The sequence below is a fragment of the Pristis pectinata genome, chromosome 31 (genome assembly GCF_009764475.1).
Source record: "Pristis pectinata isolate sPriPec2 chromosome 31, sPriPec2.1.pri, whole genome shotgun sequence".
NCBI lineage: Eukaryota > Metazoa > Chordata > Chondrichthyes > Rhinopristiformes > Pristidae > Pristis > Pristis pectinata.
The window spans coordinates 17,747,269-17,819,357 of record NC_067435.1 but is presented as its reverse complement, the minus strand read 5'-3'; the positions used below and the strand labels follow the sequence as shown (position 1 = coordinate 17,819,357).

At 43.8% G+C, this 72,089-nt stretch overlaps 1 protein-coding gene across 1 annotated transcript; it reads left to right on the top strand.

Annotated features, from left to right (window-relative positions):
• The first annotated feature begins 14,944 nt into the window (after window positions 1-14,944).
• On the top strand, window positions 14,945-35,932 carry LOC127585050 (hepatic lectin-like). The gene is made up of 7 exons (XM_052042187.1): window positions 14,945-15,035; window positions 17,949-18,068; window positions 24,028-24,102; window positions 24,588-24,656; window positions 30,015-30,160; window positions 31,817-31,929; window positions 35,703-35,932. The coding sequence occupies exons 1-7, from the start codon at window positions 14,945-14,947 to the stop codon at window positions 35,830-35,832; spliced, it is 744 nt and encodes a 247-aa protein (XP_051898147.1). The 3' UTR covers window positions 35,833-35,932.
• The last annotated feature ends 36,157 nt before the right edge of the window (window positions 35,933-72,089 follow it).

Sequence of the window (72,089 nt, the reverse complement as noted above, 5' to 3'; positions counted from 1 at the left end):
ATGCGACTGGGGGAACGATGGTGTTAGGGATATTTTGCCAGTGAATGGGGAAAGATTGGCGTTTCTGTTGCCCCAGACGAGACTGTAGCGTGGCACCTTGACTCCCTGGCCAACAATATCTCAGAGCTGCTGCAGTACCTTCTGAAGGGGAAGGCGAAAAGCTAGCGGCGGTTTTACATATTGGTACCAACGGCGTAGATCTGGGAAGGGATGAGGTCCAGCGACTTGAGTTTAGGGAGCTAGGTTGTCGTTTAAAGCACAAGGCCTCAAAAGCTGTAGTTTCTGGATGGCTTGTTTCCGGCGCCAGTAGCTAATGCATCCAGGAATCGGAAGATACATCAGCTGAATTCGTGGCTGAAGAGATTGTGCAGGAGATGGGCTTTAGGCTTCTGGATCACTCTGGAGAAAGTTGCACCTGCGAAAGAGGGAGGGGTGCATCCAATCCAGATGACACTAATATCCCAGTGGGGTGATTTCCTGATGCTATCGGGGAAGAGTAAAAATGAATTGGCAAGGGAAAGGAGCTCAAAGATGATGTTCAAATAGGGAGGTCAAGTCACCTGGAGGAGAAAAGGTTAGTGAATCTACTGGACTGAACGGGAGGATAATTGCATTCGGGGGGAACACAGAGCTAAAATGTACCCATTTTAAAGCAAGGTGCCTACATAGTAAGGTAGAAGAACGCATAGATTTAATTAAAACCTGGGACTACGAAAATGTTACCATCATTGAGACGTGGTTGAAAGATTGGCATAACTGACATGTCAGCATCCAGGAGAACAGAATTTTCAGGCGAGACAGTTAAGGACGGAAAAATGGGGCTTTGCACTGTTAGTCAAGGAATGGATTTCTTCTGTATAATGGGAGGATATCCTCGACGGCTCCTCAAATGAGGACACATGGGCACAGATTGGGAACAAAAGGGGAGTTATCACTTTGGCGGGGTGTTTGACAGACCGACAAATATTCAACAGGAGAGAAAAGAACAAACCTGCAGACAAATAGAGAGATGTGATTAAAAAAATGTTACAGTACTCGGGGATTTTAATTACCCAAGTATTAACTGGGATTGCCTTAGCATAAAAGGTTCGGGGACGAAACATTTGAGCTATGTCCAGAAAAAAAGCCTTTGACACACTGTGTGGATGGATCACAAAGGGAAGGAATAATATCGGACCTTTCATTGGGGAATGTCGTCAGTCAGGTGGAAGGGGTGTCAGCTGAGTAGCATTTTGTTGTTGGCGACCATAAGTCTGTATATTTCAAAATCCTTATGGGAAAATATATGGGTAGACCGGGATTTAAGGTCTTAAAATGGGGAGGTCCGAGTTCACAAAAACAAAGTTAGAGTGGGAGTATCAACTTGACGGTAAATCTATACATCAATATATGCACAGCGCGAAGTATTCCAGAAGAAAAAACAAGAAATGTTCACGGCTGTCAGGGTGAAAGACAAAAGCAACAAGTGACGGGAACCTTGGATGCCCAGTGACATTGAGGGTTGGGATTAAGAGGGAAAAAAAGAAGCAAAAGGGAGGCACGTAAAACTGATGTTCGGGAGCCATTCAAGACTATAATACGTGTAGGGAGGTGCTTAGAAAATAAATTAGGAAGGCAGGGTTGGATCACAAAATATCATCACCGACAAGATTAAGGCAAAACAAACTGTGTTTTATAATATATTGTGGGCAAAAGATTAACCAGGAATAGAGTACGGCCCCCTGTAGACAAGGAAGCAATTTTACGTGGAACCAGAAGTTAGAGATAAAGTCCTAAATGAATATTTTTCACCAGTATTTACAAAGGAAACATATTTTGTTGTAGAATTCAGCTAAAGGGAAGGAGAAATTCGAGTGAAAGTCTCCATGAAAAAAAACGGCGGTGCTTAAATCCTTGGTGGGCTTTAAGGTGAATACACCCTGGGGCTAGATGAAATTTATTGCCGAGGTACAGGAGAATGCAGCTGCTGAAGGTTTAGCAAAAATACAGCTACTGAAAGAACGCTGCGAGTCAGATAGCATCTATGGAGGCAACCGGATAGTCGACGTTTCGGGTCAAGACCCTGCATCAAGACAGAGGGTGTAAAGGAAAGGTAGCCAGTATATAGAGGTGACGGAAAAGAGAAGGAGGCCGGAGTTGGCAAGCTATGAAGTGACAAATGATCGAGGAGCCAAATGATGGGCCAGTTTCCAGTGGGAAGTGAAGAGATAGCAATAGAGTCTGGGAGGTGATTGGTGGAGAGAACAAAGGGTTGCATATTATGGAATTTTCATGCCGTTAGGTTGCACAGAGCTCAGACGGAATATGAGGTGATGTTCCCCTAGTTTGTGTTTGGCCTCACCCTTGCAGTGGAGGGGGCTGAGGACAGAAATATTGGTCTGAAAATGGGGAGGAGATTTGAAATGGCTGACAGCCAGGAGCTCAAGCTGGTACTTGAGGACAGAGCGCATGTGGTCTGCAAAACGGTCTTTTATGGGAGACAAGGAAAGAGATTCCTGGTCTCAGGATGAGATTTTTAAATATTCGCTGGTCACAGGTGAGGTATTAGATGACTGGAGGACGGCAAATGTAGTTTCCTTTTTCAAGAAGGACATCAGGGAATATTCTGGTAATTACAGACTCGTGAACCTAACGTCAACAATTGAGAAGACTCTGGAAGATTTTCTGAAGGACCGGATTATTGGTCTCTTGGAAAGGCAGGGACTGATCAGAGATAGACAGAATGTTTTTGTCAGTGGCAGATCTTGTCTGACAAATCTTATTGAATTTTTTGAATAGGTAACAGAATGTATTGATGGAGTAGATGTAGATTACACGAACTTCAGTAAGGCTTTCGTCAGGGTCCCATAAGACAGTTGGTCCAAACAGTTATGAAATGAGATCCAGGGCAAGTTGGCAAAATAGATTCACAACTGGCTTGGCAACAAGAGACCGTATCTGATCGTAGAGTGTTAGTTTTGTGATTGATGCCTGTGACTGATAGTGTTCCAAGGGGTTCGGTGCTGGAATCCTTGCTGTATGTTATACACAAGGATGATTCGGAAGTGAATATAGGAGATATGAGTGGTAAGTTCACAGACAACAAGGAGATTGGTGGAGATTTTCAGTTTGGAGGGTAATCTTATACCACAGGTGATATCGATGTGTTGGTGAAATTTGTCTGAGAAATTGCAGACAGACGTTAATCCTGATAAATGTGAACTGATGCACTTTGCAAGTGAGAATGAGGCTAGGATATGCACCATGAATGGTAAGGTCCTAAGGATTATTGAGCAATGGAGGGACCTTAGTATGGAAGTACAAAGATCCTTGATGGTACCGGCGCAGATAAATAGCATAGTTAAGGCTTGTGTGAAACTAGCCTTGAATTGCCGAGGCATTGAATTAAATAGCAGGATCTACCCTCCAATTTTACTAAATGTTGATAAGACCTCAGCTGTTCTTCGTTTAGTTACGGACACCATACCATAGGAAAGGTGGGATAGTACTGGAGGAGATTCACCAGGATGTTGTCTGGGATGGAGCGCTTCATTTATGAGGAGACACTGGAGGGTCCAGGTCGAACTTATCCTGAAGCGGAAGAGGTTGATATACACAAGAGATTGCAGACGCTGAAATCTTGACCAACAAATAATCCGCTGGCAAAACTCGGCGGTTCGAGAAACATCTGTGGAAAAAAAATAGAATCATCGACGTTTCGGATCGAAACCCTACATCAAGACTGAGAATGGAGAAGCGAGACGACTAATTTAAAGAGGAGAAGGGGAGCAGTGAGAAAGGGGTCCGAGGTGATTGGTAGACTGAGAAGGGGTGTAAGATGACAGGCAGATTGTGCCAGGTCGGGAAGAGGTAGAGATGGGAGACAGGGATGGAAAAATAGATGGAGGCACACGTAGGGAGAGAGGAAAGAGGAAAAGAAAAACAAAACAGAAAAGAAACAGATGGAACAGGGTGGGGAGTGTGAAGAGAAGAGACAGCTACTGGAAGGCGATAAGCAGGAACACAAAGCCTACCAGCGCTGGAGTCCGATAATTAAAGGAGCTGCGAATGGTAACAATTAGGGGAGAGATGCAAGGCAGTTGGAATCATAAGCAGATGGGGGGACCTGTGGTAGAACTGTGTGTGTAGTGAGTGGATGGAACCGGGGGACGAAGATGGGTGAAGGGGGGCTAGGGTTTATAAGGGAAAAGGGAGAAAAATGGGAAGATCAGAGGATGATCAGAATGAGAGGGAGAGGGGAAGAGGTGATGGGGGAAATGTTAACTAAAATCAATAAACTCAACATTCATGCCATTGGGCTGTCGACTATCCAATTGTAGCATGACATAATGTTCCTCCTGTTTTCTTTCGGCTTCGTCCTGGCAGTAGAAAAGGCCGCGCATGGACAGGTCCCTGAGGGAATGGGAAGGGGAATTGAAACAGCGTGCCACTGGGAGCTCGAGTTGTATATTGCGGACTCAGCGTAGCTGCTTTGCGAAACGATTGCTCCATCTGCGCTTAGTCTCGCCGATGTATCGGAGGCCAAGTATGGAGCACCGAATGCACTAAACGAGGTTGGTAGTGGTGCATGAAAACCTTTGTCTCACCTGGAAGGGCTAGTTAGGTCCCTGGGTGGTGGTGAGGCCGCATCCTTCATTGATGCCTGGTTAATAGGGGACATAACTGAGGTATATAAAATTTAGAAGCTTATAAGAGGGGTTGATTTCAGGAAACCTCTTTTACTTTATCAGAGATGACTACAACTAACGGACATATTTAGAAAAGGGGCAATAGACTCAGAGGGGATCTGAAGCTGACCTTTTTTTCACCAGAGACTGGTGAGATCTAGGATGCCCTGCTAGAGAGATTAGTGGAATCAGAGTCGGGGACAGTACTTAAGATGCTTCTACATTTGCCTTCTTCAGTCGAGACAGTGGAAAAGATCAGGTAAGCATCATTCTTATCGTGCACGTTACTCCATTCCAATTGCTGATCTGGAATCCATTGACACCCTCAGATTATTCAACGGCATAGAAAGCTTTTTTTTTTCTTCTTTGGGAGAATATGTGGCCAGGAACTTCTTATACCGCAAAAGAACTGATGGAATTTAGAGATAAACTGTGAAATGAAATACAGAAGATCAAAACTGGCGAGTGACCGTCCCTTTCCTCACTGGTGATATTGATGCACAGTAAAACTGGGTCAGTTTTAATAGTCAACTAGAGAGAGAGAATGGACGTATCAGGGCAAAGCGCATTTAATCAGCTGTATAGAGAGTTTTGATCTGTATTAGTGACCTAAATTTTGGAGGCAAACAGAAATTCTGACATTATTGATCCAAAACATGGTATTGTGAACTGAAAATAATCGTTATCTCTTGTGACTTTTCGGATAAATTGTAGCAGGACTAAACAGGGTGGTGAAGTTGCAGAAGGGTGCAAATCAAGGTTAATGTAAAGAAATGTGAGGTAATACATTTTGGTTGTACATATGATGGGAGCCAATATAGAATGAATTATAATTTTCTAAATGGTGTTCATAAAACGGACTTCTGTTTGGACCAATCTTTTAAATAAGGCAGAGCCGGTTCTGGGATTTATCAATGGAGGCATACAACATAAAAGCAGTAAGATCATCCTGACCATTTTAAAACTTATCTCCGGTCTCATATAGACCAGTGTATTATGTTCAAGTCGCTATATTGACGGATGAATTTGCTGGTATTAGAGTAGGTAGAGAAAAGATTGATGAAATGGTTTTGGAGGTGAGGTTTTGAAATGGTTTCGCCGCTTCTTGTAATGCGGCGTCCAGAACTGCATGCGAATACTCCAAATATGGCCTAACCAAATATTTATACGCTGTAACATCACTTCCCTGCTTCTAAACTCAGCACTCCGAAGAATGAAGGCAAGCATACTGCACGCATTTTCTTGCCGCCCTATCTACTTGTGTTGCCACTTTCAGAGAGCTATAGACATGCTCCCCAAGATTCCCGTCTACATCAATTCTTCTAATAGTCCTGTTATTTACTGTGCATCTTCATCTTAAATTTGGCCTCCTAAAGGGCAAAACCTCACACTTGTCCAGATTAAACTCTATCTGCCACCTCTCTGCCCACATGTCCAACTGGTCTATGTCCTGCATTACTGTGTCCTTTAAAAACTTTCAGCCCACCAACATTTCTGTCCAAATCATCTCTATATATCACAAGCAACAGAGTTCCCAGCACTGATGCACACGGAACATCACGGACCTCCAGTCAGAATAACACCCCTCCACCACTACAATCTGCCCTCTGTGGCCAAGCCAGGGTTGAATCCAGTCTTCATGGATCCCAGGTGACTTAATCTTCTGGATCAGCCTACCATGAGGGACCTTGTCAAATGTTTTACTAAACACTATGTATGCTGTTTAGTAATCATGGTGTTCCTCACAGCCCACATCCCACCCCTCAACTGCAAACCACCCACCACGGCAACCACGTTAAGCACTCATTTCCCCACCCACCCACCCAACATGCACACGCACACTACCGGTGCGCGGTGGCTGTGTGTACCATCTAAAAGTCCACTGCAGTTCCTTTCCGAGACGACTCCGGTAGCACGTCCCAAATTACCGTCTTTTACTTAACAGGAAATGGCAGTAGGCACGTCTCAACTGCAGGATGCTCTCAAAGTTGCACATCCTGGAAAGGATACAGCAGATACTGTCTTTCAAATATATCGCCGATCCCTCATTGACACCGGGAATCAATCTTTCAAACCCTCCACAATACCCTTGAGAAAGCATCTTCACATGAAGAAGTGCAGCGATAAATGGGCAATTTGGGATGGTCAATCAATGCCGTCTTGGTCTGCGACATTCAGCTTCCCCAACAAAATCATTAGGAAAAACGTATGGGCACAGAATGAAGGAAATGTCAGTACGCATTCACTAGAATGGAATGTTCGTTTAGGGACATGTACACATAAGGTAATAGTGGGAACACATCATGTAACGGTGGATGCACATAGTGGAACATGTACACTCAAATATGTGCACAGATCATGAATGTTCTACGTTCACTGAAATGTAGACACACAGTGAAATGGTGAGCACAAACTGCGGAAGAGGGGCACACGTTCAGGATTTTGGTTACTGACACAATAAAATGTAAAGGGTCGAATTTGGACATATATCGTGAAATGATGTACTAACATTGTGGAATATTGTCGGTGTATGCCCAAATTTGGAATTCGGGCATACACCGTGGAAAGTGAACACATACTGTGGAATGTGCACTGACGGTGGAATGATATATACAGAGTGGAATCTGTGCACACAGTTAAAAGCTGTACACACACTGCGGAATGTGAATATAGACATTCTGGAATGATGCTCATACACGGTGGACTGAACGATGTGATTGGATTGGAGGTGGAGATAATGGAATGTGCATTGGAGTGTTCCACTCAGCCACACCGCACAGACATCCTCGCACTCGGAGATAATGGCCGCCGTTTCTCCCGTGGCTTCTCACACATCCCTGGCTGCAGCCAACCGGAGGCAAAAGCCATTAGGTACCATTGGTATCTGCACCGAGTTAGGAAGTACTGCAACATCCCCGGAGAGGATTTAAAGCGCTGCAACCTTTGGTGACATTTTTCGCATTCACCGTGTATTCGGCTGGCAAAGATGTACCCTAATTTCCTGCCTGGAAAAGATGGTCAACTTGTTATGACGAGGGCCTGGGAGAGGTTGGGAAGGAAGTACCCCAAGCTCCTCCACAACTCGGGTAGGTTATACAACGTTGCAAAGTTCCAGTGAGTGTTCACAGCAGCCATCTGAGTTATGTTGCCCTGTCATATCCGAAATTTTCTGATCAGAGCGAGTGTGTGGATGTTCTTTTGGATAATGGCACACCGGTTTACCCGAGCATCTTCCCTATCTACGGTGTGGTAGTGCCACGTGTTTCACATAATTTAAAGCACCCCTCTAACCCAAGCTCCGAACTTCACAAGGCTTAGTGGAATCAGATAGATCACAGAACGGTGCACGCTCTTTATGGAAGAACTGACATCTTGGAGGAGTCGCGTGATCGAGAGTGGAAGACAAAGTGAGGGTGGGAAGTGAGAGTGGGAATGAGAGGTTGTGTATGTGTTGCTTTCATCGCAGCAATGTGAAGGGCACTGCTCTAAGTTTCACAGCACACGTGAGGCCATTGTTGTTTGAGACATTGCTCCCATGTACTCGGAGGCACGCAATTATGTCTCTGGTTATTGTCAACGAACAGCAACAAAGTGAACTCCACTGGATTACTTCCAACTTCCATACATGGATTTCAGTGGCAGGCACAGTTATTGTTTCTCATCCATCGCTAGAGGAAACTAGCAGGCTGGTTTCTCTCTCCCTTCTCTCTCTCTCTCTCTCTCTTCACTTCTGACTTCTTCAACGACGTCATTACGTCCTTTATCTTCTATTGACGTAAGCACGCCCCACACACACACACACACACACACACACACACACACACACACTTTCTCTCTCTCACTCACTCTCTCTCTCTCTATCTATCTATCTAAAAGGGACATTCACTGAGTCTGTAACACCTCCCACCTAAAAAGAATTTTTCCCAAGAAAAATTTAACCGCGCATACAGTTAGTAATGTTAATAATTATCATGCTACACAACTAAAGACTATCAGATTAGTACAGATACATGTTTCCCATTTAACATCGGGAAAGACAATCAGCAATCACATTATCTTTGCCTTTAATGTGAGTTATCATGAGATCAAACTCTTGCAAAATTAAACTCCAGTTTAACAGCCTTCTGTTCTTGTTTTTGTGAAACTTGTAAATGGTCCAACTTTGTTTCAAGGTTCTCCAGGATATTTTGGTTTTTTAGTTTCGATGGAACAATATTTGGTCTAAATTGGCCTTCCTCAACATCAACATCAGGCATTCTAGAAACAACCTTTACATCACCCACCAAGGCCACAACTGAATCCCTCTCATAATAAGGCTTTAGCATGTTTACATGACAGAGTTGTGTTTTCTTGCGTCGTTCTGGTGTTTTGATTATATATGTTAGATCAGTCACTCGAGATTCAATAACATAGGGTCCAGAAAAACTAGATTGCGATGGATTATTTTGGCTAGGGAAAAATACCTACACCTTTTGTCCCACTGTAAATGTCCTAGGCCGAGCACGTCTATCAAAATATGTCTTCATTCTTATCTGGCTGGTTTTCAAATTCTCTCTTGCTGTCTGGCAGACTCTCTCCAACCGAGTTTTAAATTTTTGGACATAGTCCAACAGACTCAAATGCACTTCTTCATTAACCCATTGCTCTCTTAACAACAAAGGTCCTCTCACCCTATGTCCAAATATAAGCTCAAACGGACTAAATCCTATTGACTCCTGGATTGATTCTCTAACGGCAAACAAAAGTAAATGAACGCCTTCGTCCCAATCCTTTGTGTTTTCAAAGCAATAAGTCTTCAGCATATTATTGAGAGTAGAATGAAATCTCTCCAGAGTTCCTTGAGATGCCGGGTGATATGCAGATGATACAATCTGATTTGCTCCCAGCTCATAGACTAGTTGTTGAAAAAAAATTTGACATAAAATTACTACCTTGATCAGTTTGGATTTCTTTTGGCAAACCAAACAAGGTAAAAAAAAATTTTAAAGAGCCTTTGACACCGTCTTGGCCTTAATATTTCTAAGGGGTATTGCCTCTGGAAATCTAGAAGAGGCACACATGATGGTTAACAAATACTGATTTCCAGTCTTAGACTTTGGTAGTGGGCCAACACAGTCCACAATCACCTTCGAAAAGGGTTCACCAAAAGCAGGAATTGGTTTCAACGGAGTCACAGGGGTTTTTTGATTTGGTTTACCTACCATCTGACATGTGTGAGAGGTTCGACAAAACATCACCACATCTTTTCTCAAACCAGGCCAATAGAATTTTTTCAAGATCTTCCCTACAGTTTTATTCACACCAAAATGGCCACCTAAAGGCATACAATGGGCCAAATTTAAAATATCATTCCTATAAACTTTTGGAACAACAACCTGATGAATAACTTCCCATTCCTCATTAACAGGAACACGAGGAGGTCTCCATTTCCTCATTAACACTCCATTTTTGACATAATATCCACTTGGCACTTTCTTAATCTCCTCACATGAGAGAGCTTTTTTCTTTCAATTCTATCAACTCAGGGTCCTTTGTCTGTTCCACCATAAACTCCTTCCTCGACAAAGACAAATCTTTAAATTCAGGCTCACTATAAGGATGTTGATCCTCCAGTGAAGACAGAAAAGTCCCAGATAAGGCATCATAATTTTCTTCCTGTTTAGGACTGTCACAAGGACCCACATCAGACTGCACCGGACTGTCTGTGTTGGCTAATTCTTTAGCTCTAACCCGAGTCACCGCACATGATGGGTAAACATCTGGATCATTCTCAGACTCATCAATCCTTGGTTTGGTCGTTAACCGTACCAGAGGAACAATTTCTCCATCCGCAAGGTCATTCCCCAATAACAAAGAAACTCCTTCCACTGGTAACCTAGGTCTTATCCCTATCTCGACTGGTCCTTCTACGAACTTTGACTTTAAAATCACCCTGTGTAAAGGGACAGATATGGTGTCATCTGTAACGCCTTGCACTAGATTTACCTCACCAGTGTCACTTTCTTCACCAAAATTTAAAACACTGTCCAGCAAGAGAGATTGGCAAGCCCCAGGATCTCTAAGAATTTTCACTGGCACCTGGGGTGAACCATCATTCAGTGAAACAAAACCCTCTGATACATAAGAACGGAATTCCTTTCTCACCTCCTCCAACTTTTCCGCTTTTACTTCTTGAAAGGACTGATCTTTAACAGCATCTCCTGAACCTTTTTGATTTTTAATTGCTTGAAAGCAAGCATTAGGCACAGCTTCCTTCCTTTTCTTCAAAAGGGCACAATTAGATATCACATGGCCAGGTTTCTTACAGTAATAACAAGTACGCTCAACAGGTTTCTCCAGCACTGGCTTCTTTTCATCCTTTCCTTTTTGATTACCTTCCAATTTAATCTCTGGTTTACCTGGATTGGCCCTATAACTCTTTTGAAAGGTTTTAGGTTGTCCCCATTTGGATTTATGGGTTAAAGCATAATCATCTGCCAACCTAGCAGTTTCTTCTAAAGTTTCCACTCCCTTTTCATTTAAATATGTTGTTAATTCAGCTGTAACACATCTTTTAAAGTCTTCCATTAATATCAATTCTTTCAATTTATCAAAATCCCCATCTACATTTTTAGCCATGTACCATCGTTCAAAACATATTATCTTTCCATTGGCAAATTCCATATAAGTCTGATCTGCAGATTTCCTCAAGTCTCTAAATTTTTGTCTATATGCTTCAGGTACCAATTCATAGGCCTTTAACACAGCTTGTTTTACCTTAGTATAATCAGCTGCATCCTCAACAGACAAAGCAGAATAAGCTTTTTGAGCTTTACCTTTAATCACACTCTGTACCATAAGAGCCCATCCTTCCTTTGGCCAGTTTGAACTCACAGCAACCTTTTCAAAATGTTGGAAATACTGATCAACCTGATCTTCCTCAAAAGGAGGGACTAATCGAACCTCCCTGCTGGCTGAAAAACCATCATCAGAATCAGATTCCAAACTCTTACGCTTCATTTGTAACTCATGCTGCCTCTGTTTCTCCGTCTCCTCATTATCCAGCTCCATCCTCTTCAATTCCATCTGCTTCATTGCTAGATCAGCCTCTATCTTCATCCGAGTTATCTCTCGTTCAGCCTCTAATTTCTTTTGTTCTCGTTCAGCCTCTAATTTCAACTGGGTTTGCTCTCGTTCAGCTTCTATCTTTTCCAGCTACACCTGTGCCTCAGAAATTACTATTTCACTCCCAGGAAACTGTTTTAACACTTCCTTCTCAAACACCTTATTTTCCACATAATGGCCAGCTATCAGTCTCTGAATATTTGCCTTTCTGATAGACTGCTTTACTTCTGTAAGGTTTAGCCTTGTAGCAATCTTTATCAGATCATCCTTTTTCGCCACCTCCAATCCCTTTAGGGTTGGTGACTCCAAAAATGCTTTAATATCCATTGCTGCTGGTTTCCACACACAAGCCAATTAAAAAGAATTTATCAGACCTCCCTCAACAATCTTCGGATTGAATCCCGAACAAATCTCGTCAATCTGGGGAACGATCCCAGACGACACTCGTTAATCTTTGGGTTGGATCCCGGACGAGCCCCCAATTTTGTCACGAACCAGCAACAAAAGAAACACACCGAGCATGATCCAGTGTTTAAAACTATTTTATTAATCACTACTTATGATAATACGTAAAATAAAAGTAAAAATGTTAGTATGTTAGAATTCAAAAATGTTAAACCTTGAACGTTAACCCCAAAACTAAACTCTTCGTGTGTGTGTGGCAAAGTCCCAAACTCCAAGTTCAGGAATGGTTCTTAAAGTTCAGTTCCGCAAGCCATAAGGTGAAACATGAGCAAGGGCTTCCTCAACAACCACCGTTGTCTGAAGATAAGACGTAGATGTAGAGAAACAGAGAGAGAGTAATTACGAAGTCCAAATGTTTCACGATGGAACCCAAACGACACTCCAGTGTTTACTCGGTAGTGACTTCCTCACCCCGAAAAGCATCCGAATCGTGGTCGTCCTCACACAAATACCTGTTTCCTTCTACAGGTCAGCAACAAAGTGAACTCCACCGGATTACTTCCAACTTCCATACATGGATTTCAGTGGCAGACACAGTTATTGTTTCTCATCCATCCATAGAGAAAACTAGCAGGCTGGTGTCTCTCTCCCTTCTATCTCTCTCTCTTCTGACTTCTTCAACAACGTCATTACGTCCTTTATCTTCTATTGACGTAACCACGCTCCACACATATACACACACACACACACACACACACACACACACACTATCTAAAAGGGACATTCACTGAGTCCGTAACATTATTATCTCCCGATACCTCTTTACGAGCTCTGGTGTCTGGGAAGAACCTATTCCACTGCCAGCCATCCACGGGAATAATCAGCTGGGTGTCAGTAATCCCGAAGCCAACCTCCGATTCAGCTGAACCTCCTTTGCAACCACTACCGCAGACAGTTCTCGAGCGACTCTAAGCACCCGGTACTTTTATAGGGTAAGGGAATGGGCAGGCTGCACAATGTGCCAGAAGAGTCGTATGTGAAACCTCTACATTAATTAGTGCATGATGACGACCACAACGGTCTGGTGTTACCAAACGGACGACTGTCACCGCGCAATGAGAGGAAACACAGTCTCCCACAGAAAGACTAAAATTGGGCATAAACTCTTGCCCGAGGTTCAGGCATGAAAATCAAGCACTGATGGAACTGGAGGATCGAGCACAGTGTATCTGCCAGTTTATTTGCTTGTTTAGTGCATGCATTTAATGACATATTCTTACAACATCTCGGTATTTCCCTGGCTCCTTACAGCAACGTTTTTTTTTGACACCCGAACTCACTCCTTGAATCATTTGCACCAAAGTTCCTCTCTTCTGCCTCAGGCTTGTTCCTCTTCCCCATATCAGTCACTGCTGTGTTTGGGCATATTTTTATCAAGTCACAATAAAGTTGACCATGCAGACGACGTGAGCGCGCGCGCGCGCGCACACACACACACACACACACACACACACATACACACACACACACACACACACACATGAATTCAAACGGCTCATCAATGCTCTTCCCTCCATCTTAACATCATAAATGGGAAATTTCGCTGGTGATTGCTCAATATTTGTTCCATTCACAACTGTTCAGCAAATGAAGCAACCTATACCTAAATGCAGAAAACGATAGCAAGTAAAATTTAGACTTTGTGTGTATTGGTGAATAATAATCTCTAACAATAGAGAATCTTACCATAGTGTAGAACAGATTTACTGTCACTTATTCCCCCCAGCAACAATTTGGGGTCACCAATGACTGTAATCCCCATAGGACTACCCACATATATACTGTGGATAAAGGAGCAAGCCAGAGGCTGGTACCGTCCTGACAATCCAACGCCCTTACATCACAAGTAGGTAGCTTCTTCAAATATTTTTCACTCCTGGACGAAAACAACTCTACAGCACATTATTTGCACACCCAATGGAATGGATCGCATAGTCAGTGGAATGGTACACAAACTCTGGAATGGTGTGCATGCTTAGTGGGACTTACTACACAGTCAGTAGAACTGGAGTATAATGGAATTGTGTATATTCAGTAGACTAATGTGCACACTTATTCGAATGGAAGATACACATAATTGAATGGTGTACGCAATCGGTGGAACTGGAGTACAGTGGAATGGAGCAGACACATACAGTCGAATAGTGTGTACACAAAGTGGAATGAAGTGCAAACTCTGTTGAATTGGAATAGCGAAAAGCTGGTTAAACTTTCTGGGTGACCGGAAAGACCTGAGTATATTGCTGGAACATTCCAGGAAAATCTGATGACCTAACGTCAGTACCGGGAAGAGCTGCTGAGATACGTATCAGCCTTGAATAAAGGAGCAAACATGAGGGGCCATATAATCATTTTGTGCTCGTATTTCATATATGTTTATGAGACCCTGCACCCTCCTGAGTGTCACTTTTTCTATCGGGGTCCTACTGATAGTGAGCAGATACACTCACGGAGATCTGTACACAAACCGCCAGTCTGCAAATATATTTAAGACAGAAATATATGATACAGACTCTTCAGTTCAGACCAATCCCACTGTAATTCAGCGCAGAAAAGCAGAAGTGGTAACACTTCATGAAATTCAGCAGACGGATTAAGGCGTGCAGGTTTTGCCATGTAATACTGAAAGTACAACATGAGGAACTATGTGACACCAGAAACTGCACAGCCTGCCACATTGTTCAAATACAAGTCGTCTGTGCGAGAAAATGGAGCTAAATGCTGATTATCAAAATATCGATGAGTTTAATCCCGAGCCACTGACAGAACACAAAAGAAGCCCTGTAGGGTTGAAACCAGGTAAACATAAGCGATTTAATCCTTCAGCTACAGTCTACTCAGTTTGATATATTCACTGTAATTCTTTAACTTCTCTGGATCAATTAACAACAAGCAAATGTGACTTCTCATTGGCCGAGAGAAGGTGCGGGCAGTAAATTCCAAATGTTTAGACCTATTGATGGAATTTACAGCTGAACTCTGAGGTAAAGCAATGGGATGGCGATTGTTTGTCTGCGACCATCCCTTTAACTGGTGTAGGATTTAGGGATGCCCCTGTGACCGACCGTGCTAATAGTGCTAACCACCCACGGTGAAATGTAGTAATGGATCAGAAATGATAATGGCTGCCCCACCATTCCCTCTCTTCGGTTTCAGTTGTGCCATCTCTTCTAAAACTTGTTTTCTGCAAAACTTTACTTCCCAACCTTGTTCACTGTGTAACCATATCTGTCTTTATAATAGCTGTTGAAATGTACTCAAATGCGTCTATTTATGCCATTAATTACCTACTTTGTCATGAATTCTCTGTGGATTCAAGGAAATAAATTCGATTTTTTTGTTTACCTTGTTTTCCTTAATCTAGCTCCAACTGGAGGTAAATTCTAATGTTTTTTACACTTTGTTACTTCCTGGTACACTCTGTTTTTTATTACTTCTCTTTAACTTTCTCAACGTCCTCGTCAATATCCTCCCCACTTCTATTTAGCTTAAAGTTTCATCTGCAGTCAAAGTGATACACACTTTACAAATTCTAATCTCTTTGTGCACAACCACCTGCCGATAAAGCTGATCCACTCCAGGCTTGTATTTGTTAGTCTGAACGGTTGATAGTATTTTAGAGCAGTTGATTGCTTTAAAACGTCTGAACACGCTTTTAGATTTATAAATGTTTAATATCTTAAGTGTCAAAACATCTGAATACTCGTTCAGGTTTTTACTTGCTGAGTATTTTAAAACATATAAAGGCAGTCTAGATGAGTCTGTAAGACTTTCAGAAATATTCAAATCTGGCAAACAGCAGCGAGCTACTGCCTTGAGCTGCAGCAGTAACCTTGTGGTAGTAACACAACTGATGGTTTACTGGTCTGCTTCAAAGGAAAGTTGAGAGTCAGCCATGTTGTTGCACATGTGGAGTCACATATAGACAGGGTGACGACGGCAGATTTCGTACCCTAGAGGAAAGTAGTGAACCAGATGGAGCTTTTTGACAATCATGCTCGGATGACCTGGGGACTAAGAAGTTCAGGATAAGTGACCAATCGTCTTGTTTTTAGCTTTGAGAATTTCAGCTTTGCAATCGGTGAGGCAGTGAATGTTCCTGGAGATTCCTCCTTCCATTCATTGTTGAAGTCAAGGATGATAACTTCTTTCAATGCTATTATGGTCAGATAGATCTGACTTCATCACATTGGTGAGCACAATCTTAAATTGGTTTGTCCCTCGAGCTGATTCATTCACTACCTGCTACAGACACAATACGGCAGTTATGTACTTCAGGACTCAGCCAGCCTCATAAGTGCTAGTGCCATCAAGCTACACTTGGTGTAAGCTTGAAAATCCCGACAGCGTACAGTCCGCGCCCTTAGTACTTTACAGTGATTCTTCAACATAGAACATAGAACATTATACAACTGACAGGCCCTTCGGCCCATGATGTTGTGCCGGCATTTTATCCTGCTCTAAGATCTATCCAACCCTTCCTTCCAACATAGCCCTCCGTTTTTCTATCATTCATGTACCTATCTAAGATTCTCTCGGATATCCGTAATGTATCTGCCCCTACAAACTCTGCCGGCATTGCGTTCCACGCACCCACCATTCTCTGTGTAAACAAATTACCTCTGATATCCCCCTCTACATTCCTCCAATCAACTTAAGATAATGCCCCCTCGTGTTACCAATTTTTGCCCTGTGAAAAAGTCTTTGGCTGTTCACTCGATCTATGCCTCGTATCACCTTGTACACCTCTATCAAGTCACCACTCATCCTCCTTTGTTCCAAAGAGATACGCCACAGTTCGTTCAACCTATCTTCATAAGACATGCTCTCCAATCCAGGCAGAATCCTGGTAAATCTCCTCTGCACCCTCACTAAAGCTTCCACATCCTTCCTTTATGAGGCGACCAGAACTGAACACAATACTCCAAGTGTGGTTCAACCCGAGTTTTATAGAACTGCAACATAACCTCCCGGAACTCTCCAATAATTTGCCCAGCACTGAAGTAAACCTCACAGGTCTGTAATTCCCAGGGCTATCCCTTCTCCCTTTTTTGAACAAAGGAACAACACTTGCCACCCTCTAAACATCTGTCACTACTCCTGTGGCCAGTGTGGACGCAAAGATGATCGCCAAAGGCGCAGCGATCTCTTCCCTCGCTTCCCGTAGTAACCTTGGATCTATCCCGTACTGTTCAAGATGGAGTAACACCTAGACATCGGCTGAGGCAATATATTAAATGATGAAGAGTACTTCCGTTTCTTCTGTTTGGTCAGACAGCATTGTCTTCAATGAGTGTGAGGCCGATGTTAAAGATTCCCAGAGCTACTATCTCATGCTGGTACACCCTTATTCATCCATATCTTGGAGATCAGGTCCTATCCAGGAATTGGTTATATGTCCCATGACAGTTGCAACAAGGGCAATGATCTATTTTTATAGTCTTCAGCCTCTTAAGTGCTGCGGTAACAGGTCCTGTCTCAGGGAGTGATGAATATTCCATCAAGCAGACACTAGATGATAATGGTAAAGCTTTATGGACAATGTGCATGTTGAACATAGGTGTGTTGGACAGTTGATACATCCTGGTATTGACAATAACTCTGGATTCCTCTGTCCCTTCTCCAAGGTTAAACCAAGAAGGTTTTGTTGTCGTTTTTACCGGATGATTCTCTCTCGTGCTTTCAGTAATGACCTTCATTTGCACTTTGCAGATCGTGGTGTCCGAGCAGCGGAGTCTGCTGGACGAAAACAGTCGCACAGCGTTACCTATGCCCTTTTGAGTCTCTCCCTTCTGTTGGCGGTTCTGACTCTCGGCATTACGGTTACATTGAGTAGGTTTTACGAAATTTTAAATCTTGAAACTATTATGCAAATCATTAATGCTAATGAAGGAATGCGCATTAACCAGATAATATGAGTGACATTAATTCGGTGATGAGTAATGTATAGTGGCGCTGATATTCATTTGGACTGTTGTATGTAGAGGGTAGTACAATATCGAGGGAAACCTAGATTAAATTTATAGCCTTGGTCAGAGTGTTTCCCCACCCAGCTGCATCATTATTTTTTAATTCTCTGTTTTCAAACCGAGCAGCGATCGTGTGATTCACAAATACTTATGTAATACAATCACAGTAATCACTGTTTCAGTATTTAGAAATCCAAGGAAGGTTCTGGGGTGGCTGGAGCTGAGATGCATGTAATATCGTGGAAGTCTTCAAGACTTTCAACGCTCCTGCTCCTGTGTTGAGCCACTGGAGGTTGTGAGGTGCTGGGGTAACATATTATCCAGCCAAGTGAGAAGGAAGCATTCCCCATAAAACAGCTTCGAGAACCCCAGAAGGTCTGCAGCAGGAGCATGCAACCAAGGAGTGCAGCAAACGGTTTAATACAGGTCAGAGTAGATGGTCATAGTTACATATTCACTCACAGAATCCTGTGCCCATTATCCAGAACCTTGTCTCTGTCTCTTCAAATTACAGATTCACATCAGTCTGCAGATAGACTTACACTGTACCGATCTTCTATCTCTGAACTTATTTTACACCACTATTTGCCGATCCATCACTGCCATTCTCCATGATCCTCATGCAACGTCAGTCTGACACTCACCAAAATAAATCAACTCCATCCCTCGAATGAGTCAACCTTTTATTCTCCCATAAGGCTGACCTGTTTAGTATCTACAGCATTTATGTTCTCATTTCGGATTCATTTTTGCAGTTATTCTTTTGACTCTATTGGGGCTCCCTTTTGTGTTTGTCATCAGTCTTGCTCTTCCTCCAGCAAGTCCAGCAGGGAATTGGTCTTCTAGGAAGCTGCAGATGTCTTCCTCCACCAGACCAGACACACTTCGGCTCCTGAGGTCCTCCTTTTCAGACAAATAGAGGGGACGAAGCCTCTGCCCACAGACCCCGGTTTGTACATGGTACTTCTTACAAGTTTCACTCCCTGCTGGTTCCCTCGATGAAGAACTCTACTCCACAACTCCCTTTTCTGTGGTGACGAGCAGCTCGCCATATTGCTCTTCATGTGATGGCCATTTTCAGACAACAGAACCACCGACTACTTTGATATGATGGGACAATCTCAAAAAGTGTAGATCACACCTCCATAGCTCTAAAGTGTGGAGGATGATCTCTGAGGACAAGGACTATGAAGTACACAGGGACATTCCCAGCAGCAGAACAGAAATATCCTGAGCACTGCTCCTGGATTTCCCCCGATTGCTACATCGCTCAGTTGTCATCGGTCATCGACTTACTTTCAACATCGGGTTTTAGGAAGGGTAGGAAAGCCGTAGACACGGGATTCATGTTAAAGTACGTTAAATTGTATTTCAGTTTGAGTAACTATGAACGTTAAAGGCAAACCTTGCACCGGAAGGCTTTCTTGCATGCAATCTAATGGAAATCCATGAGTTGCAGCCAACTTTCCGAAACATTGTTCCCTTTTCAATGTTTTTATTCCTTGTCTGCAACTAAGCCCGTCGCGTTTTTCAAGTTAACCTTGACCCCACGATGTTATGTCGGTGAGGCACGTACAAGGAAAACGGTATCACTAATTATTCACATCTTGCATACGGAATGGTAGAGATCTCTACTCCTATATCTGATAGGTGAAATACAAGCACTGGATGGATATGTGAGACGGCTGGTTTTGAACCTGGAGGTTAACTTAAGCCTGCAAGGCAGTCATTGGGGTGGCCAAGGTGAAAAATACTTGATTATTGACCACCAGGCAGGATCTTGAAGTGTGAGGATTTTCTGAAGACGTTCATTACGTGCTCATAGACTGCCATGTCATAACAAACCAGCCGACGCCTTCTGCTGACTCAGGTGCACCTTCAACATTATGTCCCCAAAGTGGACCGTACAGTCCACTTATTAAGTTTTCTCTAGACTAAATCCTACATTCAATGACACCACCTGCAGGAGGAGGTGGCACGAGAGAATGCTCATCCTGGGGCCTTGCGGGCTTTGGGATCAACGGAATTGTCCATCCAATGACCTTAGAGGACGAAATGAAATGATATCCTGGATTTCCACCACCTCTCTCTTCCGGAGGTCAGTGAAACGATTGAGCCGCAGGATAACAGTGAAGGAAGTGGTTCAATGGCAAAGGAACCCTAGACCAGCCCGGAGAATGACTGTCCCTTCCGTTCTCCTCAATCCGACCTGATGCTGTAAATTGTGTTATGCCATACTCCTTCAGAAAGCGCCAAGATTCTACTGGAGGCTTTTCAGCTGCACCTGCATCCGAGCTCTTGTCCTGCAGTCACTGGGTGAGAATCTCATAGCAGCACCACAGCAGACTAGACAGCAATTGAGACCATCATTGTGGAGCGGCACGAGGTGATCATTGATGTGTGACTAAACGTGTCAGTAACAATGTATTTTAGAATAAAAATATGGACCATTTGAAACATGGTTTGTTTTGAAGTCGAAGGGTCGCTGATGGTGTACTCTGTAGTAGGCACTGTTGGAGCCCAGCTGGTTTTTCGTCATTTTTCATGTTCCCTCCTTCAACACGTTGGAAGTTCTCTTCCAATCTGCTATGCATGTTATTCCTGTCTATCGAGACACTCCTATTCGAAAACACGCTTTACTGCTGAGGAAGGATTGGGCGAAGGCCACTGCCCTGGGGAACTGCTGCAGCAATATCCAGGGAATAGTATGATCGACCCTAATCCTAACCCTCACCCTACCAGAAGCATATCCTCTTTTGCAAGGTATGATTCCAATATGTTTGTCCCCAGATTGTTAATTGATTTCACCTTTTCCAAGGGAAACTTGATATTACTATCAGTCAAATGCTGCTTATGTCACTCTCTGTTCACCTCTGGGATTTAGTTCTTTGGTCCACGTTTGGACCAAGCCCGTGCTGAGATCAAGATCAATAGTGCTCCTGTCAAAACCAAAACAGGAATGAGTGAGCAGATTATTAGTGGGTGAATGCCGGTTAACAGTGTTGTTTTTGACATTTTCCAATTATTGTTCGTAGATTGATTTGCAGTGGTTAACCAGTTTTGACCTGTCCGTTTTGTAGACAGTACAAACCTGGGCTGTTTTCTATATTGTGGGTTAGATATCAGTGTTATACCCCTACTGGAACAGCACGGCCATTGGTTCTGGAAAGCAAGTCAGCAAGTCTTCAGCATTCCTGCAAAAATATTTTCTGGACCCATCGCCGTCGTTGTATCCAATGTTTTCCTCTGTTTATTGAGATCATTCGAAGTGAATTGATTTGGATGAAGACTGGTCCCTGTGATGGTTTGATCTCCGGAGAGAAATGACAACAATCATCCAAATGTCACTTCCGGCTGAACGTTGTTGGAAATGCTTCAGCCCTGTGTTTGTACACACATTCTGGGCCTTACCATAAACGAGGATAAAGAAGTTTCGGGAGTTCTTTTATTCATTTGTTCACGACCACTCATAATTATATGTGGTACAAATGCAGAGCATTAACCTGACCTGTTGCCGCTGTTTAATACGGATGAAGTCCCCTGTGCATCTTCATTACGTTGGCACCTCAGTTATGGAGATGTCTGGTGATGCTGTCAATATGGCCTTCTGCACTCCTCAGTGAAAGAGGTTGATCTGATGGTTTGATTGTAGTGTTAGCATGAGGTAAGTACGGAACCATATAGTTACGTATTGTGGCGGTGTACTTTCATTTTGTTATTAATGATCTGCTGCTCCCAGATGCCCTCATTTCAACTCCTGGTTCTGTTTGAAATCTATTACATTCAGCTAAATGGGAGCTTCACGAGATGAATGAATATTATTTAAGAAAGTTCATTACCTCCCAGTTATTATGCCGTGGTCACACTTAACAATGTTTTCCTGGACCAGTGTATCTGCCAAAGGCAGGTTGGTGTAGATGACGTCCAGTAGGTTTATCTCTCGACATAGTTCTCTCACTACTTGCTGCAGACCCCATCTCATAACTGTGCGCTTTAAGGTTCTGAAAACGGCGGTGCTGCAAATCCATTATTAATACTAAATATTGAAGTTCCTCTCACTAAAGTAAATTTAGTGTCCTTGCTTCTTCCGGTTCATCTTACAAATATCTGCCAATATGGAGGACCATTGATTCATTAGCTGAGGAGGTTTCCTAGACTGCGTTTGACCTGCCTTTGTCACTGTTTATAACTTCATTAATTGTTGCATTCCAGTTAAAGCTTAACCTTTGGAAATTTAAGAACTGTGCACGGTTGATTAACTCTTTAAACCTTCTCGACTGTTGACCTATCTGAATCTTTTCTGCCCCTACGTGTCACTCATTATTGTTCATAGCATGCAATATCTGTTCAGGCTCCACCAGTACAAGTTAAAGTACAGTCGTATATTTTACTTGGTCCACATATTGACTTTCGAGATATTTTCTTCACCATTTTGCACTCTGTCTCCAGCGATCAATGTCGATAGATGGTAGACTCCAAATCCTGGTGTCATGAAAAGCTGGATAAAATTATCTATAAATCGCTGCTAAATACACTGAATATTTTAACGTCGCAGTGATCCTTTCGGAACACTATTTGTCATCCTTCGTCTTTTCCTTCCATTTCACATTGGTTCCTATTATCCCCCTTCGACCATTTAACCAGTCTACGAGAATGGTCATTACATTTTCCATTTTATTAAGTCTCTTTTCTAAACGTTTCTAGACAGCGTGGAGGTAATTGTAAACTCCAACCTAGGAATTCTTCATTTATTCATTTAGAAATTTCCCCGATTTAACTGTATTTGTTGTACATGTCACACTATTGTTAAATCCAGGTTGGCTCCCTCTAATCGGTTCATATTTCTATAATTGCTCGATCTGTCTTTCCTTCATTTTAGATCCCATGACAGCATCATTACAACTGTTTTAGTAACAATATTTTGTCATATTCTGGTTTCACTTTCTCACCTAATCTTACATTTTATGTGTAACACTGCAGTGGTCGCATGACGGTCCATTTATTCGTGCTCTTTTACAAGGAGTATGGACTCTTCGTTCTTATGAATTTCCTCGTGTTGAGAATTTAGTAAATTGGGAATGCCCTTCTCTGCCAAACTCAATATCTTCTAAACCAAAAACAGAAGATGACCTGGACCCAATTTTGACTACTGGAATTCCTCTTCCAACCCGTTGCATCTGATTCATATCCATTAAGCAAGCACTCGATTCTAGTCAAACAGTTAACTTTATTGTTACGCTGCCATATTGGGTGTCTATTCGGTCCATCCTGTTAAGGTTGTTCTAAAACCGTAATCTTGCCTAATTCAAAATTACAGCAGTGGATTATGGGGCCTGAAATGCTTATCGGAATGCTGTTAAATATATTGAAGATTTTGATCTTTTCCACCTTCCAGGCAAGTAGTTACTTTTGGGTAAGAAATAATAGCTCATCTCCCTTCTGATACTGCTGATTACTTCAGATCTACGGGTTTGTTTTGGTAGACCAAAGTAGGAACTTGCTATAGACTGTCGATAGGTTCCCAAATAAATGTCCCTCTGCAAGCCTGCTTAGTTGCAAAGATAACATCGTCAGTCAATCCAGTTGTTCCAAGGACCAATTTTTACAGTCATACAACATCCTTGTAACTCTCTGCCTCTTCTCCACTGAAATGACATGTTGTTTGTCCAGAACTGGAGGCAGTGATCTAACAAATGTTGTATGTGGCTCAGACAGAGCCTGCCTACTTTTATATTCTATACTTCAGCTAATACGGGCCTGGAGGCCGAGATGGTAGTGGCGTGTGTTAATATGCGGGAGTCAAGGCCTTCTTTTCATTTCAGTTGCACTGATGTCAAGTGAATTCAAGAAGTCAGACGTTGACTTCCGGATGGAATTTTCCCAGTGGAAGAATAACGGTGAGTGTGAAACCCAATCTGACAGATCTCCGTGTCTCCAATTTGGAGTGATCTCTAGCTGTTCATTTTCTGTGGTGACAATCTAGACACTGACCCTGGGACTGTCTGGAAATTATTTCAGCAGAGTTGCAGCAGAGGAGGATGGACCAGTTGATGAAAGTTGCGGAACCAGCAAATCGATATGTTAGTCTAGAGTTTGGTTTGTGCCAGAATTTAAAATTTCGCATCAAGCCTCCATTGATCCCAAGTTGTATAATTTAGTGATATTTTGTCCCGGGGATGCGAATGCACGCCCTACGTTGTGCAGCATAAATCTACAGAAGCGTGCTTCAGCAAGCGGGAAGGGTTATCACACTCTTTTTTTCTACACAGCGTTTCTTCTTTAAAATTATGCTCAATGAAGAGTATTACTGATCTCTCAGTGTAAATCTGAAGTCAGGGTGAAAATGTGTTCATTAAGATCTAAAGTGCTGCCGTTCTATCAGTTACAGGAAACTTTGAGAAAATAAGAAGTGCCCTCGCCAACCTTTCGGGTGAGATTTCAGTGCTGAGTGGTAAGTTTAATTATAGTTAGATAAACCTTTCATCTCCATTTATTCATCCTGGAACCAATCTGATTGGCGATAATGCTAATCCTGCTCGGCAATTTATCTCGGGGTCTGGGCACTGAATGCATTTAGTTTGGTGTGATCATACCAGCAGTTTTTATTCTCTGCTCCAAACTGACAGCAAGAGAAAAGACTTCCCCAGGTGTTCCAGCTGCGCTGGAGGGGTAGAATATGAGGCGAGTGAAGGGCCTAGCTCCTGTGCCTAGAACGGGTGCGGACAATATAACTGATAGAATCTACAGAGGGTGGGACCAGGAGCACAATGAGCCTAATTGCCCGCCCTGACCACACTTCTCTGGTCATTATGATGGGAGTTTGATAAGTGAGGTGTGCCCTTGACCTGAGAAAATCAGAGCTTCATGTGCTGAGTCCCTCTTACGCTACAACTCACCAGGGCCTTGTCTCTTGCACTACAGTCACGAGACCTCCCGCGGACTGACCTGCCGGTCTGCAGAAGGTCCTGCAATTTCTGTCCCAATTTCTGTCGTCCTTTTGCTGCCTGGAAGTCGGCCTAATTGAGCATTAGGTCCCGGTCCCACGGGGGAACAGTACCCACTATTCCAGGCACGTTCAGGGCAAGCGATGTGTACTTTAGGCAGACTGTTCCAGAAGCGAAGAACTCCGTTCTCGTGGGCGGGTTTGAGGGGTTGCGGGGAATGGTGTTGGAGAGGATGATTGCGTCCTTTAGCTCATGTCCGGGAGCCCATGTAACAATACCCACCCCAAGATGGTCGCAGGTCCCCAGAAACCTCCTGGTTGATTGTTAGTACTGCGGCTGCTAAAAAAAAGTTCCACATTCCAGAGGGTTCAGAGATAAACTGGATTCATACAACATTCCAAGCACTCCACAGACAAAATTGAGATCGAAATGTCAGGAGAAATTTCCAAACATTGCCACGGTCGGCTGTATGGCCTTTTCTTGGACAATAAACGTTTGTGATTCTCCGATTTAAAGCTTGGTCACAGACATGAGGATAGGCTGAGTGATGGGGATGAAGACACAGAGAAGACAGAAAATTGGGTAGAAAACGGGCTGGCCGTTTGGAGCATTGTTTTCACTAGCTGTGAAATTAAAATTCTGGGACCAGACGTCAGATGGAGGATGGCAGAGAGTTCGGAGGGTTGTGGGGCTAGAGGATGTTATGTAAAACGCAAAGGGTAAGGATAAGGATTGAAAATGAAGTATGCTGAATGTGACACGGAGGTTTTGTCAGCCGAGTTGCCGATGCGGGTCAGTGACCACTGGGCACATCGGATGCAGGATTTGGTGTGTGTTGGATACAGCAACGGAAAGTGGGATGGGGGTGCGTTAGCTCGTGTAATGGCCGGGGTATCTTCAGAATAGCATGTCCGGAGGAAACATACCCCTGGACGAGGGATTTAGCAGAGTATGGACTGAGACAAAGATGCAGTTGACGCTCCGGGTGTTGAAGGAGGATTCTCCGTTTGGTGCAGATGTACCAGCAAAGTTCATCGCGGCGTGAAATACCACACCGGGGTAGCGTGTGATTTGATTCCATTTGAATTTGTTGTCTGGGAGACGTATTGATTTTCTCCTGAATTCTCTGTTGTATGTATCAGCGACTATCTTATGGACTGGGACAATTTTTCCCTTGCACCGTAAGAGTGACGGATGACCTTATGGAGGTATATAAAATCATGAGGGCTATAAATAAGGTGAATGGTCACCGTCTTCTTCCGGGGGGGAGTCTAAAACTGGAGGGCAAAGATTTGAGGTGAGAGGGAAAATCTTTAAAGTGGACCTTAGGAGAAAAAGTTTCACACACAGTGTGCTGGCGATATGGAACGAGATGTCAGAGCAAGTGGTAGAGACGGGTACAATTACGCGTGTTTTAAAGACAGATATATAGATTGGTAAGGTTTAGAGGGAAATAATCCCGGGCATGCAAATGGACCTAGCTTAGGTAGGTAACTTGGTCGGCATAGACAAGTTGAGCTGAAGGGCCTGGTTTCCTTGCTACAATCTCCCTACAACGCTATGACCCTTAGTGAGCCTCGTCGTCTTAACTCGTCGGCGCCTGAGCCTTCTCAGTCCTTTCTCATGAGGATAGCCCCTCTATTCTGATATTAGCTTCGTGCACCTTCTCCACACATTTACCAGTGCCTCGCTCTCTATCGTGTTCTATGGTGATTTGAAGTAGCGCTCGTTTTGAACGAGTGATTCTCCCTATCATTGAATCGAGAAGGTTAGAGCTGGAACAGCGTTCTTTACGGAATTATCCCCTTGGCCTGTTCTACCTGACTTCCTGGAAACATACAAGGATAAAATGAGTCCCTCTGCAGAGTCCCGGCTGCCCCTGATATTTTCCCCCAGATATCCAGCCTAGCCTGGAACATCTAACAGTGACGTTTCGACCATTCTGTCTGCCAAGGGAGTTCACTTCAGATATCCTGACGGCAGTCTACATCCCACCACTGACGGACATGAAGCCTGCACTCAATGAGCTATACTCCGTGGTCAACAACCTTGAGACTGGACACCCTGAGGCCATATTTATTCTCGCAGGTGACTTCAACCAGGCCAACCTCAAGATTGTGTTACCAAAATACGAGCAGCACACCTCCTGCTCCACCCGGGGACCCAATACCCTTGACCACTGCTATCCATCCATCAAACGTGCCTTCCGAGCCACCCCCGTCCTCACTTTGGGAAATCAGACGATCAGTCTGTGCTCCTTCTCCCTGCATACAAACAGAAACGGAAACGGGAGGATCCGGTACAGAGAGTCGTGCAGTGCTGGTCTGAGGAAACTGATGAGCTTCTACGCAATTGTTGTAAGACAGTGGACTGCTCCATCTTCAAAGACTCAGCTGCCTTCACAGACTTTATCAGCAAGTGTTTTGAGGACTGTGTACCAAAGAGGACAATACAGGTGTTCCCAAACTGGAAACCATGGATGAACCAGGAGATCCACTCCCTAATGAAGTAGAGGACTACTGCACACAAATCTGGTGATCCTGACCTGTACAATAAATCGAGATATGTCTCTAGTAAAACTATCAGGAATGCCAAGGGTCAATACCGACTCAAAATAGAGTCGCAGACCAGCCGTCAGCTATAGCAGGGCTTACATGACATAACCGGCTACAAGACGAAGACGACCTACATTATTAACAACTGCGCATCCCTTCCTGATGAGCCCAGCGCATTCTATGCGCGTTTTGAACAGAAGGGAAATGGATTGTCACCACCCAACCTGATAGCCCCCAATGCAACTGAACCCGAGTCACCGTTGAGGACGTAAGTTCAGTCTTCCAGAAAGTGAAAACGAAGAACGCATCTGGCCCAGATAGTGTCCCTGGCCGTGTGCTCAGAACCTGTGCTGATCAGCTGGCAGAAGTATTTACAGACATATTTAACTTCTCCTTGCTTCAATCTCAGTTCCCACCTGTTTTAAGAAGACCACAATCATACCGGTACCGAAGAAACGCAAGGTAATATGACTGAATACCGATCAGTGGCTCTGACATCCACTATCATGAAGTGCTTTGAGAGGCTGGTCATGGTACGCATCAACTCCAACCTCCCAGACAATCTCGACCCACTGCAATTTGCCGACAGCCGAAACAGGTCTACAGCGGATGCCATCTCCCTTGCCCTACACTCAGATCTGGAGCATCTGGACAGTGAGGACACCTACGTTAGACTATTGTTTATTGACTACAGCTCTGCCTTCAATGCTACAATCCCAAGCAAACACGTCAGCAAACTCGGAGACCTAGGACTCAACAACTTTCTCTGTAACTGGATCCATATCTTTCTGACCAACAGACCGCAATCAGTGAGGGTAGACAGCAATACCTCCGGCACGATTATTTTCAACACTGGTAGATCCCCTTTCAATAACTTTCTGATTTAGAGGAACGGAGTTGACGACATAATATTGCTCTGTTTCTACCGAGAAATTTTAGTCCAGTCTTTATTTTCTTTTTTTTTGTAAGTTTTCTGTTTAGGTTGGTTTGATATATTGTTTATAACTTTTCTTATTGATTTGGGGATTTTTTCTCTTTCTTTTCTCTTTTATATATAAGAAATCTTTTTCTTTCCTTTCTTTTGTATTATATTCATTTACCAAGAGATCGAGGGATCTACAGATTTTTTTAAATATTTTATTGTTCGTTCTGATTATCAATGTCATGATTGTTCTCCTTATCTCTGTATTGCATGTACAAACATTGATGTTATATATAAATCTGTATTAATTTGAAAACCAATAAAAAGTTTGAAAAAGATTATTCTTAACACTGGTGCCCCACAAGGCTGTGTACTCAGCCCTCTATTCTAGTCCCTACATACTCATGAGTGTGTGACCAGATTCTGCTCTAACTCCAATCTACAAGTTTGCAGATAATACCACGGTTGTAGGCCGTATCTCAAACAACGATGTCGAAGCACAAGAAGGAGATAGAGAGCTTAGTGCATGGTGTCATGACAACAACCTTTCCCTCAATGTCAACAAAACAAAAGACCTGGTCATTGACTTCAGGAAAGAAGGTGGTGTACATGCACCTGTCTACATCAACGGTGCTGAGATCGAGAGGGTTGAGAGCTTCAAGTTCCTGAGAGTGAACATCACCAGTAGCCTGCCCTGGTCTAATCACGTAGATTCCACGGCCAGGAAAGCTCACCAGCGCCTCTACTTCCTCAGGAGGCTAAAGAAATTCTGCATGTCCCCTTTGACACTCACCAACTTTTATCGATGCACCATAGAAAGCATCCTATCTGGATGCATCACGGCTTGGTACGGCAACCACTCTGCCCAGGATTGCAAGAAACTACAGAGAGTTATGTACACAGCCCAGCGCGTCACGGAAGCCAGTCTTCCCTCCTTGGACTCTGTCTTTACCTCTCGCTGTCTTGGTGAAGCAGCCAGCATAATCAAAGACCCCACCCACCCGGATCATTCCCTCTTCTCTTCTCTTCCATCAGGTAGAAGATACAAGAGCCTGAGGGCACGTATCACCTGGCTTAAGGACAGCTTTTACCGACTGCGATAAGACAATTGAACGGTTGCCTTTTATGATGAGATGTACTCTGAACTCACGATCTACCTTGTTGTGACCTTCACCTTATTGCACTGCATTTTCTCTATAGCTGTGACACTTTACTCTGCACTGTTATTAATTTCACTTGTACTACCTCAATGCATTCTGTGCTAACTCAATGTAACTGCACCGTGTAATGAATTGACCTGTATGATCGCTTTGCAAGACAGGTTTTTCACTGCACCTCGGTACAAACGACAATAATTAACCAATACCAATAACTCATTACCTTCACAGATCTAACTTCATGTCCAAAACAATGGACTCGGTTCAAGCGAAACTGCTATACGTTTTCCTCAAGTGAAAAAACCTGGTTTGAGGCCCAGAGCTCTTGTGAGTCAATGAATGCCAATCTGGTTGTCATTAACAGTGCTGAGGAACAGGTAGGACATTGTTAAAAGAACAAACTTGGCGGGGGGGGGGGGGGGGTGTGGTAGGGTGCCGGATGTTCCTTAGAAGTTATGGTGTTTAAACATGAGGATACAGAGAGGCTATTCTGTCTTCACTTCTGTGCGGATATTCGTGGGTCTAATATGCATTAAACGTTAATCTATGCCCGTTATTTCCCTAAATTTTTGGAACAAGCTTCTTTTCAAGTTATATTCTAATGTCTGAAAATCAGAAAATTGGGTGATGACAACCAGGATCCTTCCTACTGCTGTCATGGACTAACACCTGATATTCACTCTCTTGGGTTCTGACGGCCATGCTTGGCATCATGGCATCGCCAGAACAAGGATCAGGTAGTAAACGGGAGGCGTTGTCAGCAATGTTTTCCAGTTGTACATGCGTTTCATCATCAAGGCCTCGGTGGCCTCAATTACTTTTTCTCGTCAGAACTGGTTTGAACCAATTCCTATCCCACCCACTGAATATGAACCCTAGAATTGTTGACCCCGGTGCCCTCAAGTGCTCTGGCCTCGGCATGGGTCCGAGTCACAGACTACACTGATTGACTGTTCTGGAGCTGCTGAGCTGGCCACACAGATGCATCAGCTGCCAGAATCGGCCTCACCATCTGGACAATTCAGTAGAGGCAAGAATGTGGATTCATTCTTCCAGGTCGATCGAAAAGGGAAGGGAATGCTCCTGGTATAAGGTCCCTCGTTGCCAGAAATAATTAGTAATTTTGTTTTTTGTCTCCTGTTCCGAGATACAGTGAAAAGTTTTCTGTTGAGTCCCATCTACACCTATCATTGCAAACATAAACATGTCAATGCAGTACAAGAGGAAAAACAATAACATAATTCAGAATATAGTGTTACAGTTACAGAAAAAGTGCAGTTCAGGTAGACAAATAAGGTGCAGTGGCCATGACGAGGTAAATTGTGAGATTAAGAGTCCATCTTGATCGTGCAAGTGGACTGTTCAAGAGTTGAAGAACTGCGGGATAGAAGCCGTCCTTTACCCTGGTGATACGTGTATTCAGGCTTTTGTACCAACGACGACATCCATTTCCATTGCACCCTCTCTCACCTCAGGCTGTTCAACATGCTCCTCAGCCAATCTGCATATTAAAGGTGTAGCCACGGATGTAATCTACCAAATAACATGACGAATGTCCATGGATCAGGTTCCTGGACATACGAATAAGATAATAAGCAGATTAGTTTGTTTTAGAGATGACATAGTTGAATTGTTGTAGCAAGTTAGCTGCTAAACCGACCAATCAGATTGTTAATTTCTGTTATTTCATGAATTATTGATAATTGGATGAGTCCTATCTCATTACCTATTGCTTTTAGGAGAACTCCGTTTGTCCATTTGTTGGTACATGAACTTACTCTTCCAGACAATCTCGATAACATGCCTCCTTGAGAACTACAATTCACCTGATGCCCGCATCTATGAGATAATTGTAGTTTCCCATTTTACAACAATTTACTCTAAAGTCCGCCTTTATAACTGGTATCAAATATTTATAAAGCAGTAATTACCAATAAATTATTCAACCTTGGTCAGAAGGTTGCCAAGTGGTGGGTTTGTCACTAATGACAATTGTTCGCTCACACGCTTAAATACTTTTGTTTGCATGACAGGAGTTTCTAACAAAAAAGCTTAAAAATTATTATTATTGGATTGGCCTCAATGACTTGACCTATGAAGGTGACTGGCGCTGGCTGGACGGAACGAATTATTCTTCCTCTTTAACGTGAGTTCCTTTCTAACGGAACGTTCTGATCCATATCTGAGGCGTTGAACGTTTAGCATAAACATCAATTGGTTTTACAAATCCAAGATCAGCATTGCAGTTGACAGAAGACGCCAACTGAGGTTACATTCTTCAGCTGTGCTCTTTCTTACTGCTTATTATATGTTTAACGGCATTGCCATCCCATCCGTACGTTACTCACCCGCCCCATCCACACATACATACACACACCACACACACACACACGGAACAAACGCTGCCAAGTGTGTCATCAGCCACTCATCGTCATCAGACTCCTTATGCTGGTATACTGTACATGTTCTTCGGGAAGGCAACTGCTAGTAAAGATGCAAAAAGGCAGGGCGACCACGGATCAACATCTTCTTGATCTAGGCACAGGATTCGGACATTGTAATGTCCTTCTCAGTCCAGTCTACCTTGCAAAGGCTTCCCGTCAAACTATAAGGCTGCCCTGCAGAGTTGGCAACCAACAGGCTCATCGGTCCGACAGCGTTACGCCAAGCAGGCAACGTGTCAGATCAATAGCAGGCAAAATATGCGATACGAGTGGCAAAACAGAACCAGCAGAGGCTGCAGAACAACGAATACAATGTTCTCAATGTTGCCTTTGGAGTCCTGACACAAAAACCATCGATTGTTGATAGTGAGGAGCATATTGTTGATTGTAGGTTACAGTTCTGATATGGAGAGAGGAATTACAAATGGAAAGCAATCCATAGAAGTGCGAGATGGTGCCCTTTGGGAACTAATAATGGTAAGATATGCATAACTCGAAATAATGAGGAACAGAGGGGCCTCAGTGAACAAGTTCAAGCATCAGTGAAAGTGGCACCACGTGTATGCAAGGCGGTGAAAAGGTTCACAAGATACTGGACCATAAAATATAAGAGCAGAAAGCACTGCCTGTATTTTAATGAATTTCAAGAGTTTCGTGACTTGAAAATATTATCTGTAAAATCAACTGCACATAAAAATAGTAAACATTATTTAAATGCCTGATATGAGACTGGCCCATACACATTTCCAGAGGTGCTTTATTAAGGCCCACGTATGTGTTAAAGGAAGTAATTACTCTTAATCAAAGGGTTTAATTCAACTTTGGCGTGAATTTTCAGCTGCATCATTATAACATACAGTATTACAAAACACTGGTGAAAAGTTCTCCCCGCAACGCTATAGAGAACATGTGATTGCACTGGCAAAGATGCAGAGAAAATTCTCCAGAATATTGGCTGGAATGGAGTGTTCAGTTACGAAGTAAGACTGATAGTCTGGGTTCGTATTCCTTGGAACAAAGGAGGCTGAGGTAGGAGCTGACAGAGGTAGACAAGATTACGGGGGACATGGTTGGAGGAGATAGTAGGGAACTTTTCCACAGAGCAGATGTGTCTAAAACTGGAGGTTTTAGGATAAGGGCTATGAGCTGAAGTGGAGATCTGAGAGAGAACTTGTTATTTTTACCCTGTGTGGTTGGAATCTGGAATGCACTGCGTGATTGGCTGGTGGAATCTGCTATTATCACATCGCTTAAGTAGTATTCAGGCAACCATTTGAATAGAAGGTTACGGGAAAGTTTTAAGATATCACTGTTAGTCACATGTACATCGAAACACACAGTGAAATGCATCTTTTGTGTATCGTGTACTGAGCCCGCAAGGGTCGCCACGCTTCTGGCGCCAACATAGCATGCACACAACTTCCTAACCCGTAGGTCTTTGAAATGTGGGAGGCAACCGGAGCACCCAGACGAAACCCAGACAGACACAGGGAGAACGTACAAACTCCTTACAGACAGTGGAAGGAATTGAACCCAGATCGCTGGTGCTGTAATAGCTTTACGCTAACCGCTACACTACCGGTCTAGTAAATTGGACAAGTACAGATATGTACTTCATGTTTTTTCATGGATATGTGTGGGCCAAAAGGCATGATTCTGTACTGTATATGACTCTACCACCCAAAGAAATCTCACTGCAGCAGGTCAAGAATGAACAAGGAAGCCTCCTGTTTTCACCATCTACCATTCTCCCTTATTTAATGAATGGTATCTACAAGGAGCATCGTGAGTACCAGTCACAAGAATATTCTCTATGAGAGGGATTTACATGTCTTCGATGAAATTAGTGTTACAGCACGATGGTGATGATGCAGGCGGCGTTCTCAAGGCCATACCTGCTGGGCTGGTGGTGTAAGAGCCCAAAAGATCAACCTAAAATCTCTCCCTCAACAATGTACCTGTTGCAGATGCATTTGTACATAACAGCATTGGCAGGTGCGACCATCATCGTGTAGCTCCTTTGGAAACAAAGTTCTGTCGTCACACTATGGAGACTCTCCACTGTGTTCTCTGGCCGAACCATCAAGTGAAATTGGTTCAACAAAGATGCGATTTGGTAATTCAAGATTGGGCATTCACCAGCTGTTACAGCCCATAAGCAACAGCACAACTCGAGTCAGCACAGTCTTGCCTTACTTTACTATCCCCAGGAAACCAAGGGAACATATTGAATAAGGAATATGAACGACCATGCCTAAGCTAGACCAAGCATCCCTACATTTTTCATCCTGCTTCAATTGCAAAACAAGAATGCGTGCAAAAGATAGAAGTAACTGGCCCGATCAGTAATGAATCAGATCAAAGTTCTGCCTTCTTTCCACCGCGAATGATGAATGACTGTAGAGAATTAAAAGTTAGAGGGAAAATTACATCCCATCATCATTAATGAAAGAGCCAACATTTGAGTGATGTAAATAACAATGGAGAATTTCTGACCATTTTCAGTCTGAAGTGGCAAGTTGATAGCCATTTTAATGAGGTAAGAACACAAGAAAGAGGAGCAGTAGGAGATCACTCGGCTGCACAAGTCTGCCCGAAATGCCATATGGCCATGACTTATCTGCATCAAGCCTTGTCTCCTCTTCTGTTCCAGTTCCTCAATGCCCTCAATTTGATGAACATTCGAAAACTAACTACGTCCTTGTTAAACTCCGCCAGTGATCTGACTTGCACAACCCTCCTGGATAGAGAATTCCAATTATTTCGCCACACTCCGCCTGAAGAGTGTCATACGACCCTCAGTTTTCAATGAATGTCCCGTAATTTTGTGACTATGGCCAGTGCTTCAAGATTCTTCCACCAGTAGAAACGTCGGGTCATCATACATAATCTAATATATCGGTCTACCATCTTTAGCCGTTCGTGATAGGATAATCCTCTCATCCAGCAATTTTCCTTGCAACTCTTTTGGACTTCTGTTTTGAACTACTATCACGTCCTTTTTCTTTAGGAGGACTAACCTTCTCCCCAAGATTCCCGCCATCAAAGGAGGTAGTATTCAGCTAAGTGGATTCCCGCATGTGATGTAAACAAGCAGCTAAAAACACTGGACTCAGGACTGAAGGAAGAGCTAATGGAACAGACCACATTCGAGTTATAATGCTGATAACAAGTGTCCCAAATCGGGCCATGCCTTCAGTCATCCAGTTCCTATTCCTCTCAATCAGTGGCATCTAGCCGACAACATGGATCCACATTTTGAAACTTCCCCCCGAATAACTTTGTGAGAGCATCCTCAGAAGAATTGCGGTTGTTGGAGGAACGATCTCACCCCACCTTCTCATTGTCACTTAGTGATGAGCGGTAAATGGTAGTCTTAACATTGATACCCAGAGTCTTTAAAATGAATGCAGAAATAGAACTGAAATTCAGGTGGTAATTTTATTAATCGTTTTACTCTCCATATTTTCTTCAGATTTTGGCAAAAGGGGGAACCTAATGATAAAAATAATGAAGACTGTGCGGAGATGCTTAGTCATGGATTATGGAATGACCAAGGGTGTAACGTTCCTCAACATTGGATTTGTGAGAAACCAGTACATTGATATCCTGCTTAACGCCTGTGAAAAGCGCAATGTGAATCAGTTTGTCAATGATGTGTCCGTCATAAAAGTGTTATAGCATAGAATCAATGCTGACACTTCAACAAATAATTAAATTATCCATTCCCACCCTTTCTTCGTATACTGCAAATTCAATTCCGTTAAGTTTGTTTTACAATATGGCTTTTTCCCAAGTTCTCCTGTTCTCTGTTTCCACCACCTCTGCAGCAGTGAGTTTGAGATCGTAACCACATTCAGCATATAAAAGTATTTCATCAGTCCACCCACAAGGTACCTTTCACCCATCCCTTTGAACGTCTTGTCTCCGGGCCCTTGAACCACCCACACTGTATACCCAAACTGAAACAATCAGAACCGGTTTCAGTTCCATAAGATCTCTCAACATGCTTTGCTGCATGAAATAAACTCCAGAATCTCCAGTCCCAACCTTGCAGCTCAAATCCTTCAGCCCTGGGGAGATTCTTCATTGCTAATACCTCGCTTAAAATTACTTGACATAGAGTTGTTTCATTTTAGCCCTTTTTGTGCGCCAGTTCAAAGACTAACGGGTACGTACATCAGTGTACGTTAAAAATGCATCAAATTGAGTTCGGACTGCAGTGCCGTAAATTTGGCTCGAAGCCTCCACTGGCACCCTCCAGAAATTATTCACCCCATGGTTCAGTGTGGAGAGGCTATCTGTGAGAATTGGTTCAAAGAGAGCGATACAGCCACTCAACACTGAAAAGTGTGGCTCCAGGCAGAGGCCTAGCCGATAAGATGAATGTTCTCTCCTCCACTCTTTGCTTGATGTTATAGCTCTCCACAGACAGGAGATTGCTCCACGGTAACAAGCTCAATAGCAGACAGTGCACATTCGACAAAAGAAATGCAACACTGGTGGTGCTTATGCATCTTGCTAATTGTCCTGTAAATCAAATTCTCTATCTCCCTTTCATCGGTTGGTGGCATCTAGAACTGCCCTGCTCACCCTTCCACCTGCCCCCGCCAATCGTCCAATAATATCCTTCTTCCTTCCAACCTCTGACCAACCGACTCTTTACTTCACAGCTCAAGATGTACTCTTGCTCCGGAATTATTGCATCTTCCTTAATCAATATTGCCATCTGGATTCGATTTTCAATTTTCTTATCTGATCTAAAGTCGCTGTCCCCAAGGATATTCCAAGCTCAATCCTGCCCTTTTGGAGCCACGATTCTGTTTTCGCCCGCACGTCATTTCTCCGCCAGAGCAATCTTTCATTCTGGCCGCTGACACCATAACTCCATCACCATTCATGACCATGAGAGAACATGCCATATAACTGTACTTTACGATCGGGCACAAAGCGAAACATTAGTCCCTGCTGGTCCCTTTAGATTTGTGTTTCTCAAGGGTATATTCCCAGCACGCAGCCTTCTTCCCCTGCTCGGCTTCTGCAACTTCCGAGTTGCCCTCAAATTAACCAACACTTTTCAAATCAATTTTTGCTTCCACTTCACAAACAAAATTATACACTGCCCACATTATTCTAATATTAACAGGAGCAACATATTTATTTTGCACAAGAAACCTACAGATGCTGTAAATCTGGAGCAACAGACAAAATGCCGAAGGGACTCAGCGGGTTGGGCAGCATCTATGAAGGGAAATGAACAAATGGACGTTTCGAGTCGAGACCCTTCATCAGGATTGGAAAGTAAGAGGGGAGATGGTCAGTAAAAAAGAGTGAGGGGATGGTATGGATTAAGAGTTGGCGGGTGATAGGTAAATCGAAGTGAGAGAAGGAATATAGGCAGGTGAGGGAGGGAAAGAGTTGGAATGATGTAAGAAGCTGGGAGGTGATAGGTGGAAGTGACAAAGGGCTAAATGAAGATGGAAACTGATAGGAGAGGACAGTGGCCCATGGAATAAATGGAAGGAAGTGAGGAGAGAAACCGGAGGAAGGAACGTATGGATGATGGGCAGATCGACAGGGCCGGGGAACGAAAAAGGCTGATGTAGCCGCAGGGATAAGGGAAAACAAAAGGTGGGGCCAGAGGAGAATGGTTACCGGAAGTTCGAGAAATCGATTTTGACGCCGTCAGGCGGAAGGTGATGTTCTATTCCTCTAATCTTCGTCTCGTCTCAACTTGGCAGTAGAGGGGCCGTGGATAGACATGTCAGTGTGGGAATGGGAAGTGGAATTAAAATGGCTGGCCACCAGCAGATCCTGGATGTTGTTGTGGACGGAGTGAAGGTGCATGACGAAGCAATCCCCTTATTTGTGTCGAGTCTCACTAAGGTACAGTAGGTCGCACCGGGAGCACCTGGTGCAATAGATGACACCGATGGATTCAAATGTGAAGGGCTGCCTTACCTGGAAGGGCTATTTATAGCCATAAATTGCGGTGAGGGCGGAGGTGCTGGAGCAGGTGTAATACCAAACGGGATTGCAGGGATAAGTGCCTGGAGGAGGATCAGTGGGGAGATACGAGCGGATAAGGGAGTCACGGAGAGGGCGATCCCTGCAGAAAGCGGAGAGGGGAGTGGAAGATGCGTTTTGTGGTGGCATCCGAATTTGGGGTGCAGACTGGAAGGTTGTCGTCTATAGGATTACTTTTTATCGTGTGTTATTGATTATAGAAGTAAAATGATTGCCCAACCGAAAGTGTGGCTAAAGTAATGTTGTAGGAGGGAGGGTTTTAGATTTTTTGGATCACTGCAACCGTTTCAGGGTCAAGTGAGATATGAACAAGCAGTGGCTTGTACCTGAACTAGAATGGGTCTGACAACCTTGTGAGGGAGTGCAGGTAACATTAAATTAATTTCGGAGGGGAATGGACGACAAGGTAAGTTTATATTGGGGGTGGGTAGCGACATTTGATATGGAAGGAAAACCAATTCAGTTCAGTCGGAAGAATATATATGGGAGAAACAAGAAACTAAGTTGCATCTATTTTAATGTAAAGAAGCTGACCAAGAAGGTAGGTGAACTTAGACTGCTGATCAACATATGCGAATATGGAAGGTTGGTGGTGTTGTGGATAGTGTAGATGGTTGCGCTAGATTACAACAGGATATTGATAGAACGCAGAGCTGGGCTGAGTGGCAGATGGAGTTCAACCGGGATAAGTGTGAAGAGATACACTTCAGGAGATCGAATTCGAAGGCAGAATACAAGGTTAATGGCAGGACTCTTAGCAGTGTGGAGGAACGGAGGGATCTTGGGGTCCACGTCCATAGATCCCTCAAGGTTGCCGCGCAGGTCGATAGAGTTGTTAAGAAGGCGTATGGAGTGTTGGCCTTCATTAGTCGGGGTATTGAGTTCAAGAGCCGCGAGGTGATGTTGCAGCTCTATAGAACTCTGGTCAGGTCAAACTTGGAATATTGTGTTCAGTTCTGGTCGCCTCATTATAGAAAGGATGTGCCTGCAGAGGTTGTTGGGACAGATACATTAGGGACATTTAAGAGACTCTTAGATAGACACATGAATGATAGAAAAATAGGGGGCTATGTGGGAGGGAAGGGTCAGATGGATCTTGGAGCAGGATAAAATGTCGGCAGAACATTGTGGGCCGAAGGGCCTGTACTATGCTGAAGTGTTCTATATTCTATGTTCTATGATATTGTCGTTATCATGGGCAAATGTTTGAGAGAACCGCATAATTGGCAATTCAACAATCCAGAGTATAGACACCTCAGACACGAAGATGGGGTGTGTTAAAAGAGGAGGTTATTTTGCAATATTGATTCAGGTGGTTATTACAGCATTAATATAGCGGGAAAGCCCCGACGGGTCTTGAAATGAGGCCCGGAATGCGGAGCTTAGGAGCGGAAACGGAAGATAGTTTTCCTTTAGACATACAACGGAGATCCTGCCAGTCAGCCGGAGATAGATCAGATACTTACACAAATCACTCAAAGTCACAAGAGTGATAGGGTTCTTGTGGAAGGGAATTTTATTTTCCTCAGTCTTAATTTGGATCACCTTAATGGTAGAACACTCAATAGAGAGGCATGGAGAGGAAACAATATTTAAAGTGCATCGAGGAGAGTATTTTGAGAGAGTACGTAGATAGCCCTCTGGAGAAGGGACCGGGAGAAACTAAACTGGGGGAATACATACCAGTATCTTGGATGGTAAAATATTGGGTTGATGGATCTCGAATCGTCTTTGTCTCGGTGCTGTTTGCCACACGAAGTGTGATTAGTAGAGTGGCCTTATTTAATAGTTGATCGCTAATTGCCAAGAACGGCCAAACTTCCTAACAGCCAAATATATTCGTTGACGGCATTGACCTTCTGGTATTACGTTCGGAATGTCACTTTTCGTTTATGAAACCCAGTTTGTTTCTGCAGCTTTGGATCAGGCCGACTAAGAACATTTCACTCATTATCCAGCCACGCTCGTATTCAGGTATGACAAAGGCAGATATATAATTATCAATAATTTCCTCATCTCATGGGTCATCGGGCATGGCATCCGTGGGTTTGACCCAGCATTGTCCAATTACATACATTTGTTCACTCTGACAGTGACCCGTCTATTTCCCCATTTGCCACAAGTAACAATTTCCTGGACCGAATGAGAGATTATATTCCAGCCTGCTCAGCGAGTTCCAGTAGGCCAGACGATACAGCATGATCTATAATTCACAACGTTAACAATACACTATACAGGGAAAGGAACTTAACCATCCATCCAATGGCTACATCATTTCAACTGATTACGGGCATTTCCTTTTCTCCACCAACCGTCCCCACCACCTTCCCCGCCACATAGATTAACTACAATTTTCTCCCTCTGAGTTCTCGTTATGGGCACCTGAGCTGCAATGTTAACTGTCTCTCTTTCCATAGATGCTGCCTGACCTGCTGAGATTTTCACGCATTTTCTGTTTTTAATTTCAAAGTGATGGTCCGTTTAGTGAGCACTATATACCTTTGGATGTGTTAAGGGAGGTGAGAGAGCCACCAATATCCCTTATGAGTTACGAATCATGTTCTCCTCCCTATAACATCTTGTTATTTCAGCTTATTTTCCCCAATCTACATCATTATCTCCCCCCCCCCCTCCTGTTTTTTTTTCGTGGGGTTCTACATCTCATCATGCCTTTGTGAAATGCGCCTTTAATTTTTCAGTATTTGGTTGACACTTCTGTGATCAACGCTCTTCTGTTTATTCTCCTTGTCCGAATGGAGGGAGGATGCTACTAGCGCGTGTATATTGGCATACTTCTCCGTCACGTCCCAGTCTGTTGCTGGCAGCCTTGCTCTTGCTGACATCCGTTTCCTTTATTGATAGGCTTGTTCAAGTTCTGTCTGAGACAGATCCATGCATAACAGATGCATTTGACTCGTTTCTTCCTCCTCTTACGCGTTCTGTCGTAATTTACTCATATCTCCTTTTAATCGTGTAATTTACACTCCTTTTTCACACAGTTCCTTCAGGAAACTGGTGAACGTTTAACGCTCCATTCGTGATTTTTTTTGTCTCTTCCTAATGACGTGGTCTGACTCTTTACCAATGCCGTGGTCTGACTCTGTCTCTTTACTGTTTATTCGGTATTTTTGATACATGTGGACCCCTTACAACTGTGGTACGTTCGGCGCACTTTTCCCACTCTAGGTCCTTCATTTCCATTCTTTCCAAATACTGTTTAGATTCAGTCCGAAAGGCCTGGGAAGCGACCCGGTTTGTAGATCTGAGCTGCAGCACGGTAAATGCATTTACTACAGCCTCTTTCATCCCTCAACTGAGCTCTTTTTTTTAAATTGATGTCAGGCCACTCTTGTTCAATGCATAGTAGATAAGATTAATATCCCTCAAGACGAAATTTCAGAGTTTACACCCAATTTACGAACAATTCTGCCGACTCATCACTTGTGTTTTTGGTCAAACAAATCTGCGCTTTGTACAGTGTGAATACAAAACAATCACTCAACTGTTCTCTCACAGGGACTCCAAAATATTCACCCCTTTGCCTCTATATCGAGTCAACTGGCATTCTCACCAAATAAATGCACAAATTAATGGTTAATGTCATTCAGTCCTTTCGTAATCCTCAAATAACTAAACCAAATGGGCGTTCACTTGCTCCTTAGAATTCCTAATGGCTACAAATTCCACGCACTGTTCTCGCTAGCTGCTCCTTATATTAAATCACGGTGCTCTGGGGTTGGACTTCAATGCTACCCGCGGGAGATAAACTGTCAAAGCTGACCTCAATGGGCTGTAGCCATGCCTAAGTTCCAAACTCAAGGTTCTCCTTCTGTGATGGTTGTTCTGCAGTGTCGCTACCATTTTCTTCTAAACTTCGAGAATGCTCAAGCGCTAACATCTCAATTAAACCAATCAGAAATAAAGGTACCATTACTTCCAGAGCAATTATCTATTTCGGTTGCTTTCCATATTTCAATTAGAAGCACACAATATGATCTTGATCTGGTTATGTAATTGCACCACACATCCAGTCGCCTAAATCTTGACTCCCAGATCATTTGTCGGATAAATACAGCACATTTGTTCCAGTGCTCTTTTATCCGCCCCAATTCAATAATCTTGTGACACCAGATGCCATCTTATTTGGTTCACTTGTTCTCGCAGTGAACTGCTGTTCTTGAAATGTTGGCTTTTTCTCCATCATGGAAGTTTACCTTTTGGCCACCGGTTACTATGGAAAGGAACAACATGGAACAATAACATAAAATGGAACTGCACACAAGATACAATGGATGACACATTCAGTGGAATCGAGTGCACAATCTATGGGATGAGATTACAAAATTGATAGAATAGTATTACACTAATATGTGTTGCAATCCACGGAATGCGGTAACAGGATGAATGCAATGAGACACACAACACAGGGAATGCCATTTGATGAGCATGCAATCCTACATGCTGTCGATGGAATAGGATTTCTCACTCCATACAATAGTATCGGACACTGTAAATAATGGATACACATGGATGAGCTGCAATTATACAGTTAAATCGAGAACATATGTACACTCGGAGGAATGTAATTAAACTCTCAGTCGATTATATTCTGAATAAAAAATCCAAAATATATTGAATGGTTTGACACGCTTGATGGTAAGGAGTTCACAGTTGATGGTGGAATTTTACTTGATAGAAATGAGTATATGGCTCTGGACCGCAGCCACTTTGGAATAAAGTACAGAGTTAATGGAAAGAAATGCAGATGGGAGAGAACTTGATTTCACATTCAATGTAGCCATCATTAAATGTTACAATGAGTAGGATTATTTTCTGTGACACTGTGGGGGCATGGAAATTTCTGGAAGACCATTATATTGTTTGACATTAAGGTCACGAACGCCATAAAGGAAATCCAGTTGAGTCTGGTGGTGTAATGATAGGGCAGCGATCACAATATTCTGACTTGGACTCCAGCCGCTTGACTGCTGACGCAGCGACTCTCATCTAAGTGAAGGAGAACAATTCCGCCAGTCTGGGCATTGTAGTTGTTCCTGAAGCTTTAACGGACGAGAAGTTCAGCCACTTCTGAAACTCACACTTGGATGAGGGCTCCTGCTGATGGTTAATGTCTATACATCCTCGGGGATCTGAATAAGAGCCCACATTCCGAGAGCATGACAGGAGCAGAAACGTCTAACTGAGACCACAAATTCTTCAGCTCAGGGCATTGCCACTGGAACCCAGCATCAAGCAGAATTGACTACTTATCAACCACGTCAGCAGAACAGAGCCTTGGGTTTTTCCAAGCAATACTGAAAGTACAGCAAGAGGAACTGTCTGAGTCTCACTAAATGCATTTCACGTGTTTGCTTTCAAAAACAGAGATCTTCCAGCTGAGAACATGGAGCTAAAGCATTCTGAAAATATCAGTGAGTTCAACCCTGACGAAAGGACTGAGGACACAGAGAGACTCGAGCCAACTTCAAACCGGCATGAAAATGGTAAATGCATTTCTTTTCTTCTCTGTTCGATAAAGAAGCTGGAATTCATTTCAGATCAGTTAGCAACAGAAGCTGGAAGTAAAGATGTGGGAGAGGGATGGTGAAAGGTTCACGAGTAAGGGGAGATTGGCGAATGCACTTTATTCCTTGTATCTTGAGCTAACCTGAGTGAATAATACTTTGGGTCAGTCTTGTTCTTCTAGAATGTGTAACACCTCCATTTACTGCACGATTTAGATACATAAGCTTCTGTGAGTGAAAGTACTTAAATTGAAGCACTGTGTGTTGAACGCTATCGAAAACACCCATTGAGTTGTCTGCCCTTCCCCAAGTCTAAACGAAGAAATATTAGGGAGTCTATAATCACTGACCGATTCTTTCTCGTACTTTCAGTGATGTGTTTCATTTGCGCCTTACAGAGAGTAGTATCCGACCAGTACAGAGTGGGCGAGGTAAAGTCTCAGCCCCAGTCACCTACAGCCTCTTGGGTCTCTCCATCCTGATGTCCGTTGTGGCTCTCGGTACTACAGTTATTATGGGTACGTTCTGCGACGCTATAAACTTTGAAACGTGTTCCCAATATATATTTACCAAAGCTAATGAAAGCATGTACACAGATTAGCATATGTTATTACCGTGAGTGACATTCATACAGTGGTGGGGTGAGGGAGAGTGGCCCTAATATTAATTGGGAAAACAATATGTAAAGAGCAACACAGTGTCGAGGGAATACGTTCATTAACTCGGTGAAAGGCACTTTGTCTGAACGACCTCATGAGACTTCTCACTTCTTCTCCAAGCAGCGGCAGCGAAACTTACGGGGGGCCAAAATAATACAATTGCAATTCCACCATTTGAATAGCCAGTCCAAAGATGCAATTTGGTCCGGCCAGATTGGAAAGCTGACAATACTGAAAGAATTCAGGATTTTAAGGGGGTCTTCCCCATTGGCTCCTTTTTACTTGCTGTTGGAGGATTAGAGCCATAGGTGAAGAATATCTCTTTGCAATGGAAGAAGGAATCTTGTCTTCGCCGCAAACAGTTTCAGTATCTCACCAACTCATCGTAGATTGCGTATTCATTCACTTTACATGTCTTCTCAAGCTGATCCGTGATATCACTTCACAAAGGTATTTAACTTGGAGGTAGAACCAGCATCTGTCTCTGTTCTTCTTCTCATTCCCATGTGTCTGTCCTCCACAACACCCGTACGCAAGGTAACTCTACTAGCCACCCTCATCTAACCACCATTATCTGCCTGTGAATGTTACCATACACTCTCTCATGGGGCTGCCCATTGAGCATTTTTACTTTTTTCCTATTTTTATTCCAAGATCTGTGTTTTGCTGCATTTCTGGAATATCTGTGTTGGTTTTTTGCTTTTCCCCATTTTTTTCCCCCCCCCCCCCACCGCTAGTTCCAGCAAGAATCTGGTCTTCTGGGAAACTGCAGATGGTTGCATCCTTCTGACCAGACAGCCTGAGTCTCCTAACTTCCTACTGTTCTGACATATGGAGGCAACATGGCCTCTGCCTGCAGACCCTGGTTTGCATTGGTGTTTTCTACCAGCTGCAATCTATGTTGGTTCCTTTTAGAAGAGTCGTCCTCTATAATTCATCTGACGTCTAGTGTCAGGAAACAGAACCACTGGCCATTCTGATCTGACAGGATACTCTCCAAATCGTAGATGGTTCCAAAGTTTCAACGTGTTGGGAATTAACTCTGAGACTGAATTACAAATGGATTTCCCCTGCAGTATACCAGAAGGTATATGAACACTGCTGCCATATTTCCATGAGATCGATTAATTTCTCAGACGTCATTGTGTGCATTCAGCAGCGTGTTTCAGGGAGGTCAGGAGAGCCATGGACACAGTATATAGATGAAAGTGACATATGGTTGGAATTGTGCAGGTGGTGACTGTTAATGGCAAATCGTCTTCCCGCGGTGATAGCTTACACACAGCCAAGCCTGCTGGAATGAAAGCCACTGATTGGGGACAAATTGTCATTAGAAAATGGTACGGAGGCAGCTTGATGAGATAATTAATGTGCAGACAATTAAATAAGCCAATAATTCATGCACACTTTTGAATAAGAATAAGTATTTGCTGTTTATTTGAATGTGGGTGTGTTGCTCCTGAAAGAATGTGCAGCAGGCAACTGTTAGAACCTGTCTGTTCTCTCATCGTTCCACATGTTGCTTGACTCGAAATGGAAGTTTTTTTTACCGATGATGTTCCCAGTGATCTCTATCCGATTTAGCACAATGAGAATGCCACAGATTGTGCAGTGGTCATTCCTCCCAATCCTTTTTTAGACAGAGTCACCTGCCACGGGTAGTTTGTTTTGAATAGGGTCATAAAGCTTCATCTCTCATGTTGGTTCAGTCCCGACCAGCCGTAGACCCAGCATGATGGTTATGTTCTTCAAGAATTGGTCTGTCGTGCTGCTGCAAAGCATCTCTTGGTGATGAATGTTGAGGTCGATACCCAGAGTACATTCTCTAGTGTCTACAGAATGTATACTGAGTAGAGTATATATGTTTCTTCCCAAAGCAGTTCAGTACGGAGTAGCACACATTCATCAGCTGCATGAGATTACGATGTGTTTATCCCATGCTGGTTTCCTTATCTGTGCTTGCTCAGATACCGTCAAACCTTGTGTTTCTGCGGTCAGATCTATGTCTCCATTATATTACCAATTTTGTTTTCCTTTGCTTAACAATTAATAATTAAAGAACATGAGTCTGCTGTTTTATCCACTGGCTCTTGTGATTCATGTTTTCCCCTGATCACTGCGATTTAGTTAACTGTATTCATAGGATTCAATATCCATTTCGACCCCACTGTTGCAATCTAAAAAGCACTCGGATTTCTTAATTGTCCCACATTTGATCTCTTATTTACCTCAGAAATAAGTTCCCCATCCTTTTATCCCTTCAACTAATCAACCTCACTAGGAATTGCAGGCACGGTGGTGTTGTGGTTAACGAAACACCATTACAGCGGCAGGGACCCAGGTTCAATTCCGACCACTCTGTAAGGAGTTTGTACGTTCTCCCCGTGCCTGCGTGGGTTTCCTCCGGGTGCTCCGCTTTCCTCCCACATTCCAAAGATGTACGGATTAGGAAGTTGTGGGCGTGTTATGTTGGTGCCGGAAACGTGGTGAGACTTGCGGGCTGCCCCCAGAACACTCCACGCAAAGATGCATTTCGCTGTGTGTTTCGATGTACATGTGACTAATAAAGATTTTAATCTTAATCTTTAACGTTCCTTACTGCAGCTCCAGTCCTCATCTCATTCGCAGTCTTTGATAAATGACCCTCAAAATCATTATTAATGAGGCAGGGCAGGTGATTGAGGTTTCAGCGGGGGACCACATTGGGACCAGTGACAATAATTCTATTAGTTTTTAAATAGTTACATAAAACGATAGTACAGGTGTAGAAGTTAAAATCCTAAACTGGGACAAGACAAATTTTGAAGGCATTAGGAAGGAACTTGCAAAGGTTGATTGGGAGAAGCTGTTAGCAGATAAATGGAGGTCTATAATGGTTTTAAAAGTGATATAAGGAGAGTATGGGAAACCATGTTCCTATTAAAGTGAAGGGCAAGGATTAGCTAACCTTGTTTGACGAGAAATATTGAGGATCTGGTCGGGAAAAAGAAGGAGGCTTATGACATATAAAGGCAGCTGGGATCAGCCGAATCCCTTGAGAAGAATAAAAGATGTAGGAGTGCACTTAAGAGAGAATTCTGCAGAGCAAAACGAGGAATAGACGTAGCTCTGGAAGATAAGGTAGAGGAGAATTCTAAGAGATTCTGCAGGTATATTAAGAGCAAAAAGGTAAACAGGAGAGAATAGGTCCCCCGAAGGATTAATGTGGTCGTCTATGTATGAAGCCATAGAAGATGGGAGAGGTCGTGAATGAATATTTCTTGTCTGTATTTACCGTGGAAAAAGGTCATAGAATCTAAAGAATTGAGATAAATGAATAGTGATGATTTAAGATATATCCTCATTAGAAAAGAGGAAGTTATGGCTGTTTAAAAGCACACTAATGTGGAAGAAATCCAGGGTGGCTGACTAAGTGTATCCTAGAACCTCCTAGCAAGCTGGGAACATAAATTGCAGGGGTAATGACAAAGATGATCACATTACCTTTAGCCAAGAGGGTGGTACCGGAAGAATGGAGAGTGGCAAATGCGTTGTCTATATTTTAAAAGAGCCACAAGGACAAGCCAGGGAAATACAGGCTGGTGAGCCCAACATAGTGAGAAACTTACTGGAGGGGATTCCTGGGGATTATATCTACCAGTATTGGGAAAGGCAAGGACTGATGAGAAATAGCTACTATGCCTTTGTGCATGGGAAATCGTGCCTCACAAATTTGATTGAGTTTTTTGAAAGGGATCGAAGAGAAAGGGAAGGTCGGTGGGTGTTGTCGACATGGACGGTAACAAGGCCTCTGACAAGGTCCCGCGTGGCAGGCTAAACCGGAAGGTTAGATCACATGGGATCTAGGGAAGATCGCCAATCGGATACAAAATTGATTTGGTGAATGGTGTCAGCGGGTGGCAGTGGATAACTTTTTTTTCAGACTTGAGGCCAGTGACTAGTGGTGTGGTGCCGGGATCGGTGCTGGGTCCACAGTTGTTTGTCATCTATATGAACGATTTGGATGAGAATGTAGTTGGCATGGTTAGTAATTTGCGGATAACACCAGCTTTCGTGGTATAGTGGACAGGGAAGAGGGTTATCTCAGAACTGCAGCTAAATCTAGATCAACTGGGGAAGTGGGCCAAAAAATAGCAGATGGAATTTAACTCGAACAAGAGCGAAGTGTTGCACCTCGTAGGTTAAAACATGGCAGGAATTCCACAGTAATTGGTAAGGCCCTGGAGAGTTTTGTTGAACAGAGAGAACGAGGGGTGCAGGTATACAATTTCATGAAAATAGAGACACAGAGAGACCGGGGGTGAATAGGGCGTTTGACCCGCTTACCCTCATCTGTCAGGGCATTGAGTACATAAATTAGGACGTCATGTTACAACTGTACAGGTCATTGGTCAGGCCATACTTGGAGCATTTTGTGCAGTTCTGGTCGCCTAGCCAAAGGAAGGATGTCATTAACCTGGAAAGATGCAGAAAAGATTAACGAGAATTTTACCGGAACTGGAGGGTTTGAGTTACAACGAGAGGCTGGTTAGACCTGGTCATTTTACTCTGCAACTGAGGATGCTGATGGGTGACCTTATAGAACTGTATAAAATCATGACGGCTGTAGATGACGTGATTAGTCACAGTTTTTTTTCCCCAGGTTCGGGGAGTCTAAAACTAGAGGGTGTAGATTTATGTGAGAGAGAAAAGATTTAAAAGATACCTAAGCGGTAACTTTTTCACACAGAGGGTGGTGGGCACTTGGAACGAGCTTCCAGAGGAAGCTGTAAAGGCTGATACAATTACCAAGTTTAAAAGACACTTAGATATGTGGACGGGAAAGTTTTAGAAAGATTTGGGCCAAATGCTGGCAAATAGGACTGACGGTGGAGAATGGGTAAGTTGGACCCAAGGGCCTGTTTCAGTGCTGTTTAACTCTATGACTCGATAAGTCCAAGCACACTTCCTTTTAGAATATCATTACTCACTTCCTTCCTCTTCAGATACTAACGCGTTATCCTTCTCTCCCAGCATCGAACATATCTCCAGGGAAACAAGAGTTCTCGATTTCAATAACCGTCGTTATTGTTAACGTTTCTTACCAACCTTCAGTAGATGCTTGTAAGATGCATCCCTTGACTGTTTCCAATTATTCATCCAGTTATTTCCTCGACAACGTGAATTATGTTTCTTAGACAGGACATCCTTAACAAAGCCACATTCGAGCTCCCTCTAACCAGTTGCCTTTCCTCCAATTGCTCATTCACCCTGCCTTTATTTATCAAACAATGAAGGCCCGATCACCTTCTGCTTTATCCTCCTCATCAAATATCACACTTCTCTCCATGAAACTGCACTGGTCACTTGAAATGCTCAAGCCTTGACAAACAGCGTGAAGCCCTGAGGCTTGCAAAACTCTTCTGTTGAGTGAGGGGTGGTGTTTGATGTTAAATGTGGGATGGTGATTTCTGGTAAATTCAAGATCATCTTAAACAAGAACATGATTCAACTGGAGAACGTTACGAAGTGGGCTTAGCACTGGTCCCCAGGATTCCACTTCCAAACTTTCTGCACCTTCATGCACATTAACCCAAAAACTTGTTTCTAGCTAAAACAAAAATGACAGAGCGGGAATATGGTAATGAGCTAGATGATTAGCCATCATCGAAAAGAACATCAGGGTTGGATCTAAGGGCCAAATGGCAGAATCCTGCTTTTTTGATGGCTCAATATTTACTACAGTTCCGCTATGCTGCTAGTTCGGGAAGGGCAGTTTGCAAGACTTACCAGTTTACGAAACTTCACATTTTGTTATCCCTTCAGGGATTAATTGGGAGAGGGACTGGAGACGGGGAGGGGAAACCAAATTTGTGCTGGCAACCGAGACTCATGGCACCACAAGAAACGTCCAATGCATAAAAGGAAATTCGGTCCATTATTATGAAATTGTTGAAATAGAAATATCCAGTCAAATCACAACTTCCGGCATTGGTTAATGGCAATTGAAATAGATTTCAGACACTGGTAAAATTTGCTGAGAGTTTCTGCCTCGCTCATCCTTTCCGAGAGTTGTTTCCAGACTCTCGCTGCACTCTGGGTGAAGAAGATTTCCTCATCTCCCTCTCATCGTTATATACCTATGCCTTTGGTTATTGACTCTCCGCTCAGGAAATTACATCATTTCTATTTACTCCAAGTCCCCGTCTAATTTCACGCATCTGAAATAAACCAATACTCAGCCTTTTCTATGCCAAATATTACAACCACAACCAGTGGATACTTTCGTCGAAGCAAAGATTGTCTAAACCTGACAAAATCCTCATAAATGTCCTCTGCACCCTTTCAGTTCCACTATCAATTTCCTGCAATTTGCTTATCTGAACTGTATACAACACCAATCTGTATACAGCTCTAGCAGAACTTTTCTTCTCTTTTATCGTATCTCCCGGTTAAAAGGAACATAAAGGCAAAAGGGGATGTTAGAGTAAAATCGCATCTATGTTGTCATATGAGTTTCAAAGGATTCTTTCCATTTCAGTGCGACACATGTTCAGTGACATGAAGATATCAGACGCTGGTTTTCTGAAGGAACTTTCCCAGTGGAAGAGTAATGGTGAGAGTGTAATCCAATCTAATGGATCTCCGTCTCATCAGTTAACAGACTTTTGTAGTTTATGAGATTCCCTAGTCATTCGCCAGACTCTCAACCTGAGACCAGTTGGAATTAATTCCAAAGCTGGTAGATTTGAGTCCCTCCTGCGGAAATTAGAACAAAGGAGGAAGGCTCTGTTTGGGTGAAATTCACAATATCAAAAATTCTATATTTTGGTCCATGTTTTAGTTTGTGACAGAATCTAAGAACTAGCACTGAATCTGCACTAATTCCAGTGCCCCGCCTCGCCGAATGACATCACTCCAGACCACGTCCAATCTCGGTGCGTGACGTCATAATGCTCGGTTTTGGGACATCACGACTCCCTTCAGTGTGATATCAACATCAGAATAGGAGCAAGAGAAGTCCATCTGCACCTTGGATTCTGCTCTTATATTCTTTTCAGGTTCATGGACAATCTTTTACCGCAAAACAGATTTTTCTCCACTAACCCCACTTCCTATGATTCCCTAAATATCCGAAAATTTATTGTTTTCTATTTTTCATTAATTCTATGACTGTGCTTCCATAGCCGTCCGGGACAGAGAACGTCAAAGATTCCCAACACTCCCTCTGAAAAAATGTCTTTTTATCTCAGTCCTCAATGAGATACCACTTATTCTATGCGCCTGCTCCTATATTCCACAGACAGGGGAAGCATACTCGCTGTATCCAGCATGTCAAGCCCTGTACGAATGTTCTAAGTCCATTTCTTCTCAGTCTTCCAAGTTACGGATAAGTCAGGCATCATCTACAGGACCTAGTGAGACTCGGTGGATAGCCGGAACCGTGGTCCGGCTGAGTCTGCGGGGAGAGCGGGAACAGTGGCCCCAGCTAGTTTCGGGAGAATGTGGGAACCAGAGAACCGGGGTGTCTAGGGACGCGGGGACCGGGATATTGAGTCAAAATTTGAAGTGCCTGTCCTGGAAGCAGTATTGCACCTTTCTGACTATGATTTAATGATGTGACAGCGGGTATCATTGCGCTGTGAGAATAAATTTGTAGTGAAGACGGTATGATCTCGTTGAGAAATGGGGCCCACAATCTAAAGTCTCCACCACGATTATAGTCAACACTAGTTCCCCGCAAGGCTGCATGCTCAGCCTCTTGCTTAACTCCCTATACTCTCAAGACTGTGTGACTATATTCTGCTCAAACTCCATCTGTAAGTTCGTAGGTGACAGCACCATAGTGGGCCGAGTCTCAGACAACGACCATACAGAGTACAGGAGGACGATAGAGAGCCCAACGGCATGGCGTCAAGACAACTACATTTCCCTCAATGTCAGCAAAACAGAAGAGTTGGTCATTGACTTCAGAAAGTGGGACGGAGTACACGCCCCTGTATGTATTAATGGTGCAGAGGTGGAGATTGTTGAGAGCTTCAAGTCCCTAGGCGTAAATATCACGTAGAAGCTATGGTCGAGAAAGCACACCAGACCTCCTCAGGAGGTGAATGAAATTTGGCATATTCTCATTGACCCTCACCAATTTTTGTAGATATAACGGGAAAAAAACATCCCATCCAGATGCATCACAACTTGGGATGTCAACTGCTGTGCCCAAAACTGCAAAACGGCTGCAGAGCATGATGAACTCAGCTCAGTCCATCACGAAAACCAGACTGCCTTCAATTGACTCTGTGTACACTTCCCGTTGCCTCGGGAAAGCAGCCAACATAATCAAAGACCCCTCCCACCCGGTCATTCTCTCTTCTTCCCCCTTCTATCGGGCAGAAGATATAAATGGCTGAAAACATGCACCACCAGGCTCAAGGGCAGCTGCTATCTCGCTGTTATAAGATTTTTGGACGGACCTCGCTTACGATAAAGATAAACTTTTGATCTCGCAATCTATCTCGTCATGGCCCTTGCACCTTGTTTGTCTATTTGCATGCACTTTTGTTGTAATTGTAACTGCTACTCTTTATTCTTCATTCTGTTGTTGCCTGTCACTTTGTACTACCTCGATGTAGTCCAATTTTGGAATTATCAGTATGGACGGCATGCAAAACAAAGTTTTTCACCGTAACTCAGCACGTATGACAACAATAAACTAATTATCACTTATCTCTCTCTCTCAGTTACAGCAAACTTTCAGAAGATACGCTGCTCACTTGGTGAAATTCAGGCTGTAGTTTCAAAGCTGAGAGAAAGTAAGTTTAATAATAATCAGACCGACATTGCGTTTTCAGTCATTCATCCTTGACACTGAGATGCTGAGAATTGTTAATCATATCTTGTTACTCGCCCCGGGATCTGGCCACTAAATGCTTTGGCATTTGGTGTAATCAGTTTCTTTCCCTCTCCTCCAAACTGACAGGAGTAGAGGAAGATTCTCCCGGGATCTCAGCTACCCCGGGAGTGATGGAATATGAGGAGTGGGAGGGAAAAAGGTCCGGTGCATGTCATACAATGACATGGATTTGAAGGAGTGCCTGATAATCACCAGCACCTTGAGTTTGATTGCTTCTGTAAGACCAGTTGTGTTATCATCATGTCGGGATTTTGAAATAATAAGGTCTGGACTTGGGCTGAGACCTTCTGAATTCCAAGTGTCAGTGGTCTTCTCACCTTCCAGAAACCCACCAGATCCCTTCGCTCTTTGTACGTCAATCACGAGACTACATAGTCAGATCGTGGACTGAGCTGTACGCCAGCATGAGAGCTTGTCTTTGTGGCCGCATTCGTCGGGGTCTTCAGCAGCATGGGAGCGGGGGCCAATTTATGGTGAGATTAGGGTCTTGCTTCTGACTAGTATCCATAACAGCAGGAAGGGTTACATCATCAGATGACGTGGTCTTCAGCTGGACTGTGGCAGGAGCGAGGGATGCTGAGGTCTCTGGGCTGCACGAGTGCTAGTGAAACCCCTTCAGACATGTAGCAATATCTTGTCTCCATGATGTCTCTGAGTGTCCACGACCTGTCTTCACCCTACAGTTCACTGCTGCGAATGAATATGAACAAAACGAAGAAGTTCTGTTGCTTATAATGCTTTTTTAAATTTTTTTTCCATCCAGCCGTTCTACGAAGATGTATATGCACAACAATTGCCTGTCCCTACGGTCCTTCATTTCACCTCCTGAATTTGTCTTTTTCTCCTTTTCCCTTCTTGTGTTCTCTGATTCTTAAATGGTGTAAATTGAAAACAACATCACCGACATTTATTGGTATGAACCCTTTAAGATATCCAATGTTCAGTAAATGGGAACATGTGATATGACTTGTATGTGTGAAATTACATGTAAGTATGTTTCATGTGCAAAACATATGCTGAGAAAAGATGTTCGTGAAGATCTATGTTGCCACAGCTGCTTCTAACACCTCCTTCACTGTCTTCACAGATCTATCCTTAGGTCAGCCTTTCAACCAATGGAGACTGTTCAATCAAAAACTTTATTTTTTCTCATCAATTAAACAAACATGGGATGAAGCTCAAAATTTCTGTGTCTCAATGAACTCCACTCTTCTGGTCATTAACAGTGCAGAGGAGCAGGTAGGATTCGTTTGTTCATTACATGTGCTGCTCTTTCTGTCTCGGTTATGGCATTTCATTCCTTAAAGTAATCAATCCTATTTTGTAAATAAGGGGAAGAAGATGATGGACATTGGTATTGATTAAAGACAGGAATCATTAGTCCCAAACAAAGCGTTCAACAATTAAGAGATCTACTGACTGGTGCAATTCAGTGCAGATCATCCCCATTTGCTCTATCAGTGTTACCTTCAAAGGCTACAACCAAGGGCTGTTGGCAGGATGGAGACAGACGCGATTCTGCACCTACTGGAATCTGGAGCAACACACTCAAAAATCTGGAGGAAATCAGCAGATCAGGCAGCATCTATGGAGGGAAATAAACAGTCGACGTTTCGGATCATCAGGAATGGAAAGGACAAGAGCTGAAGCCAGGATAAAAAGGTCGGGGAGTGGAAGGACCACAAGCTGTCAAGTCATAGGTGAGTCCAGCTGAGAGGGGGAAGGTATGTGTATCGGGGAAGGGGGGTGGTGACAGTGAATTATGTAAGAAGCTGAGACTCGATAGGCAGAAGAGTCAAAGGGTTGAATAAGAAAGAATACGGCAGGGGAGGACAGGAGACCATGGAATGAAGGGAAGGACTTGGGGAATAGACGCGCAATTCATGAGTTCGGGGGTGGGGAAAGCAAAGGGGTGAGGGGAGCGCAGGAATGAGGGAAAACAAAGGGGGAGGAAAAACGAGAAAAAGGTAGGGGAGAGTGGAGGGGTTACCGGTAGTCAGTCCCATTCCCATACAGACAGGTCCATCTACGGCCTCTTCTACTGGCACTTTGAGGCCAGACGCAGGTTGGAGGAGCAACACCTCATAGTCCGCGTTGGTAGTCTCCAACCTTACGGCTTCAAACATCGATTTCTCTAACTTCCGGTTACCCCTCTCCTCTTCCCCCTTTTATGTTTTTTCCTTACCCGCCCCCCTGTTTTCCGTCATTCTTATGGTCCCTCACCCCTTCTCTTTCCCCTCCCCGGCCCTCATGACCTGCCCATCTATTCCCCACCTCCTTCCTTTTATTCCATGGTCCACTGTCCTCTCCTACCGCATTCCTTCTCATTCAGCCCTTTGCTTCTTCTACCTATCACGTCTCGGCTCTTACACTTCGTTTCATCCCAACTCTCCCACCCACCTACCTTCCCCCTCTCACCTGGATTAACCTATCAACAGCCATTTTATGTTCCTCCCCTCCCCCGGTCTTTTTTATTCTGGCTTCTGCCCTCGTCCTTTCCAGTCCTGATGAAGGGTCGCGACCCGAAACGTCGACAGTTTATTTCCATCTATAGATGCTGCCTGACTTGCTGTGTTCCTCCAGCATTTTGTGTCTGTTGCATTTCGCAGGATGTACCTGTGGAAGGATAATTCTACATGGGGGCAATCTCTCAAGGCCTGAGATTTAGGGTAGCCTGCAGTGCAGTCAATTCCCACCGCACCGTACGCTCCAGTGGCCTCGAGGAACAATATATTAAGTCTCCTCTTCTTGCTTGGTCGGTATGGACTGCCTCGCTCATGAGGCTATGAGCAGAAACCTGCGAGAAGAGGTAGAAATCAGCAGCAAAATTCTGGAATGGATTTGTGTCTGAGAAGCCAGAGAGTGACCCTGATCCTAAACTCCAAGTCCAAAGCATTCCCAGCACAGTTGTGAAGCTGCATCGGTGGTCACGGTAGGTCGCAAATCACAGTATGGACAAGGAATACAATTTGAATGTTAAATAGGGCGGTTCGAAGGGGAACTGGATGGGTAAAACGGGGTTAGTCTGCGCAAAGGTCACAGTCATTTTTCAGAACTCTTGTGACGTAAATCACCAGGGAGAAAATCTGTTGTTGGCGAGATTAACATTGCCAAGAATTTTTACTCAACAAAACTCCGATCAGCAAGTCAGTGGGGTGCAATTTCCCACCGGGCGCCAGTAGGCCTGAAAACAGCACAACATTGTTTACTCAGGGCCTGGCCTGTTTACAGCGGGACAAACTGCTGCTCCAGAGTTGTGGAAAGAATTTCTTGGTCTTCTTCTCCAGACTGCTGCCAGTCTGCGAGGCCCACTGCCTGTCGTATGGGAAAAACTACGGCACCAGGACAGAGCTGGTTAGGTTTGAGAAGGAGTGATTGGGGAAGGGCGGACAGAGAGGTGGTGATGTTGGGGAACGGAGGCGGGCAAGTTGGGGTCGTTGGGAGATGGTGGCAGTGGGGAGGGAATAGGATTGTATCGCACGGAATCTGGTGAAGGGTGTGAACTGGATACAAGCACAGGCGTGGGCGTTTGTCATCCCTTCCCTAACTGAGACGACAGTCAGCGCCAGTTTTAACTGTCAGGTTACGTTTGGAATTGACAGTAAATCTGAGGCACGCAGTCTCATTGTAGTTAATATTCAATTGCCTTGAGACTTGGAGGATGATATTGATTTGATTTAGGTAGTTACATTACGTTATAATAATGGAAGAAGCCAATCTCTCCCAAATTGTTCTACAATCTCATACAGTGGTAGAATAACTATCGGAGAAAGGAGAATCTCAATCCAGCCTCTCTGCTTGACGGGCGGATCGGTTGGACAGCGGCGGAGAAATAACCAGCTCCAGGGAACATCCGGCCTGAGCCAGACAAACCTAGTTGTTGGCACCGTGACAAAGGCGGAGAAATCCACCCTGGGCCAAACAAGCAAATTTTATCTTTACCGCGTTAGCACAGACAAGGGTCTTGCAATAGGATTAAATCAAAACATCTGAGTTTTGTCAGACCAGAAGTAAAGCAACCACGTGGAGTGACGAGAGGGAGTTAGCTGGTTATTCCTTGACTTGTTCCTCATCTCATGGGGCATTCCTGATGTATCGGGGCCTGGGGATGGTTTGTATTATATTGAATACCATTTTATATCAACGGAAGACCAAATCCATCACTTTATTAAAGCTCGATGTAATAAGCAAATAAACATGTCTCTGCAACTTAGAACTGGTTTGACGGGTACTGGACAAACAACCTTTAGTTTTGCCACTAACATTGGAGAAACATTTCACGTGGTCACACTGTTACTTACCCAACAGGACTATATCCAGTGGTATAGGAATTGTAAGTATTGGATTGGACTGAACACTGCTGAAGAAGGGACCTGGCGCTGGGTGGATGGCACTGATTATGCTTCGAATGTTAAGTGAGTGTTTTTCCCCTCAGTCAGGTATTTTCACCCACAGTCCTACTGGAATATAACCTTCCGTTATGTTGAAGTTTTGTGTAGTATTTCTAATGTTCCCTAGCGCAACTGGCCCTCGGCTTTCACTTTTTTTATTCATTGAATGGATGTGGGCTTCACAGGCTGAGCTAGCATTTAAATAATATCGAACATTACAGCACAGTACAGGTCCTTCGGCCCAAAATGTTGTGGCATTTTTGTATCCTGCTCTAAGCTCTATCTAACTCTTCCCTTCCACATAACCATTTTTCTATCATTCATATGTCTATCTAAGATTCTCTAAAATGTCCCTAATGTATCTGCCCCCAGGACCTCTGCCGGCAGTGCGTTCCTCGCACCCACCACTCTCTGTGTAAAAAACTTAGCCCTGACGTCCCCCTTATATCTTCCTCCAATCACCTTAAAATTATGCACCGGCGTATCATCCATTACCACCCTGGGAAAAAGTCCCTGACTGTCCATTCGATCTATGCCTCTTATCATCTTGTACATCTCCATCAAGTCACCTCTCATTCTCCTTCTCTCTAAAGATGAAAGCCCGAGCTCACGCAGCATATCAGCTTCCACGTCCTTCCTACAATGAGGCGACCAGAACTGAACACAATACTCCATGTGTGGTCTAACCAGAGTTCAAAAGAGCTGCAACATTATCTCGCTGCTCTTGAACTCAATAGCCAGACGAATGAAGGTCAACACTACATACGCCTTCTTAACAACCCTTTGGACCTGCGCGGCAACTTGAGGGATCTATGGCTGTGGACCCTAAGATCCCTCTGTTCCTCAACACTGCTAAGCGTTCTGCCATTAACCTTGTATTCTGCCTTCAAATTCGATCTCCCGAAGTGTATCATTTCACGCTTTTCCGGGTTGAACTCCATCTGCCACTTCTCAGCCCAGCTCTGCATTCTATCAATATCCTGTTGTAATCTACAGCAAATTTCTACACTATCAACAACACCACCAACCTCTGTATAATCAGCAAACTTACTAACCCACCCTTCCACTCTCTCACCCAAGTCATTTGTAAAAATCACAAAGAGCAGGGATCCCAGAACAGATCCTGGCAGACCACTACTAGTCAGCAACCTCCAGGCAGAATACGCTCCATCTACCACCACCCACTGTCTTCTATGAGCGAGCCAATGCTGAATCCACACAGCCAATTTTCCCTGGATCCCTTTTCTCCTGAATTTCTGACTGAGCCTTCCACGAGGAACCCTATCAAACGCCTTACTAAAATCCATGTACACCACATCCACTGCTCTACCATCATCAATGTGCTTTGTCACATCCTCAAAGAATTCAGTGAGTCTCGGGAGGCAAGATATGCCCCTCACAAAGGAATGCTGACTGTTCCTAATCAGCCTGTGCTTCTCCAAGTGCCCATAAATCCTGTCTCGAAGGATCTTCTCCAGTAGTTTGCCCACCACTGAAGTAAGACTCACTGGTATGTAATTCCAGGAGTTATCCCTACTCCCTTCCTTATACAAAGGTACAACATTTGCCACCCTCCAATCATCTGGCACTAGTCCTGTGGCCAGTGAGGACGCAAATATCATCGCCAAAGGCGCAGTAATCTCTTCCTTCGTTTCCCGTAATTACCTTTGATATATCCCATCCAGCTCCGGTGTTTTCCTAATCTATCCTAATGTTTTCAAAAGTTCCAGCACATCCTCTTTCCTCACGTCGACATGCCCTAGCGCACGCCATTCTCACAAACATCAAGATCTCTGTCTGGTGGACACTGAAGCAAGGTATTCATTAAAGACCTCCCCTACCTCTTCCGACTCCAAGCACGTTTCCTCATTTATCCCTGATCTTTCCTACCCTCACTTTTGTCATCCTCCTATTCTTCACATATGTGAAGAACGCCTTGGGGTTTTCCTGGATCCTACTCGCCAATGACTTCTCATGCCTCCTTCTAGCTCTCCTAAGTCCATTCTTAAGCTCCATCCTGGCTACCTTGTACCTCTCCAGAGCTCCGTCTGATCGATGTATTCTAACCCTCAGGTAAGCTTATTTCTTCCTCTTGAAAAGATATCTATATCTCTTGTCAACCACGTTTCCTTCACTCTACCATCCTTACCCTGCCTCAGTGGGACAAACCTATCGACAGAGCCCCATGCAAGTATTCCTTAAACAACCTCCACATTCCCGCTGTGCACTTCTCCAAGAATATCTGTTCCCAATTTACGCTTCCAAGTTCCTCCCTAATAGCATCATAATTCCCCCTCCCCCAGCTAAATACTTTCCCATATCGTCTGCTTCTATCCTTCTCCAAGGCTATGGTAAAGGTCAAGGAGTTATATGCTCGCTATCTTCAAAATGCTCTCCCACCGAGAGATCAAAAACCTGATCAGACTCATTGTCCCGTACCAGGTTCAGAATGGCTTCTCCACTCGTCGGCCTATCCACATACTGTGTCAGGAATTCTTCCTGTACACATCTAACAAAATCCGCCCCATCTAGCCACTTTACACTAAGGAGGTGCCAATCAGTGTTAGGGAAATTGAAGTCACCCATGACAACAACCCTGTTATTTTTGCACCTCTCCAAAATCTGCTTCCCGATCTGCTCCTCGGTGTCTCTGCTGCTGTAGAATTCTCCCAATAGAGTGATCGCTCCCTTCCTGTTTCTGGCTTCCACCCACACTGACTCAGTAGACGATCCTTCCAGGACATCCTCCCTTTCTGCAGCTGTGACATTGTCCTTGCTCAGCAAAGCCACACCCCCACCTCTTTTACGTCCGTCCCTGTCCCTCTTGAAACAACTGAACCCCGGAATATCCAGCAGCCATTCCTGCCCTTGCGACAGCCAATCTCTGCAATGGCTACCACGTCATAGTTCCATGTACTTAACCGTGCTCTGAGTTCATCACCCTTGTTCCTGATACTTCTCCCATTAAAGCAGACGCAGTTCAGCCCATCCAATTGACTGCAATTTTGCGTTTTCAAACGCCTATCCTTCCTCACAGTCTTTCTACACTCTGCATCCACTTGTACACCAAATACACTAACCTCTGACCTATCACTCTGGTTCCTATCACCCATTGAAGAAGCTATCCCCAGTTGCCCTTCAGTAGGTGCTGCCTTATTGAACTGCTACAGTCCTTGGGTGTTGGATACACGCAAAATGCTGTTCGGGAGAGGGTTCCAGAAGTTTGACCCAAATATATTTGTTTCGAATCCCTTGCAACTTCTGATTAAATATTTTTCGCTGTAAATATAAAGAGTACACCGCGGTTCCCTCCGCCCTCCATCATCTAGATTGCACTGCGGTTAAAATAAAAGCTGAAGCCTTACCTTTGCTTTAGGCCTCATTGGTAGTTCAATAAACCTCCGAGGTTGCTGTATGACTTAAGCCTAGCTCCAGCAATGTATCCGCATCACGCCGTGTTGCATCGAGTAGACCCAAAACAATTTCAACGTGTAAACGGGCGGAGGGAGTACAAACCTTCTGTAGACACTTAGTAGTCAGTTGGCTAGCTGAAAGGCTGAGAAAGCTTCCAACAATAAAACTTAACAAACTTCCATAAATGTTGGAAAACTGAAAAAGGAAACGAAATCTTTACTAATAATGGGCAAGTCACCAAATTTACGCTGAGAGAGAAAAGGAGACTCAGTCATGCAGAACAGATGGCAGATAAAATGAAAGATGGAGAAATGTGAGCTGACAGACAAAGCGAGAAAGAACACGGGACAGGAATGTATGTTCAGTCGAAGGGTGCTGATGGATGCGATGAGCACTCAGACCCTGGGCTAATGAACAAAGTTCCTTCAGTGGGGGGATGAAGCCAAGCCTGGTTCGTGAAGAATTCCACTTAATTGCGAATGAAGGAGTTTTCTCCCCTGCATATTGCTGCGTCGAAATCTTGGGCCGTTAATGGAATTTGATGAGTGGGAGACAGAAAGGAGATATGTTGATATCTTTGAGAAAAGTGGCATCCGCTGTATAATTGAATGTTGGTACCGGTACAAATTCAGATCCTTATTTTAATCCTAACTGTGTCATTAAACTGAAGGTAAATGTTTAATCATCTATCGGCAGTGGAACCTTCGGCAGTGCGTGCATTAGAAATGTTGCTGTCCTGACTTTTTCAATGGTCCATTCATTCTAACCCACATCTTTCTGTTCCTTCAGGTTCTGGGCGAGAAGTCAACCCAATGCTGGCGAGCCTACGGAAGAAGATTGTGCTGTGGTCTCTGAAGATGGATCGTGGCGCGATTGGCCATGCAGTTCCGAGCATTTCCTCATCTGTGAAAAACCAGCACACTGACACTTCCCTTCACGTCACAGTCGGGGCAAAGTGGGAAATTAATCTATTTTTAAATATCCCGCGAATGTATACCGGATGAGCAATCCTGAGTTGGAACCGCTGTGGTTAGTGCATGGCAGAGCTCTCCCTCCCTCCCTTCAACCACTGTAACTGTTCTAAAACCCGCTACTCTCGTTCAATTTTACTCCTTTTTCCTAACCCAGCAGTGCAAAGAGCCACGTGGGGGAACGTCCTTCACTGTGGAGGAACAGATCCAATTCGCCGGAATGCTAAAACGTGACAGTGAAGTGTGTGTTCACTGGTGATTTCCGCTACCTCGCACTTCTCCCGCTCCTGCCCTTTGTAACCACGTTGCCCACAGAATGTTCAACAGGTAGTTCTGTTTGAAAGCCATGATCTTTGCCACCCTTCTTTGAGGAGTGGAATGATTTCTGTAGTTTCGGCAGCTGGCACTCAGAGAATTGACTGAAAAGCCACAGAACTGGGCTCCAGTCAAATAAAATCTTATCACAGCGAAGCAGACAGCGGGTGCCGGATTGTCCACCGAACTCCTCCCTCTCCCCGCTTTCGGTCCACCTTTCTCAATTTTACCCTGACCACGGTGGCGCTGTTCTCTATGTGTAAACTTCAGCTGAGAACATTGTTCACCATCCAGTAGTTTTAACTGTTTGATTTTTAATTTCCTCTACTTCGACACTGAGAGAATTGGTAACAATACACACACATATCTTCAAAGCACATAATCTCTGGAAGGGTTAAGCCCTCTCCACCCCACTTCGTGTTTCCCCTCCCATCTCCCCCATGTCTCTTCCTTCCCATTCCCACCTCCCTCAGGTTTCGGGGACACTAAGTGGAACTTGGGGAGGTCAGTCACCAGGTCTGTGATTACAAGGTTGTTCCCCCAGACGAAATCGTATCCGTCGAAACCTGCCTTTCGCAATCAACTTGTATCTTCTTGTCTTGATGCTCAATAAAGGAGCTTTGTATTTTTGGTTCTCAGGGGCAAGGTGTATTCCATGTCAAAGAAGGAGAGTTGAGGAGGATGTAATGAGATGCTTGTCGTTCCTAATATCCATTTTCATGATCCACGAGGGTCGCTATTCTCCCTGGTAAATGACACCCTGTAATAATTTGTGTCTCAGCTCGCGATCTTCTCCAGAGCTCATTTCCAACACCATTGTTCAGTTTGGGAGGTAAACACAAGTTCCTCCCTTCTCCCCCTCTGTGGTGAAACCATCTCCGCTCTAGGTCTGCAGAGAAATCGTCTTCGCTCCTTCCCGAAGAGGAGAAGAGGTCCACAGCCCAAGTCTTCGATAACACCACACATGGCGGACTTTGTGTGATTTTGGTCTCAAGGCTGACAGAAGCAAAAACTGGCCGTGGGGCAGTACAGATCACATTCACCGCATAGATTTCTACTCTGAGAGGGTACAGTGAGGAGGTGACGCAAGGATGACCCGAGACGACTAGGGTTTGAAAGAGTGAGAGGTGATCCCACGAAGACAAACGATATCCTGCCATGAATTGAAGGGAAGATGCTTAGAGGCTGCTTCCACAGGCGGGCGCCAAACTTCGGAAACAAGAATGGGAGCCGCGCTGAGTGTTAATTGCACCTGACTGATTCTTTTCCACAGGGTAGCATCCAACTACGCGTCGTACGGGGCTTCACCATATTCTCTCGTATACTTGTCCCGTTTAAGAACTCTACACTCCACACCTCTCCCAATCAGTTTCATTTTTTTCTTTTCGCTGCTACCTTATTTTACACAACCACCGGACACACTTGTCCGCATCTCCGCTGGGACATTCGTCCTTGCACTGTTCAGGGACACTCTCTCCCGGATGTACAATATCTACCTCCACTTGAACTGGAGGTAGAAATTACCCCACGAATCTGAAGACCTCCCTCTTCTGCCATCGCTTCATCTGTACATACTCCTGCACTACCTTAAAACTAACCTTCCTACACTGTCCTCTTTTTTCTGTACTTGGAGACATCTGGTGCAGGAAGTAATCTGGAGATTATCAAGTCTGAGGTCCTGCTTCTCAATGTCTTTCATTACTCGTTCAAATCTGCTTGCAACAACTTATTTCTTTCTCTCCTACAATATAAAAGGAGGTCATTTGGTCTGTTTAGTCCAGACACAAAATCACAGCGTGAATTTGCACAGCCGTTCTCGGAGTGAAGCGGTGTAAAAGTGCGGGCTTTAGTGAGTGGTAAGTCTAAGTAGGTTTTCTCCTAATTTATCCCAAGTTAATAGTCAAAGCTGGTGAAACTTACAGTTAAGACTTGCAGGCTGGTTTTAGCTCAAGTGCGTAGTTTTAGGTGAAGAGCTATCTTCAGAGGGACACTGCTTTGTAATTATAATTGTGAACTTTTCATTGGGACAGACTAGAACTGGTTGTATTTTTCAAAACGAAGGCAGAGAAGTAGAGAAGTTACAGAGTGTTGTTTTTTCCTACCCGTCTCCAAGTGAGGGCTTATGGTCAGTAAGGAACCTTTGTTGACGGGGATTTGTGGGATTTTGCCAACACCTGTTGAACTGTGATATTGGTACCAGTCATGTCGGAAGTTACTGAATATCTTCACTATTCATGGTTGAAATGAAGTGCAGGAGCAGAGATTGGATGACATTTAAAGTGTCCTTTCTCAAGTAAAAATGTTTCGGGTGAGTTCCGTCTTGTATACCACACTGCTTGCAACATTTGGGAACTCTCAGACGCTTATTGCGGTCTGAATGATGATACCTGCAGAAATTATCCCTGGTTTGATCAGTTTGAACACTGGTTTTGGACCTTGATCACCGGTAGGCTGCACTATAGTTCTCCGCGAGGAGGAAAGTTATGTCACGTTATTAGTAGTGGTCACGTCGCAGCTTAAAGAAAGAAGGTCAGAAAAAGAATAAGTGCCAACCATGCGGACGAAGGGCGGGCAGATTGTCAGCGAAACCTAGGAGTGTGTCTCGCTCTCGAAAACTATATCTATCTGTTGGAACATTGTGGGGAGAATGTATCTCTGAGGAGACCAGACAGTGCTAATATCATAGCATTCTCAGCTGCACAAAGGGCGAGGAGCAAGAGTCTAAGGGCAATAGTGGTAGAAGATTCGACAGTAAGACCAATGGATATGTGCTTTTGAATTTTACATGTGAGTACAAGATGGTGTGTTGCCCAAGATCACGGATGTCACAGATCTGTTCGTTTTACTTTATTCTAAAGGAAGAGAGTAAAGATGCAGAAGTCCTGGTGCATAGCGTTAATAACAACATTGCCAAAAATAGCTGCCGCAAAACGAGTTTGAGAGGCTAGATTAAAGAGTGAAACACATGAATCTGTTGTGGCTGGATTACTTCCGTTGCCGCATCGTATTGAATATAGGAATAAGAGGATGGGTCAAATGAATGTGTGACTAAAGTCATGTTGTAGGACGGAGTGCTTTAGATTTGATATCATTACAACCATGTAAGATGAGACCTGAACAACGAGGATGGTTTGCACCTGAATTAGAATGGGCCCAATATCCTTGTTAGGGGATGGGGATAAGTGAAAACTATTTGGGGAAGGGGGCTGGGGCACATGGATTTACAGTTGGGGTGGATAGTAGACCTAATATACAAGAAACACTATTTCAAACATACGGAAAAACAGACATGGAAGGAAAGAGAGACTATGCTGCATCTACCTTCAAGCAAGGAATCTGACTGGGAAGGCAGATGAACGTCTTGATGATCACGTGTGAATATGATATTGCTGCGGTCATGGAGAAATTATTGAAAGAAGGGCAGAACTGACAACTCAACATTAACGGGTACAGACAACTCCGGCACGACTGTAGTGGGGGCAAAAGAGGAGGTGGCATTGTAAAATTGATTAAGGAGTCTATTGCCGCAGTAACAAAGGGGGCAATCCCAGTAGGCTGTTCAAATGAGGCCAAATAGGTGGAGCTTAGGAGCAAAAAGGGGTTGATCATTTTGCTAAATATTGTTTTGCAATCATCCTGGTTGTTCATCAGTAGATAGAGGATCAGATGCATGGAAACATCAAGGTGTGATTAGCAGGGTTATAGTAGTTGGGGATTTCTATTTCCTCCATATTAATTTGGGATAACCTTAGTAATAAGAAACTCGATAATGAGGGTTGGGGGGGGCATCTGGGAGAGTATTTTGTGAGAGTGCATTGGCAGTCCTACGAGAGGAGAGGCAGAGAGAACCTAACATTGTGGAATATAATATGCCAGTATCCGTGACGTTAAAATTCTTGTTTTTGGAGCTTCTCTCACGTTAGTTCCAGGGTTAGTTGCTGCTTTTAGTGGAATGACCTTACTTAATTGTTGATCGCTAATCGCCAAAAACCGCCTAGCTTCCAAACAGACAAAATAATAAATTATCGATGACACCACCGGTGCAACGTGTCCTGTTGTGACAGTTCTGTTATTACTGTCGGATTTTCACTTTCTCCTGGTTTATGATATCCAGATTTTTTTTTGCTGTGGCTTTTGATCAGGGTCGGTAAGAAAATTTCACCCATGATCCGGTCACATTCGTATTTAGGTGTAGCAAATGCAGAAATGTGATTACCAATAATTTCCTGATCCCCCGCATCGTCAGGTATGTCCGCGGTTTATCCAGAATTCTTCAATTTTAAAAATTGTTTCACTGCACGCTCTGGCAGTGACCACACTATCTCACCTACTTGCCAGAAACAATGATTTGCTACACCGAAAGACATTACACTCTTTCGTGCTCAGCACGGCCCAGTAGGCCAGACAATGCAAAATCATCCAGACTTCACAGCATTATCAACACTTCACACAGAAAAATTAGCTTAATCATCCATTCAATGACTAAAACTTTTCACCCTATTCTGGAATGTGTAACACCTCCATGCTCTGCAATGAGCTGCTGTGAATGAAGGTGCTAAATTGAAGGTTGTGCGGTGAATGGTATCGACAATAACCACCTGGTTGTCTCTCCCATCCCCACGTTTAAACCAGGAAAGATTAGAAGTATTATTATCATTGGGCGATCCCCTCCCGTACCTTCAGAGGTATATTTCATTTGCACTTTACATAAGGTGATGTCCGACCAGTAAAGCTTGGGGGAGAAAAAGCCTCAGCCCTGGCAATCTACACTCTCAAGAGTCTCTCCAACCTGCTGTACGTTTTGACTCTGGGCATCACGATTATACTCAGTAGGTTTGGCTAAATTATAAACTTTCAACCGTGTTCCAAACTATAATTTACCAAAATTAATGAAAGGATGTGCAAAGATCAGCATATATTATTAATGTGAGTGACATTCTTTCAGTGGTGGGATGAGGAATATTGGCCCTAATATGAATGAGAGACAGTGTGTACAGTGGGAAGTACAGTATCGAGCGAAACCTCGGAGTAAGCTCGTTACCTCTGTAAAAGGCTTTTTCGCTGAGAGACTTCGTGATTCCTCTCGTTAACCCCAGCCCCCAGGTAGTTGCAGAGGATCTTACGGAGACCTTAATGATGCAAAAACTGATGCATTTAAAGAGCCATTCTAATGATGCAACTTTTTTTCCGTAGGATTGCGGAGAAGAAGAAAATATTGGAAGCATCCAAGATTTTCGAAGACTCTTTCCCCATTGCTTCCTTTTTTTGCTGCTGGGGGCGGCCTGGATAATATTTCCCAACAATGGGAGGAAAAAACCTGACCTCACAGCGAATAGTTTCACTACGTCACTAACTCATGGTAGATTGCGTGATCACTCACTTCTTTTTCAAGTTGCTCCATGATATCACTGTACAGAGGCATTGAGCATGGAAGAAGACCCAGCATCTGTCTCTGCGTTTTCTCCCATTCCCATCTGTCTAAGCAACACTGCCACTCACCTTATCTTCATACAAGGTCATAATGATACCCACTCTCAACAAATAAACCCCACACTACGTCTATGCATGTTCCATGCACACCCTCGTGGGCTGATCCGCTGAGTACTATCAACACTTTCGATATTTCTTCCAACATATGAGCTTTTGTTGCATCTCGACAATATTTTTGTGTTTGTTTTGTGCTTGTTTTCCCTCTCTCCAATTGGTCCCGCAAGGAGCAGGTCTTCAAGGAAAGTGAAGATGGCTGCTCCATCCGACTAGACAACCTGAGCAACCTCGCGCCCTACTGTTCGGACACATGGAGGCAACGTAGCCTCTGCATGCAGATCTTCATTTGCTTTGGTGTTTACAACTAACTGCAGCCTATGTTGGTTCCTCTCTGAAGGTCCCTCCTCTATATCTCCCTACACAGCGGTTAAGCTTTTGAAGATATTTCTCTTCGTCTGACGTTCAGTCCGAGACAACAGAACAACTGATTGTTCTGATATGATGGAACAATCTCCAAACTGCAGATAACACCAAAGCTATAAAATGTGGGGAATGAACTCTGACTGAAGTATGAAGGAGCTTTCCCAACAGCAGACCAGAGACCACCTGAACATTTTGGTCGCATTTCCATGAGATTTCTTAACTATTCAGATGTTTTTCGATACCGACTTTTTTTCAGCGGCGTGTTTCAAGCAATCCAGGAAAGCCATGGTCGCGGCATATGCACGAGAGTGATTTGAAACATCGACGGAATTGAGCAATTGATGAATGCTCATGGGCAATGATGAAGACTGTGCTGTGGTCAATGATCGTGGCACAATTGGCCATACATGTCCAAATAGTTTCCCATCTGTGAAAAACCAGCACGGTAACACTTTTCCCTTCACGTTACAGTAAAGTAGGATGTGAATCTATTTGTAAGCCTTCCGCGCACGTGTACGGGTAAGTAGCCCTGAGCTGGGACTAGCGAGCTAGATGCGCGGCCCAAAGCATCCCATCCTCCCTCTCCCCGCTGCCTCTCCTCCAAAGACCACTGCCTATGCTCACTTATGTTCCTTCGTCTCAACCCGACAGTAAAAACCACATGGGCGAATGTTCCTGTTTGTTCCTCACTCTGAGGACCCAGATCCAGCTTTCCAGAATGCTGCAATTTGCCAGTGCAATGTTTATTTCTCTGTGCTTCCCGCTCCCTCAACTCTCTTCAGCTCTTGCCAGTTGCATCCAAGCTGCCCTGGGATCCTAAAGCCTGCATTGCTGATTTTAAGCCATGATATGTGCCGTCCTCCTTTGAGGGACGGAATTGTTTCTGTTCAGTTCCCGCTTCCGTCTGCACTGAGATAGCAGACTGAAAGGCCAGTGGACTGTGCTGCATTCAAATCAAACCTGATCCTATAGAGGCGAGCTGCTAGTTCTGGCTTTTGTCAGGGAGGTGTTGTACAGTAAACGATCGAATTGACTTGATTGAAGCCAAGACCACTATGCAATATCTGCCTGTCACTCCCAACCTCCCCCCATCTCTTTCCCCTCCTAGTTCCCTCTGCTTCTCTCTCCAAAGTTCCCTCTGCTTCTTGCTTATCATCGAATTTTCTGGTTTCTGGGAGGGTACCAGGAACTCGGGACACCGGACACCTTATATCTGGGTTTGTATCCGCGGGATTGTGCTTCAGGAACTGTATCTTCATAATCTAATGAAATCTAATGTTTGCTTTCATCTCTTAGTAAAAGCGATTTGAATTTTAGATTCTTGTAGTCTTGGTATGTTCCGTCTCTGCAGTCGGAGTGGTCTGTCGGCTGCAGTGGGGTTCTAATGCTGCTGGCTTTTTTTAATCAAGTGCAAGATTTCATACGCCTTCATTCCTCTTTCACTAGGTCCTGCCAGCTTCAAAGGTCTCCACATCTCCAATACTTTCCTGTACATGCTTTGAACGATGCGATTAAATATTTATTACCTTTTTCAACTCTTCTGCAAATTCCACCTCTCCATTGCCGTAAATTCCATCTGTCTGTCTCTTCTGCCAGCCTATCTTTTTCTTCCAAAGTTGCTTCTTGGGTTTGAGGATTCTTTGATTCATTCCAGTTCTGTGCGATGTGAGTTGGATGATGAATCTAACGTGGAAACTGTAGTTTACCACTCGGAGAACAGGAACTGATTGACGAGGTGGGTGAGTAGTTTGGGAGTGGTTGCGCCCCTTCTTCCGTTTGTTCTCAATGAATGGACTCAAATTTCTTCATTGCAAACTGAATGCGTCCCCAATTTGTGTGGTCAGAGAGTAATCAAGCAAGGAACCAGGCCTTTCACAATGACGACCAAGATGCCCATCTAAGCAAGTCCCATTTCCCTGCGTTTGGCCCATATCCCTTTAAACCCCTTCAATCCATGTACTTAATCCAAATGGCTTTTAAATGTTGTTATTGTACTGCCTCAAACATTTTCTCTGGCAGCTCATTCCATATATGCGAATTACCCTCTGCGTATTTACCCCTCAAGTCCCGTTTAAATATTTCACCTGTGACCTTAAACCTATGCCCGCTAGTTTTTAATTCCCCTTTCCTGATAAAAGACAATGTGCATTCACCCTATCTATACCAAGGAGAGGACACTGAAGGTAGGGAACATTGCTATCTGGTAGACTGTGAATTTTCCTCTTGGGTTGATTTATTATTCTTTAAACACTTGCACTGAAGGAGATGGTGAACTTCATGATCGATGCCTGTCTTCATTGGGAGGTAGGTCCCGAGATATGAAAAGTAATCCACATTGTCTAGGATGTCGTCATGGGACTTTCCCGTCAGGGGGAAGTTCTGCGTAGTGAAGAAAGATAACAGAGGATCTTTATTTTGCGCATGTTGAGTGTAAGGTCCATCCTCTCGTGTCTTCAGTTAACAAGTTAACAGCGACTTGTAGCTCGGACTCCCAAAGTTCGCAATTGCAATCATCCTCCGCAAACCGCAATTCTAGATTGAAGATGCTATGGCTTTTATTTGCTGTGGAGATGACATTGGTTGAACGGTTTGCCATTAGCTCCACGCCAGTGAGAGATATGTTGGAGATGAGGTGCAGCATTTTTGAGGGAAAACAGGAAGAAAAGAATTGGGCTGATGTTTCAACGTTACTTGATACTAGTCTGCACTGAGAATTAGTCTATGAGTGACCCAAGAGCTAAGATCACAGCGTGCATGCTGTTTTGTAGCAGATTAATGATAGTGAAAAAACGGAGAAGGATGATTGAGCGCTAAAATAATAAAGGTTTGGTCTTTTCACTGGACGTGTTCCTCTGGTACTTTCAGTGATAATGTTCACTCGCATTTTGAACAGAGTGGTGTCCGACCAGCAATGTCTGTCCGAAGATCATCCCTCCACCCCTCCACACACACACAGCAGGTATCTATGCTTTTCCGGGCCGTTCCATCCTGCTGTTCGTTCTGGCTCTCGGCACTGCGGTTATATTATTGGTGTCGCGAAAGTTTGAAGTTCCAGAACATTGCGAGGGTGAATTATCAAAAGTGATAAGTGGATGTTCATACATCATAAAATATTAATAATTTTGGTGGCAATAATTCAATGGTGGGTGAAGAATAGGTACTCTGATATTAATTCCGGGTGCTCAGCGTGTAAAGCGGTAAAATTTCGAGGAAAACCTGGAAATAAACTCATTATCTCGTTGAGAATCTATGCCATGCAGTGAGTTCGTTTGTCCTTTAATTCCTTATTTCCATCCAATCAGCTGACTTGGGTGCGACTAGTTCGCACATAATGCAATCACAGTATTGGAAGGGCCATTCAACGATGTAATCTGTAGCTGCTGGAATGGGAGAAGTGGGAAATTCTAAGACTTTTCATGGTAATTCCCCGTTTGTCGATGCTTCCTGTGAAATTCTGCCGACTATTTCCCAGAATTTTTCCCCAGACTATTTCCCAGAGGCAATACTATTTCCCAGAAATGGGTGGAAGAAACATGCCTTAGAAATAGAGAAGGTGAGATCCAAGGATCCCAGAAACTGGAGCCACGCAGCGCAGTAAGTTGTTTAAAGACGTCATCATGATAGTATCAGTGAGAACTGTTATATGTTTACCCACATCATGCTGTATGCATCTACCTGATCACTCTTTGCCTTCTAAAGCTCCTGTGCCACATCACTTCCCGGAGGCTCTTACCTTGGAGGTGGAAATATAGAACAAAAC

Coding starts and splice junctions, on each gene's coding strand:
- LOC127585050 (XM_052042187.1), top strand. CDS start 14,945: ATGGAGCTAAATGCTGATTATCAAAATATCGATGAGTTTAATCCCGAG. Junction 18,069..24,027: donor CGGCATTACGGTTACATTGA/GTAGGTTTTACG, acceptor TTTTCATTTCAG/TTGCACTGATGTCAAGTGAA. Junction 31,930..35,702: donor AATTATTCTTCCTCTTTAAC/GTGAGTTCCTTT, acceptor TATTTTCTTCAG/ATTTTGGCAAAAGGGGGAAC.